Source organism: Muscardinus avellanarius (genome assembly GCF_963383645.1).
Source record: "Muscardinus avellanarius genome assembly, chromosome: 14".
NCBI lineage: Eukaryota > Metazoa > Chordata > Mammalia > Rodentia > Gliridae > Muscardinus > Muscardinus avellanarius.
The window spans coordinates 88417398-88487529 of NC_137800.1; the positions used below are offsets into that span (position 1 = coordinate 88417398).

Below are 70132 nucleotides of genomic sequence, written 5' to 3' on the forward strand. Positions count from 1 at the left end.
TTGGTGAAAGTCACTCTAGTCTTCAATGGAGGACACAGTTGGGGTTCTAATTAGGGTGTCAGCTTTTCTGTTGGCCTCAGGGCAGCAGATTAGTTAGCAATTAAAACACTCCTTCGGAGGCAACGCAGTGGCATCCCTTGAAAGTAAGACACCGAGGTCTCTAAAACACATACAATTTTTTTTTCTTTTTGCGGGTCTGAGAATGGAACCCAGGTTCATTCGACCTCCAAGCTACACCCTCTGCCCTATTTTTTTATTCTTTATTTTGAAACAGGGTATAACCAAGTTGCAGAGGGCCTAAGTAGCTGAGGCTGGGCAGGAACCACTATCCTCCAGTCTCAGCCTCCCAAATGCTGGAATTACAAGTGTGCGCCATCACGCCCGCTTAAACACATACAATTTTTTTTAGAAGAACATATTATCTCCTTTTTCCCATTCTGCTTCGCCAATAGCCTACCCACCAAAAAGCAGGTACTGGCCCGTTAGTTATCTCTGCCCTGTGAGCCTGTTTGTGAGCCTTTGTTCATCCGCACAAGGTCAGAGGGCTCTTCATCATTGACCAAAATGTGTTACTTAGTTGGCAAGGTCCAGGGGCTGTATGGTAGAAACCTGCTTTCTTAAAAAAAAATTTTTTTTTGGTAGTACTGGGGGTGGAACCCAGAGGCTTTCTACCTCCGGGCTATACTCCCAGACCTATTTTACATTATATTTGGAAACAGGGTCTCACTAAGTTGCTGAGAGCCTCACTAAGTAGCTGACGCTGGCTTTAAACCTGTGCGATCCTCCTGTCTCAGCCTCCCAAGCGCGGGGATTACAAGCGTGCGCAACCACGCCCGGCTTTTCTTAAAATTTAATTAATTAATTTATTTATTTATTTATTTTGGGGGGGTCTGGGGATGGAACCCAGGGACATTCGACCTCCGAGCTACACTCCCTGCCCTATTTTTTTTTTTTTTATTCTTTATTTTGAGACAGGGCCTCACTAAGTAGCCGAGGCTGGCCACAAACCACAATCCTCTGGTCTCAGCCTCCTGAATGCTGGGATGACAAGCGTGTGCCACCACACCTGGCTTGTTCTTAAATTTTAAAGTATGTATTGTCTACTTAAGTCCTTGTGAGTTTTCACTTTTCTTTATCTTCTAGAAGTTGCTTGTTATGTTGAAAACTTAAGGCGTGGTGGCACACTGTAATCCCCGCGCTAGGAGGCTGAGACAGGAGGATCGCACAGGTTCGAAGCCAGCCTCAGCTACTTAGTGAGGCTCTCAGCAACTTAGTGAGACCCTGTTTCCAAACAAAGTATAAAATAGGTCTGGGAGTATAGCCCGGAAGTAGAAAAGCCCTTGGGTTCCACCCCCAGTACCACACACACATAAACTTACTTTATAATAAAAGAAACACAGGAATATAGTCTTTCAAAGTATAGCAGACATGGTGGCCCATACTTGTAATCCCAGTATTTGAGAGGCTGAGGCAGAAGGATTGCAGGTTTGAGGCCAGCCTCAACTACTTAGTGAGGCTCTTTGCACACACTTGTAATCCCAGCATTTGGGAGGCTGTGATTATTTTTCTTAGTATCTTTTTGTGGAAGAAGAGGAAGACAGCGTCGTCTGCGGGGGGGGGGGGGGATCAGGTGAGGAGGGCGGCAATGCCTGGAGATGCAGGGCCCCATCTGGGGCTCAGAGAGAGGTGGAGGTGACTGGCCTTCTGGAGCAGGGCGTGGAAGTTGGAGTCTTGTGGGGGGACAGTCGTGTCTCCAGGCGCACCCTTCATCCTGCTCATTGCTCAGCCAGGCGGGATGCTTGACGTCCGGCTGCACTCGGTCCGCACTAGCTTAGAAAGCAGTACATGTGTTTCCGATTTCAGCTGATGATCTAGTTTTGTTTAGTTTTGTTTTGGGTGCTAGGGATTGAACCCAGGGGCATCTACCTCTGAGCTACACCCCAAGCCCTTCCATTTTGATATTTTATTTGAAACAGGGTCTCACTATATTGCTAAGGCTTTGCTTGAACTTGTGATTCCTGTTCCGGCCTCCCAAGTGCTGGGATTACAGGCAGGGCCACCACAGCCCTGGCCTGGTGGGTGATCTGAAGAGCGTTTCCTCCAGGGCCCGTGTCTTAATGCACAGGAAATGAATCAGTCCCTGGGGATCCCCGTCCGGGAGGCTCCCTGTAGGACCCTTGGATGTGGCCACCGAAACGCCAGGGTGCAGAGGGTGGGCAGACGACCTCAGGCTGCAGGGTCTCAGGAAGCCCCCTACCCTGCACTGGGAACGAGACCCCAGCGGGCTGAGGGCTGTGGGCTGGCTGAGCCCCTGTTAGGAATGGGGCAGGAAGGCGGGGCAGCCTCAGGGGAGCTGTAGCCCTCAGGGAGGAGCTGCATTCCCAGGGGCAGGTGGGCCAGGCAGGAGGGAGGCCGGCCAAGTGCAGACTGGGATCCTGGGAGGTGCAGTGGGTCAGGGACTCTGGGCCTCCTGGGCACGGGGTGCTCCCAGCCAGGGGAGCCACACACCACGGGTAGGGACCTCTTTCCCTGCTGAGTCTGCAGGGCCCCCGGGGCTTCCTGGTGGGCTTTCCTGTGAGGAGCTGCTGGCTTTCCTGGGAGGGCTGCTGGGCTGCAGGAGAGAGCCCCGCCTGGCCAGCTCCTGCCTCTGCAGGAGGAGGCTGCAACCAAGGGGAGAGGGGCTTGTGTGGGCCCCAAGCCCAGGCCAGCAGGACCGGGAGGAGGCCCTGAGGCTTCACTCCTGGATCTTGTCTTGAGACCTGTGGCCCTTGTGTGATGGGTGGAGGATGGGGACAGGTGACTCTGGTGTCAGAGAGTAGCCTTGGGTAGGGGCAGTGGGAGAAAAAAGTAGGGGCATTTCTTTCCTCAGAGAAGGGGCAAATCTGGAATTGGGGAGACTGAGAATTCCAGAGGGAACGGAAAGCAATATTCTGCAACCAGTTGACCCCTGGCTGGCTTCTCTTCTTCCCCTTAGACCTCAAGCGCCATCAAGTCCTGGATCAACAGCTCCTGGCACCAAGTGACCCCAAGGGCACCAGGCTGCTAGAGCTGTGTCCTCAGCTCCCTGCCCCAGCACTCCATCTTGGTGCCTCAGTGTCCTTAGAACTATAGTGGGCAAACAATGTTTTTTTTGTGTGTGTGATACTGAGGATTGAACCCAGGGGCATTCTACCTCTGAGAAATATCCCTAGCGCCCTCTCCTCTCCTCTCCTCTCCCTATCTATCTATATATATATTCCCCCCCCCCCAGGCATGGGGATGGAACCCAGGGGCATTCAATCTCTGAGCTACACCCCCTGCCCTGTTTTTTATTTTTTTTTATTTTGAAACCGGGTCTCACTGAGTTGCAGAGGGCCTCACTATTTAGCTGAGGCTGTCTGCGAACCGCGATCCTGGTCTCAGCCTCCTGAATGCTGGGATTACAAGTGTGCGCCACCACGCCCAGCCTTAGCCATATTTTTTATTCTTTATTTTGAAACAAAGTCTTACTAAGCTGCTGAGGCTGGCTACCTTCAATCCTAGCCGGGCGTGGTGGCGCACGCTTGTAATCCCAGCATTCAGGAGGCTGAGACAGGAGGATCACGGTTCATGGACAGCCTCGGCTACTTAGTGAGGCCCTCTGCAACTCAGTGAGACCTGGTTTCAAAATAAATAATAAAAAATAGGGCAGTGGGGGTAGCTCGGAGGTTAAATGCCCCTGGGTTCCATCCCCAGACCCACAAAAAAACAAAACAAAAAAACCTTTAATCCTACTGTCTCAGCCTCCCAAGTACTGGGATTGCAAGCATGCACCACCATGCCTGTCTCAAACAAAGTTTACTAATGTTATCTTAAAGTTAATAGAGTTAACATATGTGAAGCTGGGCATGGTAGCACATGTGTGTAATCCTAATACTTGGGAAATGGAGACAGGAGGACTGCAGGTTCAAGGTCATCCTAGGTAATTTAGAAGATCATATATATATATATATATATATATATATATTTTTTTTTTTTTTTTTTTTTTTTTTTTGCTGGGAGTTGAAACGAGGGGCATTCTACCTTCAAACTACACCCCAGCCTGCTTAATTTTTTTTTCTTTTTTTGCGGGTCTGGGGATGGAACCCAGGTGCATTCGGCCTCCGAGCTACACCCCCTGCCCTATTTTTTATTCCTGCCCTATTTTTTATTCTTTATTTTGAAACTGAGTCTCACTGAGTTGCAGAGGGCCTCACTAAGTAGCTGAGGCTGTCCGCGAACTGTGATCCTCCAATCTCAGCTTCCTGAATGCTGGATGCACCATCAGGCCCAGCTTATTTTTTGAATTTTGATACAAGATCTCACTAAGTAAGGGAGGGCCTTACTTAGTGAGTAAGGTTGGTTGTGGACCTGCAATCCTCCTATCTCTGTCTCCCAAGTAATGGAATTATAGGCATGTGCTATTATGCCTAGCTGAAATTTTTGTTTTTGTTTTTGTGTGTGTGTGTGGTACTGGAGGTGGAACCCAGGGGCTTTTCTACCTCCGGGCTATACTCCCAGATCTATTTTATACTTTATTTGGAAACAGGGTCTAAGTTGCTGAGAGCCTCACTAAGTAGCTGAGGCTGGCTTCGAACCTGTGCGATCCTCCTGTCTCAGCCTCCCAAATGCTGGGATTACGAGCGTGCGCTGCCGCGTCCAGCTCTCTGGCTCTGAGTAGGAACTTCTGTATGTCGGGAAATCAGTGGAATTTTAGCTCAGGTTTCTCTCAGGGTTCTCAACCCATCCTGCAAAGTGCAGGATTGGATTGAGCCATGCCAGCAGCAGGCCTGATCTCCAGGTTGGCCTCTGCTCTGGTCATGGGAGTGGAGCTGTCATGGTGGGAAGGACAGCCGGAAGCCACTAGAACTGCTTCTACCTGGAAAAAGGACACTTGCACTCTGGACAGATTACAGAGAACAGTGCCACCAAGAAGGACTCGGAAGCCGCCGGGCTGGTGGTGGCCAGCAGAGCCCCAGCCCACCCATCTGTCTGGCCTGAGAAGGAGAAAGAGGATCTTGGAGAAGCGTAATGGATTATTAGAAGTTATTGGTTATCACACTGGGGGAGGACTCCTGGGGGAGGACTCCAGTTGCAGTGCTGGATGACATGAGGGTACATGGCTTGATCAAAGCTGCGCACTGCTGGCACCTGAACAACCAGGAAGATGCCTGATGCTCCATTGCTGGGTATCAGGCCACCAGACGTGGCTTGCATTCATTCAGTTTGTAATAACAGAAGTACACATGCACTGTTTTATTTTTTTCTTTTGTGGTACTAGGGATAGAACCCAGAGCATTCGGCTTTAGAGCTACACCGAAGACCTATTTGATTTTTTTTTAAATTTGGAAACAGGGCCTCCTTAGTTTGATGAGAATCACACTTAACTTGCTGAAGCTGTCCTCAAACCTGTGATCCTCCTGTCTCAGTCTCCCACGTACTGGAATTAGAGGCGTGTACCACCAAGCCTGGCTTGCTTTCGTCTTCATATTGTGAAATTCTATACAGCATATACATATGTGTATATTTTCCTATGTATATATTTATAATTAACCATCCAGAAGTTGGGCATGGTGGCGCATGCTTGGAATCCCAGCTTTTGAGAGGCTTGTGGTTTGTGGACACTAAGTTGCCCTCTGCAACTTAGTGAGACCCTGTTTCAAAATAAAGAATAAAAAATTAGGGCAGGGGGTGTAGCTCGAAGGTCGAATGCCCTTGGGTTCCATCCCCAGACCCGTAAAAAAAATAAAAAATAAAACTAACCAGCCAGACTCACTTTCCATGATCTAGACCTGTTGGCTCGGCTTCCTGCATCAAAAGCATAGGATGAGGAGTCACTTGAAAGAATGTCATCATTTTCTTTTTTCACTTTGTGGTACTGGGTTTGGACTCGAGGCCTCATATATGTTAGGCAAGTGTGCTACCACTGAGCTATGTTCCCAGCCTCTTTTAATTTTTATTTATTTATTTATTTATTTATTTATTTATTTATTTATTTTTGGAGGTGAAACCCAGGGGCTTTTCTACCCCCGAGCTATACTCCCAGACCTATTTTTATACTTTTTTTGGAAACAGGGTCTCACTAAGTTGCTGAGAGCCTCACTAAGTAGCTGAGGCTGGCTTCAAACCTGTGTGATCCTCCTGTCTCAGCCTCCCAAGTGCTGGGATTTTAAGCATGCGCCACCACACCCAGCTCTCTTAATTTTTAAATTATTTGTTATTTAAAGTATTTATTTTTTGCCGGGCGTGGTGGTGCACGCTTGTAATCCCCACGCTTGGGAGGCTGAGACAGGAGGATTGCACGGGTTCGAAGACAGCCTCAGCTACTTAGTGAGGCTCTCAGCAACTTAGTGAGACCCTGTTTCCAAATAAAATATTTTAAAAAAAGGTCTGGGAGTATAGCCCGGAGGTAGAAAGCCTCTGGGTTCCACCCCCAGTAACACCAAAACTAACTAAATAAATAAATAAATAAATAAGTAAATAAAGTGTTTATTTTTAAGCCGGGTATGGTGACGCATGCTTGTAATCCCAGCATTTGGGAGGCTGAGACCAGAGGATCACGGTTCATGGACAGCCCAGCTACTTAGTGAGGCCCTCTGCAACTCAGTGAGACCTGGTTTCAAAATAAAAGAATAAAAAATAGGGTGGGGGTGTAGTTCAGAGGTCGAATGCCTCTGGGTTCTATCCCCAGACCTGCAAGAAAAAAAAAGTATTTATTTTTAATTTATTTATATTGGGGGTTGAATCCAGGGGCATTCTACATCTGAGCAACACCCCTAGTCCTATTTATTTATTTATTTATTTATTTATTTATTTATTTAATTTTGTGTGTGTGGTACTGGGGATGAAACCCAGAGGCCTTCTACCTCCAAGCTATACCTCCAGCCTATGTTTGTTTGTTTGTTTTTTTGTTTGTTTGTTTTTGTGGTACTTGGGATAGAACCCAGGGGCATTTTACCTCTGACCTATACCCTAGCCCTATATTTCATTTATTATTTATTTATTTATTTATTTATTTATTTATTTATTTTGCAGTACCAGGGATGGAACTTAGGGGCATTCTACCTCTGAGCAAACCCCCAACCTGATTTTTTATTCTTTATTTTGAAATAGAGTCCTACTGAGTTGCAAAGGTACTCACTGAGTAGCCAAGGCTGGACTTGGACAGCGATCCTCCTGTCTCAGCCTCCCAAGTACTGGGTTTACAAGCATGAGCCACCAAGCCTGGCTTATTCTTTATTTTGAAACAGGGTCTCACTGAGTTGCAAAGGGCCTCACTAAGTAGTTGAGGCTGTCCATGAACCATGATCCTCCTGTCTCCGCCTCCCAAGTACTGGGTTTACAAGTGTGGGCCACCACACTATTTATTTATTTATTTATTTATTTGTTTATTTGTTTATTTGCGGTACTGGGGATGGAACCCAGGAGCATTCTACCTCTGAGCTACACTCCCAGCCCTATTTTTTTATTCTTTATTTTGAAACAGGGGCTCACTGAGTTGCAAAGGGCCTAAGTAGCTGAGGCTGTCTGTGAACCGCGATCCTCCTGTCTCAGCCTCCCAAAAGCTGAAATGATAAGCATGTACTACCACACCCGGCTCTTATTTTTTATTTTGAAATTGGGTCTCACTAAATTGCTGAAGGTCTGATTTCATTGCTGAGTCTGGCCTCCAACCTGTGATCCTCCTGACTCAGCCTCCCACAGAGCTACCATGCCCAGCTTCCCAAGGGTTTTGCTTGCCTTTCCCTTCCACAAGAATCACATTTATCCATCACACTGGTGACTTTACACTTATGGACAGCTCATCTTTTACAGGATATGGAGTCCTCTGAGATTAAGGTCAAAGGAAGGTAGGGTTGGCGGCCCACCTCAGCAACTGAGGCCCTCCGCAACTCAGTGAGCTTCCCAAACACTGGGATTACAGGCCTCCTTCTGATATTATCCAGAAAGTCAATTTGATCCTTCCCAGACAGTTATATGAAGGCATTCATTGTGAATGCACCGAAATCGTCCCTGGACACTAGGCGTCAGCAACCTGCACCGCTCACAGTTGCTAATGAACAACAGGGAGCTGGTCTCTGTAGGACTGTGTGTGGTGCTTGCAGGCAAAATTGTTCGTTTTTATTTTATTTTATTTCACTGTGAATCTGGGGATGGAGCCCAAGGGCATTCTACCCCCAAGCTACATCGCTAGCCCTATATTTTATTTTTATTTTTTGAAACAGGGTGTCTCTAGGTTAATGATTCCCACTATTTGCTGAAAGTGTTCTCGAACCAATACTTCCTGTCTCAGCCTCCTAAATACTAGGATTATAAGAGTGCACCACCATGCCTGGCTCAATTATTTCTAGGTGTGTGTGTGTGTGTGTGTGTGTGTGTGTGTGTGTGTGTGTGTTACTGGGGTTCCTGGAAGCCCTTCTACCTCCTGGGCTACACTACCAGACCTATTTTTTTATTTTTAGAAACAGGGTCTGGCTTCGAACCTGTGCGATTCTCCTGTCTCCGCCTCCCAAGCGGGGATTACAAGCCTGCGCCACCACGCCAGGCAATTATTTCTAGTTTGAAGAGGAATTCCCACTGGGTGTGGTGGCGCTGTGGCAGTACTTGGGAGGCTTGGGTAGGAGGATCACAGGTTCAAGGCCGTCGTCAGCAATTTAGTGAGGCCCTCACAGCTTGGACTATATTTCACAGTAAAAGATTGAGCTGGGCCGGGCGTGGTAGCGCACGCTTGTAATCCCCCGTGCTTGGGAGGCTGAGGCAGGAGGATCGCACAGGTTCAAAGCCAGCCTCAGCTACTTAGTGAGGCTCTCAGCAACTTAGTGAGACCCTGTTTCCAAATAAAGTATAAAATAGGTCTGGGAGTGTAGCCCGGAGGTAGAAAACTCCTGGGTTCCACCCCTAGTACTAACAACAACAACAACAACAACAAAAAATAGGGCTCCAAGGTAAGCCCTCTCTGCCATCATATTCCCTGGGCTGAGGCTTTTGCTAGAAGAATTCAGGGGTGGGAGACAGTTATGGAGTCCTAGCACAGGGAGAGGAAATCCACAAAGTGAAGGAGAGGTGCTGGGCCCAGCCTGGGGTTTTCAGAGGTTTCCTCAGCCTTGGGTCGGGACTCAGAAGTTGTGACAGGAGGGCTCAGCATTTGGGTGAAGAAAACCCCAAGTCCTGTCACAACTCTGTGGCTCTCGGCTCCAGTGGGGTGTGTGGGGCGGGCGCGGGGAGCAAGCGCGGGGACTCCCCATCGTCCTGGAGTTTCACTTCTTCTCCCAACCTGTGTCAGGTCCCTCTGCCTGGACACTAATGACGTAAACTCTATTCCCTCTCCCATTGGTTGTCGGGTTCCGAGACAGCCAATCAGCACCGCAGTGGCTCCCTGTTATAAACTCGGCACAGCCGCCTGGACTCTGCTCAGCCGCCTGGGCTCCTCCATGACGTCGAGGATGGCGGTCTTGGCCCCCCGAACCCTGCTCCTGCTGCTCTCGGGGCTCCTGGTTCTGGCCGAGACCTGGGCGCGTGAGTGCGGGGTCGGGAGGGAACCGGGGTCCGCGGGGAGGAGGAGCCGCCGCCCGTGTGCGCCCCGCGCCCCCTCCTCCCCATCCCCTCTGCGCCGCCCGCCCCGCGCCCCGTCCTCCCGAGTCCCGCGCCCTCCTCCCTCCGCCCACCCCGGGGCCTGCGGGGGAGGTCGCGACTCAGGCGCCCCGTCCCCAGGCTCGCACTCCATGTCGTATTTCACCACCGCCGTGTCCCGGCCCGGCCTCGGGGAGCCCTGGTACATGGAAGTCGGCTACGTGGACGACACGCAGATCGCGCGCTTCGACAGCGACGCCGCGGACCCGAGGGTGGAGCCGCGGGCGCCGTGGATGGCGGGGCTGGGGCCGGAGTATTGGGACAGAAACACGAGGACGGCCAGGGCGAACGCGCAGATTGACCGAGGGAACCTGCGGACCCTGCGCGGACACTACAACCAGAGCGAGCGCGGTGAGTGGCCGGCGGGCGCGGGGACCCGGGGCTGGACCAGGGCGAGGGCGCCCCGAGCAGAGACCCTCGGCCGGACCCGGGGACGGTCAGGGAGGCTTCCCGGCTCATCTTCAGTTTAGGTGGGAATCCCCGGGGCGGGGCGGAGGAGGGGGCGGGGCTTGAGTGGGCGGGGCTAACGTGGGGGCGGGGCCAGGCTCTCACACAGTCCAGTGGATGAAAGGCTGCGACGTGGGGCCCGACGGCCGCTTCCTCCGCGGGTACTATCAGGAGGCCTATGATGGCGCGGACTTCCTCACTCTGAACGAGGACCTGCGCTCCTGGGCCGCGAAGGACGCGGCGGCTCGAATCTCCCAGCGCAAGTGGGACGCGGAGGGTGTGACTGAACAAAACAGAGCCTACCTCGAGGGCACCTGCGTGGAGTGGCTCCGCAGATACCTGGAGAACGGGAAGGAGACGCTGCAGCGCGCAGGTGACAAGCCACAGGGCGCCTCCGCCTGGGCTCGGGAGCAGGGGCCGGGTCTCCAGAACTTTCTAGAGATTATCCTAGGTGCCAGAGAATGCAGGAAAACCTATCCTGACTGTAATACTGCCGCTCCCTCCCCAGCTCACTGGCGCGGGGAGGAAAAGTGGGCTCATATTTCACAGCCTGTACCAGAGAGGGGCCCGCCCCAGCGACCCCCTTTCCCTCAGGGTAGTTAAAAGTCTTTCAGGAGGGAAGGAGGGAAGATCCCTGCAATAAGCCATCAACAGTTCCCTTTGACACTGAGTCAGATCTTTCCCAGCTTCTTTTTTTTTTTTTTTTTTTGGTGGTACTGGGGGTGGAACCCAGAGGCTTTCTACCTCCGGGCTATACTCCCAGACTATCTCTCTCTCTCTCTCTCTCTCTCTCTCTCTATATATATATATATATATATATATATATATATATATATATATAATTTGGAAACAGTGTCTCCCTAAGTTGCTGAGAGCCTCACTAAGTAGCGAGGCTGCGTGATCCTCCTGTCTCAGCCTCCCAAGCGCAGGGATTTCAAGCGTTCTCAAGCGTGCGCCCGGCTCTTTCCAAGCCTCTATCTGGAGCATCCCCGGCACCTGTCTTTGGAGGTCTGACTCTAGTCTTTCTGACCATCCAGATACTCCTACCCTGGGTTGGCTACTCTGACTCTAGGACATTCTAGAGAAGAGATTAACCCAGATGCCAGTGTCCAGGCTGGTATTTGGACTTTGCCTTCACTTAACCCCAATTGTTGTGCCCACTGCTAAGATGGCCACATGAGGGGTGCCAGAAGAATGCAAAGCGTATGAATTTTCTTCTCTGCCTCAGACGCCCCAGAGACACACGTGAGCCGCCACCCCAGACCTGACGGGGCCGTCACCCTGAGGTGCTGGGCCCTGGGCTTCTACCCTGCCGACATCAGCCTCACCTGGCAGCGGGACGGGCAGGACCAGACCCAGGACATGGAGACTGTGGCCACCAGGCCCGCGGGGGATGGAACCTTCCAGAAGTGGGCGGCTGTGCCGGTGCCTTCTGGGGAGGAGCAGAGATACACGTGCCACGTGGATCATGAGGGGCTGCCCGAGCCCCGCACCCTGAGATGGGGTGAGCAGGGCTGTGGGCACAGAGCCTGGTGTCAGGAGAGCGGGAGGCGCCCGGGACCTCGGCAGGGTCAGGGCTGAGAGCTGGGGTCACCCTGCCCTCCCTCTTTCCTTAGAGCCTCCTCAGTCCACCCTGCGCGTCGTGGGCATCGTCGTCGGCCTGCTTGTCCTTGGGGCTGCGGTCACTGGAGCCGCGGTGGCTGCTGTGAGGTGGAGGAGAAGGGATGCAGGTGAGGAGGGCGGGTCTGAGCGTTCTTGCTCAGGCCCCAGGACCAGTGTCCTCTGCCTCCTTAGTGAGGAGCGCCACCCACACACCCTGCCTGCCAGCTGGGGCCCTGTTTTCCGACACTTCTTGTCAGGCAAATGGAGACAAGGTCACATTTATCCCCTGCTGACGTGATGATGGGACCTGATTCCAGCAGGGAGAGAGGTCGGGGACATCCTCGCGGAGGACTGGCTCCAGAAGGGCACCTGGTCCTTCTCCTGCGCGTCTGCCTCCTTCATGCCTCCTGGTCCTTCCCTGGGCCCGCGCCACAGTTCTGGAAACTTCCCTGGGGTCCATTATTAGGGGGTTCCTTTAGACTCTCAGGACCCTGCCTCCTCTCTGGCCTCTCACAGGTTGTTTTCTTTTCACAGACAAAGAAAAAGGGAGATACGCTCAGGCTCCAGGTAGGTATGGGGTGGGGCTGATCCCAGCACCCTTGGGTGCTAATGATGGGAGTCCAGCGGGTCACCCATACTTCCTCTTTTGCCGTGTCTTCTCCGGGCTCTGATGAGATCTTGATGTTTTCTACGTGAGGCAGGGACAGCACCCACGGCTCTCCTGCATCTTTCTTGGCTTGTACAGGCCCTGGAGGGCTGAAAGTGGGAGAGGGGTGCAGACAAAGGGGGCACAACTGGGCTAAGGGACTCTTGGGACCTGGGCCTTTTGATAGAGGATGGGCTGTTGAGGATGTCGCCATAGATGGTGACATCCCTGCATTTGTTCACGATTCTTTTGTTCTGCAGCATGAGACAGCGGCCCCATGTGGCACTGATTGCATTGGACCAAGCCTTCTCTTCATAGAGAAGAACCCCCAGATTCTCAGCAGAGGCGTCTGAATGTGTCTGTGCCCTTTTGCCTACTGGCGGGGAGACCAGCCCACCCCTGCGTCGCAGGACCCTGTCCCCACTCTACCCATGTTCCTTTCCAAAGTCAAGGTTTCTGCTCCCCAAGGGCAGGGCTGGGACAGCTCCATCCCTGTCTGGACACCGCAGTGCACAGAACCGTAAGCTCTTACTAATGTTCTGAAAATAAATTTGTTCTTCCAGTTAGCGTACACGTGTATGTGTGCGTCTGTGGTGCTAATGATTGAAACCAGGGACGTTCTACCTCTGAGCGACTGCATCCTCAGCCCTACTTTTTTTTTTGTGATACTAGAAACTGAACCCAGGGGCATTCTACATCCCCAGCCCTATTAGTTTTTAACTTTTTTTGTGTGGAACTGGGGGTGGAACCCAGGGGCCTTCTACATCTAGGCCATACCCCTATACTTACTTTATATTTTATTTGGAAGCAGGGTCTCACTAAGTTGTCACTAAGCTGCTGAGGCTGGCTTCACACTTGTGCAATCCTCCTGTCTCAGCCTCCCAAGCGCTGGGATTACAAGCGTGCGCCACCATGCCCGGCTTACTTATTTTGTTATTATTTTTTTATTGAGCACTCTTTATAGCAGTGCTTTAAAATCTATGTTAGTCCTCTCCAGGCTGCGTGGAACTTCTTTAATCTTCCAGCTTAAAGATTTATCTCCATCTCTACTTTTGATGACTGCAGATTTTTAAAATTTCTTATTGGTGCATTATAGCCATACATTTTAATAGAGTACCAGATGACAGAGGCATACACGCACACACCACTCCTTTAGCCCTTCCCCAATTCCTACCCCATCCCGTCCCCCTTCCCCCTTCTCATGTTTGGCTTACTGATTGGCTTTATGAACTATATTTGTGAATGTAAGTCATGTACATTAGGAAATTTCCCTCTTCCTCCTTCCCATTCCCCCTCAGTTATGTCGCCTTATTTGCTCATCTATGGTTTCTCCTTCATTTAGATGGCTTATTTATATTTTGAAGCAGAGTCTAAGTTGCTTAGGATCTCAGTAAGTTACTGAGGCTGACCTCAAACCTGTCATCATCCTGTCTCAGCCTCCCAAGTACTGGGATGATAGGCATTTGCCACCAATCCCAGCTGTCTTTTCCAATATCTTTTTTTTTTTCCTGAATTGCATTCCTTGGGATTGAATCCAGGGGCATTCTCTCCCTGAGATGCATCCCTAATCCTTTATTTTTAAATGTTTTTATTTATTTACTTTTTATTTTGAAACAGGGTCTCGCTAAGTTGCTGATGGCCTAAGTGGAGGACCCTTGATCCTCCTGTCTCAGCATCCCAAATCCTGGTATTATCTGTGTGCACCACCACGCCCAGGTGATTTTTCCAATCCTTGTCATGAGGAGTTGACTGGTTAATTCAAGGAGAAGATTCCTAAAGTTTAAGAGCAGAAATAAACGAAAGCTCTGAGAGCCTTCTAGATCTGTTTTCGCTGCGCTGAGTCGTTTGCAGCGGGGACAGGAGAAGGCTGTGCGGAGCCCAGTGTGGACAGGGCTGTAGCCAGTGGGTGCTCGGTCCACCCTGAGCCTCGACATGGCCTCTCCTCAGCTGGGTCTTCCTCCATGTTCCCTGTCCTTGTCCCTTCAGTAGAACCGTGTCCCACCAAGACAGGGATCACCTTGGCCAGGTCCTTGTTCGGGTCTCTGTCCGCGGATTGCGAGGGCGCCCTACAGTCGGGTCGGCCCAGGCTGAGGCTGAGGCCAGGACATGGCCTCAACCCCCATCTCTCAGGTTTACTTTATGACCCTCCGGTGCAGCAGCCTCCTTCCTGCCTGGTGTTTGTGATTCTTTCTTATCCCAGGCTGTGCTTTCTGTGTGTATTTGTTAAATGACTGTCCCCTGTACTGAAAGTATCTCTTCTGGGGGGATGGTTACTCATGGGCACTGAGTTTGCCAGGCAAATCTATGACCCTGGGTTAGATCCCTTGTACCACAGAATTAAATAAACAACAGATGTTTTATTATTGTTATTATTATTATTATTAATTTATTTTGTACTGAGGATTGAACCGAGGGACATTCTACCTCCAAGCTACACCCCCAGCCCAATTTTTCATTCATTCTTTTTTATTTTATTTATTTATGTATTTATTTACTTATTTATTTCTTTTTGTTTGGTACTAGGGATGGAACACAGGGGCTTTCTACCTCCAAGCTACACCCCCAGTCCCATTTTTTTTTTATTCTTTATTTTGAGACAGGGTCTCAGTAAATTGCAGAGGGCTCACTAAGTAGCTGAGGTTGTCAGTGAACCATGATCCTCCTGTGTCAGCCTCCCAAATTTTGGAATTATAAACTGGCACCAGTTTGCCCAGTTCACTCTTTCTTTTTATTATTATTATTATTATTATTATTATTATCATCATCATCATCATCATCATCATCATCATTATTTGTGGTTCTGGGGATGGAACCCAGGGGCATTTTATCTCCAAGATACATCCCAGCCCTATTTCTTATTCTTTATTTTGAAACAGGGGCTCACTGAATTACAAAGGGCCTCACTAAGTAGCTGAGGCTGTCCACTAACCGCAATCCTCTCGTCTCAGCCTCCCGAATGCTGGGATTACAAGCGTGCGCCACCACGTCTGGTTCATTCTTTATTTTGAAACAGGGTCTTGCCAAGTTCTGGAGGGCCTCACTAAGTAGCAGAGTCTGGCCACAAACCTGCCATCCTCCTGCCTCAGCCTCCCAAGTACTAGGATTACAAGCGTGTGCCACCACTCCTAGCTAATAAATATTTGAAAATAACCGGGCATGGTGGCACATACGTGTAATTCCAGTACTTGGGAGGCTGAGACAGGAGGATTGCGGTTCATGGACAGCCTCAGCTACTTAGTGAGGCCCTCTGCAACTTAGTGAGACCCTGTTTCAAAATAAAGAATAAAAAAAATAGGACTGGGGATGTAGCTCAGAGGTAGAATGTCCCTGGGTTCCATCCCAAGTACTACTAAAAAAAAAAAAAAAAAAAATTTGAACACGTTTTTTTCAAAACCAGTAGTGTAACAAGGCTAGACACAAGAATTTTGTGTCTAGCTGGGTTGTAGCTTGGAGGTACAATGCTCCTGGGTTCAATCTCCAGTACTAAAAAAAAAAATTTTTTTTTTTTTTGTTGGACTAGGGATTAAACCCAGAATCATTCTGCCTTTGAGCTATACCCAAAGCCCTATCCCCCCCACAAAAGGATTGAACCCAGGGGCAGTCTACCTCTGAGCTACATCCCCAGACCTATTTTTTATTCTTTATTTTGAAACACTGTCTCACTGGGTTGTAGAGGGCCTCAGTAAGCAGCTGAGTACAAACCTGCAATCCTCCTGTCTCAGCCTCCCCAATCCTGAGATTACAAGTGTGTGCTACCACGCCCAGCCCTATTTTATTTTTTATTTTAAAGTGGTCTCACTAAGTTGAGTAGGGTCTTGTCTCGCTAAGTTTCTGAAACTGGCCAGAAACCTGTGATCCTCCTGTATCAGCCGCCCAAGTACTGGGTTCGCTCTCATGCTCCACCCCGCCTGGCTTAAATATGGTCTTTTCAAAAAGCCTTTAGAATTGTAATTTTAGGAAAAAACCAGAACTTTGTTTCACTTCCTTATATGTGTTTTAGGCTTGATATAGCTTCTGGTTAAAATATAATAAACAGAGGAAGCTGTTTATCATATGCAGTGGGGTGTGGGGTCCCTAAGAGTCTGTACTCTGCTCAGGGGTGCCGAGGGTCGGCTTGGAAGCCCAGTCAGCCATGGGGAAGGCAGGGCAGGCGGGAGCCAGAGCCCAGTCCTGCACCTCTTGTCCTTTCCCCCTCATCCTGGGTTCTGCATCACTTGAGACAGGTCAGGTAAGGGGGTCGAGGCGGCTCCTCCCATTTGGCTCCTAAGCCATCCCCCGAGGTTCCTAAACTCCCGAGTGAAAGTCACTCCAGTCTTAGAGGGACATCACAGTTGGGATCTAATTAGCATCTTGATAAACAGGGCAGATCCCTGGAGCATCAGGTGTGTGTGTGTGTGTGTGTGTGTGTGTGTGTGTGTGTGTGTGTGTGACTAAGGACCCCCAGCCCTATTTTACTTTTATTTGGAAACAGGGTCTCTCAAGGTTGACGAGACTCACTACTTGCTGAGGCTGTCTTCAAACCTGTGATCCTCCCGTCTCAGCCTCCCAAGTACTAGGATGACAAGCGTGACCACCACACCCGCCTGGCTGTAGGGTGTCATCTTGGCTGTTGGTCTCAGCATGATGGCTTTCAATTAGGACCGCCCTGAGGTGGGCTCCTTGCTTCCTGGTTGCACTTCAAGCAGAAGGAAGTGTTTTCTGGTCCTAGAATCTGAGGCCCCACCCGAGGGGATGTGCTGCAGGAAGCATCCCGTACCCTGGCCTCAGAACCCACGTGCATGCTGGGCAAGTGTGTGGGACCCAGCCATGTCCACGACCCACTGTGTCCGCAGGAGTTCTCAGCCCTGCAGCCTGTGGATGGAAAGCAGAAAGCCGCTCCCGGCATCCACAGCTCCCCCAGTCTGCTTTTTTTTTCATTTATTTATTTATTTTCAGTATTGAGAATTGAACCCAGGGGCATTCTACCTCCAAGCTACACACCAGCCCTCTTTTTTAAAATTCTTTAATTCTTTATTTTTTATTTTTTATTTTTTGCGGTACTAGGTATGGAACCCAGGGGCATTCTATCTCCGAGCTACACCCCTAGCCCTATTTTTTATTCTTTATTTTGAAACAGGGTTTCACTGAGTTGCAAAGGGCCTCACTAAGTAGTAGCTGAGGCTGTCTGAGAACCACAATCTTCCTGTTTCAGCCTCCTGAATCCTGGGATTAGAAGCATGCACCACCATGCCCAGCTTATTCTTTATTTTAAAACAGGGTCATGCCAAGTTTTTTTTTTTTTTTTGGTGGTACTGGGGGGTTTTATTCTTTATTTGAAAACAGGGTCATGTCAAGTTTTTTATTTTTATTTTGGTGGTACTGGGGGTGAAACCCAGAGGCTTTCTACCTCCGGGCTATACTCCCAGACCTTTTTGTATATTTTATTTGGAAACAGGGACTCACTAAGTTGCTGAGAGCCTCACTAAGTAGCTGAGGCTGGCTTCGAACCTGTGCGATCCTCCTGTCTCAGCCTCCCAAGCGCGGGGATTACAAGCGTGTGCCACCACGCCCGGCTCCTGTCAAGTTTTGAAGGGCCTTACTAAGTAGCTGAAGCTGGCCACAAACCTGCCATCCTCTGTCTCAGCCTCCCAAGGACTAGGATTACAAGCATGCACTACCAAGCCCAGCTGAAAAAAATCTATTAATAATTTTTAATGACATCTTTTTAGTTTATAAAAATTAAATATATTCATTTGTTAAAGATTTAAGTCACATGAACTAAAAGGTATTGGATCAATTTTGTCTTTGCTGTTATTGCTTAACTTATGAGCATTCATTTACCTATGAGCCAGTTTTTTGGTACCATGGAGACAACGGACAGACAAAAATCATACTGACATGTACAAATAAGCATAAAAATAGACAACAAGCTGGGCGTTTTGGCGCAGGCTTGTAATCCCAGCATTTGGGAGGCTGAGACCTGGAGGATCGCGGTTCGCGGACAGCCTCAGCTACTTAGTGAGGCCCTCTGCAACTCAGTGAGACCCGGTTTCAAAATAAAGAATAAAAAATAGGGCAGGGGGTGTAGCTCAGAGGTAGAATGCCCCTGGGTTCCATCCCCAGACCCGCCCCCCCCCAAAAAAAAAAGACAACAAATATGTTACCACTTTCTTTTGCCATGGGTTGGATCCATAGATAGGGGACAAGAGAGTTACAGATACAAAACACAGTGTCAGGTTTAAAGTTCCTGAAATTAGAGCCAGGCGTGGTGGTGCACGCTTGTAATCCCAGCATTTGGGAGGCTGAGACCGGGGGATTGCGGTTCGTGGACAGCCTCAGCTACTTAGTGAGGCCCTCTGCAACTCAGTGAGACCCGGTTTCAAAATAAAGAATAAAAAATTGGGCAGGGGGTATAGCTCGGAGGTCAAATGCCTCTGGGTTCCATCCCCAGACCCGCAAAAAAATAAAAATAAAAATAAAGTTCCTGAAATCAAAACACAACCTATCACAGAGGCCTGTCATGTGGCCGTGAAGACAGATGACAGCCCAGGGCACAAACACGGAGCTTCTGTAGCAGAGGATGGCGGCGTCCACAGTCTCAGCTGCCACGGAGTCGATGGATTCCAGCGGCCTCTTGTCGATGAGGCAGGCGCCCCATCAGACAGACCTCAGCCCTGTGGATGTCTCAGGGCAGAGGGACCCCAAGTGCTCAGCTTCTGCTCATTAGTGCTAACACTTTGCTTCTTATGAGGATTAAACACCACTGCTCTCTTTTTCTTGTTTCAATAGTACAGTGGCTTGGATTTTGAACGGTTACAACTTTCCCTTTGGTTTTCATCTCAAATGAGCCTAAGGGGTAATTTACAGAGGTTCATTTAAAGGGTTCATTAACAGGGAACAGAAAAAGTGCAGCCATCTCTCAGCAGCCTGCAAAGGAAACTCGGCACTGTGAAGCTGCAGTAACTGGGCAGAGAAGGGAGGATGGGGCAGCAGGAACGGAAGGAGATTCAGAGGGCAGTGCAGCCAGCCGCTCACAAAGGTCACGTGTACATACGTGGTGCTTTTCTTCCTAGACAGGATATCGCTATTTTGTTGACCAAATAAAGTGTCTCACTCATGTGCTGGGATCACTGTGTCGCTGAAGTCCAGAATGAGATCACAGACAGCAGCTGCGGCACCCAGGGAAAGAGTTTCATTGGCCAGATATAATATTTCAAACATTTAAAGTTGAAGCTAGTAAAAGCACAAGGTTTGTTTATTTATTTATTTTTGCGGTCCTGGAGATGGAACCCAGGGACATTCTACCTCTGAGTGACACCCCAGCCCTATTTTTTTTAAATTTTTATTGCAGAGGGCTTTACTAGGTAGTAGCTGAGGCTGTCACAAACTGCGGGATTCCTGTCTCAGCTTCCCAAATCCAGGGATTACATGTGTAAGCGTGCAACATCACCGGCTCCAGGGTTCTTTATTTTTTTTTTTTTTCCTTCGGTCCTGGGGATGGAACCCAGGGGCATTCTACCTCCAAGCAACACCCCTAGCTCTAGTTTTTATTCTTTATTTTTATTTTATTTATTTATTTTTTTTGAAACAGGGTCTCACTGAGTTGCAGAGGTCTTCACTAAGTAGCTGGGGCTGGCTGCTAACACGGATCCTCCTGTCTCAGCCTCCTAAATGCTGGAACTATAAGCAAGCGTGCGCCACCGTGCCGGCTCCAGGGTTCTTAATAAACAGAGGGGCACTTCGATTGAGAGCTGCCGCCTCTCTAGTGTGGGTCCTCGCCTAGCTGCAAATCTTCTTTATGAACTTAAAAAAAAAATCTCTGAATATCAACGTGGATGCCTCCTGCACTGTTATCTCCCCCCTCGCCATTTAATTAACGCTGATGTACGTTTGACCTCAGAATGTACTTTCCCCACCAATCTTTACTAACCCTCACTCTCGGAGGATAATGCTTGTCCCCGCGGGAGGGTCTGGAGCCGCCCGGCCTAGACGTCCCCTCTGACGTCCCGGGCTCCGCAGTTTTCATTGGTGAGCGGCGCCCGGAGCACCGGAGCGGGATTTCTGAGAGCTTTGCCCTAGGGCCTTCAGAAGGTGCAGGTGGCGGGCGCGATCGCCATGGGGGGCTGTCGGGTCTTGCTGCTCCTGGCCTGCGAAGCCCTTTGCCCACCCCTGGGGGCCGCAGCCGGTGAGTGGGCTACTTGGGGATCTGTGTGTGTGCCTGTGTGTGAACTGTGGATTTATCTCAGGACATCCTGCCTCCGAGCTACACGCTCCCAGGTTTGTTTGTTTGTTTGTTTAGTTTGAAACAGGGTCTTAGTAAATTGCCGAGACTGGCCGTGAACCTGCAATTTTCCTGTCTCAACTTCCCAAGTATTGGGCTTTTTTTTTTTTTTTTTTTTTTTTTTTTTTTTGGTGGTGGTCCTGGGGATTGAGCCCAGGGGCGTTCGGCTACATCCCCATCCCTGCTTTATTTTGAATCAGGACCTCGCTAGGTTGCTGAGAGCCTCACTATTTGCTGAGGCTGTCCTCGAATCTGGGATCCTTCTGTCTCAACCTCCCAAGCACTGGGATTGCGGATGGCAAATTTTCGTGCCACCTACTTGCTCCAGGATCTTAAAAACCACCCGGGGCGCGTGACTGTAATCGGGAGGCGGAGACAGCCTCAGCTTCTTAGCGAGACCTTTCGCAACTCAGTGAGACCCTGTTTTAAAATAAAGAATAAAAAATAGGGTTGAGCCGGGCGTGGTGGCGCACGCTCGTGATCCCCGCGCTTGGGAGGCGGAGGACAGGAGAATCGCGCTGGTTGGAAGCCAGACTCGCTGGCTTAAGAGACCCTGTTTCCGAATTTAAAAAAATATTTAAAAAGGTCTGGGAGTGTAAACCGGAGGTAGAAGGGTTTCCAGGAACCCCAGTACCCCCCCACACACACACACACACGGCTGAAAGTGTAGCTTGAAGATAGAATGTCCCTGGGTTCCATCCCCAGTACCGCAAAAAATAATAATAATAAAAATAAAAGCTGGATCTTTGCAGGGCGGCGGGTGTGTCTCAGTGTGTGTGGGCCGGGGGCTCCGGAGCGACCTCTGCAGGGGTGGGGCCCGTGGACTCACTTTAGTGTGTGTGTGTGTGTGTGTGTGTGTGTGTGTGTGTGTCCTGCTGCCTCTGGCTTCCTCTCCTCCCAGTTTGCTCCCTTAGTAAGGGTGTGTGTGGTGTGTATGGTGTGTGTGTGTGTGTGTGTGGTGTGTATGGTGTGTGTGTGTGTGTGTGTGTGTGTGTGTGTGTGTGTGTGTCTTGCTATCTCTGGCTTCCTCTCTTCACATATTTTTTTTTTTATGTTGAAACTGGAGGCATTCTCAGCTTCCCAGGTTACAGCTGGGTGTGCCTAGTTATTTTTTATGTTTTGACAATAACCAGCCTAATATGTGTCTCGTGATATATCTTTGATTTGATTTTAATTTTCAATCACATTTATTCATGTCTTGTTGGTATTTGTATTTTCTTTTTTTTCTTTTTCTTTCTTTTTTTTTGAGAAATGTCTGTTTGATTCCCTTGCCTTTTTTTTCCCCCCTCCCAGTACTGGGGATGGAACCCAAGAGCATTCTATCTCTGAGCTACACCCTCAGCCTATTTTTTATTCTTTATTTTGAAACAGGGTCTCAGTGAGTTGCAGAGGGCCCCCCTAAGTAGCTGAGGCTGGCAGAGAACCTGGATCCTCCTGTCTCAGCCTCCCAAATGCTGGGATTACAAGCCTGTGCCACCACGCCTGGCTGCCTATGTTCAAATAAGGTTCTTTGAGCCGGGTGTGGTGGCACACGCTGATAATCCCCAGTGCCTGGGAGGATGAGACAGGAGGAACAAAAAACCAGCCTCAGCTACTGAGTGAGGCTCTCAGCAACTTAGTGAGACCCTGCTTCCAAATAAAGTTTAAGAAATTAGTTCTGGAAGTATAGCCCGGAGGTAGAAAAGCACCTGGTTCCACCCCCAGTACCACAATAAGTAAATAAATTTCTTTGTTATTTTTTGTTTTGGGGTAGTTTGAGGTTCCTTGTGTATTTTGGACAGTAACCCTTTGGCTGACGAATGGTGTACAATATTTTCTCCAGTCCTCAGGGCTTGTTCACTCTATTTCTTGTTCCTTTAGCTGGGCGGAAGCTCTTCAGTTTGCGATAGTGGTGGGTCTAGTTCTGCTCTCATGGCCTTTGCTTTGGGATCGTATTCAAGAGAGCTCTGCTAAGCTGGGCATGGTGGCTAACGGTTGTAATCCCAGCATTCCGGAGGCTGAGACCTGGAGGACCGCGGTTCGCAGACAGCCTCAGCTACAGCCTCAGCTACTTAGTGAGGCCCTCTGCAACTCAGTGAGACCTGGTTTCAAAATAAAGAATAAAAAATAGGGCCGGAGGTGTGGAGGTCGAATGCCCCTGGGTTCCATTCCCAGACCCACAAAAAAAAAAAAAAAAAAAAAAAAAAAGAAAGAAAGAAAGAAAAAGAAAGGAAGCTCTGCTGAGACCAGTGTCTGGGAGCATTTTCCTTGTGTTTTCTTCTAGTAGTTTCAGGTCTTACATTTTTTTTTAAGTGGTCTCGCTGTGTTGCCCAGGCTAGTTTTAAGCTCGTGAGTGCAAGTGACTCCCAAGGAGGGGGACTGCAGATCAGCTCCCGCACACCTGGCTGCAGGGCGTCCATTGAAGTCTTGACTCTGTTTTGAGTTGATTCTTGTAGAAGGGGTGAGAAAAAGGTCCATTTTTCTTCTTCTGTCTGTGGCTTTCCAGGTTTCCCAACAGCATTTATTGAATCCATATCCTTTCCCCATTGTGTGTTTTTGACATCTCTGTTGAAAGTCCATGGACCAGAAGGCACATTTGGTGACACAGGCCTGTAATGCTAGTGAGTATTTGGGAGCACCAGACAGGAGGTTCACAGGTGTGAGGTCAAGGTGTGGCAACTTGGGAAGATGCTGTTTCAAAATAAAAAATAAAAACGGGCTAGTAGTATAGCTCAGAGATAGAATGAACCTGGGTTCAAACTTAAGTACCACACACACATACACACAAATATATATATATATATATGAAATATATGAAAAAATATACATATACAAAAATATGTATGTATATATATGGATAGCATAGACCATCGATCTGTGGGGTCATTTCTGAGTTCTGTATCTCAGTCCTTTGATCAATATGTGTATTTATGCTATTAGAGCATCTTTTTGATTACTATAGCTTTGTAATATGTTTTGAATTCCAATACTGTGTCACTCTAGCTGGATCCTTGCCGGTCAAGATCGCTTTGGCTCTTTGGGATCTTTTTAGGATCCCTCCCCTATTTTTTTTAAATTTTATTTTGGGGGGCAGTACTGGGGATGGAACCTAGGGGCATTGTACCTCTGCGTGACATCCCCAGTCCTATTTTTTTATTCTTTATTTTTAAACAGGTTCTTCCTGAGTTGCAAAGGGCCTCGCTAAGTAGCTGAGGCTGGCTTCACACCTGTGTGATTCTCCTGTCTCAGCCTCCTAAGCCCTGGGATTACAAGTGTGCGCCACCAAGCCCGGCCTTCCCCCTCCCCATTTCTATGGAGAGCAATGCAATATTTTTTTAACTATACTAGTGATGGAACCCAGGGCCATTCTACCTCCAAGCAACACTCTCTTTTTTTTTTTAAATTAATTAATTTTTTTGTGTGTGTGGTACTGGGGATGGAACCCACGGGCATTCTACCTCCAAGCTACACCCCCAGCCCTAACTTTTTGTTCTTTATTTTAAAACAGGGTCTCATTAAGTCGCGGAGAGCCTCACTAAGTAGCTGAGGCTGTCCGCGAACCGCAATCCTCCGGTCTCAGCCTCCCAAATGCTGGGATTACAAGCGTGCGCCACCATGCCCGGCAACGACACTCTCAACTCTATTTTGTATTCTTTGTTTTGAAAGAGGGTCTCACTGTGTCTGTTACACAGTGAGTGTCCATTCCTCCCTACCCTTCCCTGGCTAACCCTCATTCTACTTCCTCTCTATGAATTTGACTACCCGGGGTACCTCGTACATGGGCAAAGTATTTGTCCTTTTTCATTTATCATAACGTCCTCGAGATTCATCCATGGCAGAGGGGCTGTGAGAATTTCCTTTTTTAATGCTGAGTAACATTGGTCATCTGTCTGTATCGTATTTTGATTCTCTCTCCATCAATTAATGGCTACTTGGAGCCAGGCATGGTGGGGCACGCTTATAATCCCAGCATTTGGGAGGCTGAGAGTGGAGGATCTTGGTTCATACACAGCTGCAGCTACTTAGTGAGGCCCTTGCAACTCAGTGAGACCCTGTTTCAAAAATAAAGAATAAAAGTAGGGCTGGGGGTGTAGCTCAGAGGTGAATGCCCCTGGGTTCCATCCCCAGTACCACACACACACACGGGGACACACACACACACACACACACACACATACACACACACACAATGAGCGGCTACGTGGATTGCTTAGATAACTTCTGCCCTTTGGCTGTTGGGAATAATGCTATTCTGAGCATGGGACTCTAAGTATGTCTGTACGTCAGTACATCTGTCAGCACGGCAGTTCTTGGGGTTCATGTTTAGAAGCAGAATCACTGGGTCACGTGACAACTCTATTTCGGATGTTTGGAGGAGCCACCCTAGTGTAATGACTGCATCTCTGTATCTCCAGAAGCAGTGCACAGAGGTTTCAGGTTCTCTATGCCGGTGCCAAGCCTATTTCTTTGCCCTGTTTCCTTAGAGTCACCATTGCTGTGGGGTCAGGCATTTCCCTTACGCTACTAGCATGACGCATTCCTGTGCTCCTGGCCATTCCTCGGGGAACTGAGAGCAGATTGGTCCCCCAGTTTGAATGGGTTGAGTGTCCCTTTGCTTTTGTGCTTCAGGGTCCATCAGACTCCTGGCCTGCAGCATGCTAGTCTCTGCTCTACCCCCGAGTTACCCCGCAGCCCGGACATGTGTTATATACGCCAAATGCTAATCCCATGTTAGCTACGTGACTCACAGATGTGTTCTCTATTTTGGGGTTGGTGTTTCCTGGTGTTCTTTGCTGAGCAGATTTTTTTTTTTTTTTTTTTTTTGCAGGTCTGGGGGTGGAACCCAGGGGCATTCGACCTCCGAGCTATACCTCCTGCCCTGTTTTTTATTCTTTATTTTGAACCAGGGTCTCACTAAGTTACGGAGTATCTCACTAAATAGCTGAGGCGGTCTGTGAACCGCAGTCCTCTAGTCTCAGCCTCCCAAATGCTGGGATTACAAGAGTGCGCCACGACGCCCGGCTCTTGTTTTTAATTTTTATGAGTCCAATTTTGTCAAGACTTTTCCTCTGTCTTCTATGATTTGGGTGCCATATCCATGAAAGCATGACTACATCGTAAGTCCTGAAAATAAATTATCCCCCAAGTTTTCTCCAGAGAATCTTAGTTTGCTTTTTTGTTTTTTGTTTGTTGTTTTGTGGTACTGGGGGTGGAACCCAGGGGTTTTCTACCACTGAGCTACACTCTCAGACCTCTTTTATATTTTATTTGGAAACAGGGTCTCACTAAGTTGCTGGGAGCCTCACTCAGTAGCTGAGGTTGGCTTCGAACCTGTGCGATCCTCCTGTCTCAGCCTCCCAAGCACTGGGATAACAGGCCTGCACCACCACGCCCGGCTGAATCTTAGTTTTTTTAAGTTTCTGTTTGTAATTCATATTGAGTTAATTCTTTCTTTCTTTCTTTCTTTCTTTCTTTCTTTCTTTCTTTCTTTCTTTCTTTCTTTCTGCTGTGCTGAGAATAGAACCCAAGGTCTTCCTCTCCCCAGGCCGATGTTCTATCACTCAGTGACATCTTCTCCCTGAGCTGATGATTTTTCCTGTGGTGTAGGTAAAGGGTCCAGCTTCATTTGTTCCCATGTGACCAGCTTCCCCTGCACATGAGATGAAAGGATGCCTGGGCTCCTTGAGAACATGGCCACCTGCTTGTCTGCAGGGCACCAGGGGACCCCTCACCTCCCCCGGGGCCTCCCTCGCCACCCTTGCACCTTGAAGCAGCCCACACCTTGGCTCCCCTCTGGGGTGCCAACCCCACTCTAAACGCCTCTGGGGCCTGGGGCCTGGCCTCCATGTCTGCAGTCTCCAAGCCCCTCCCCATGCCTCAGTTTCCCTCTCTGTCCTCCCTTTGTTCGTTCTTGTCTCTCCTTCCTCCTCCCTTGTTCTTGTCTCTTTGTCCTTGTGTTTTCTTCCCCATCTTCAGGGGGTTCTGAATGGCAGAACCTTTGTGGTCCGCGTACATGGGCAGTAATTCCAAGGAGACGGGCCACCTGTCCATTTCTCTTCCTAGGGGTCCACAGTCTCCGTTATGACCTCACAGTGAAGTTCCAAAGAGGATTCCTGCACCCGCGCTTCCTCGCGGAGGGTCATTTGGACCATGAGCCCTTCCTGCACTATGACAGCGAGAAGGGCAGGGCAGAGCCCCGTGGGCTGTGGGCACACATGGCCCTGGGAAGTGACACCTGGGACGCAGAGACCAAGGACTTGGCAGAGAGGGGCAAGAAGCTCAGTGCAGACCTGTCAGAATTCAATGACAAGCAGAGGAGGGAAGGAGGTGCGTGTGGTCGGGGCAGAGTGATGTGAGCACTCTTCGGAGACCTGGGGCAGAGGGGCCCTGACTTCCTCGCTGCATCGGGTTGGGGAGGGCCGGGGCTGGGTCCACGGAGCAGCACAAGGTGAGTGGCTGCTCCCCAGCAGCAGGGACGGAGGAGAACCAGGGGGGTCCCCTTTGGGCTGGAGTGTCTCACTTGGGCAGGGAAGACGGAGGGAACCAGGGTACTGAGGAGTCCCTGCCCATAGGGGCAGGCTTGCATTCCCTCCAGGAGACGTGGGGCTGTGAGACCCGAGAGGAAAACCCCCCCAGAGGCTTCTGGGATTTTTACTATAAGGGGGAGCTCTTCCTGTCCTATCACCCGGAGAAGCGCAGCTGGAAGGTGCCGCCATCCTCGGCTCAGACCTTGGCGGAGAAAGTCAAGGAACAATGGGAGGAAGACCACACTCAGAGCAGGGCTACCTGGGCCCAGGTGCGGGGAGAGCTCTGTAAAACACTCCAGAGACATCTGCATTCCTGGATGGACTTCGTGAATAGAACAGGTACCCCCACTCCCGTAGCCTTTCCCCGGGGCTCCCCTCTGTGCTTTGGGACATGGGAATGTTGGGTGAATGAACTATGTTCTGATTTGCCTGACCTGTTGAGCCACTTCACACGCATGAAGGTCTGTCAGGAAATCAATGGTCCAGGTCCTCACCAGGAAGCACCCTGAACCTAGGTGGGATTAGGCAGGAGGGGACCCCTGGGAGTCTGGGTGAAGCCTACCTGCCTGCCGGCTGGCCCATCACAAAGATCTTTTACAAGGTCCCCGAATGCTGTACCCCCTCACCTCCAGTCCAACACCTCTCTTCTCAGCCTCAACATGTGGAAGGGAGAATTTGGGGCCACCAGGCCCAGGCCCATCATCTGCCAGTGTTAGGGTGCAAGTCCCAGGCTGAGGACAGACATGCAGATGACTTGGGAGATATGAGGGGGCTCTGGCCGGGAAAAGTGGAGAGGACCAGGCCGTCCCTCTGCCCCTCTTGGAGGGGAGCGACACTGGGCCATGGCCTCACTGGCTCTGCCCTTTCTCCTCCAGTGTCCCCAGCCGTGAATGTCACCTGCAGCGAGGCCTTGAATGGCACTGTCACCCTGACCTGTGCAGCTTCTGGCTTCTATCCTGGGAATATCTCCCTGGCCTGGCAAGAGGATGGGGAGCACGTGAGCCCGGATGCCCCGCTGTCTGGGGATGTCCTTCCCTACAGGAATGGGACCTACCAGACCCGGGTGACCACCAGCATTCCCCAAGGAGAGGAAGGGAAGTTCAGCTGCCACGTGGGACACGGCGGGAGCCACCGCACTCACCCTGCGCCCTGTGGTGAGCTGGGCAGCCCTGCAAGGCTCCCACTCATGTCGGGTTGGGGTGGAGAGGGGGGAAGGCTTGGGGTGTGGGCTGTGTATAACAAGCCTCCTTTCAGGGAGGGGCCTAGTGTCCTGGAGCCGGTGGTCTGTCGTTGCTGCTGTTGCTGCTGCTGTTGCTGCTGCTGTTGCTGCTGCTGCGATAATTTTTTAGTGTCTTTTTTTGGAAGAAGAGGAAGACAGCGTCTTCCATGGGATGTCTAGGGGGAAGATCAGGTGAGGAGGGCAGGCAATGCCTGGAGATGCAGGGCCCCATCGGGGGCACAGGGTCCCCTCATGCCTCCCACCATACAGAGAGAGGTGGGAGGTGACTGGCCTTCTGGAACAGGGCATGGAAGTTGGAGTGTTTGTGGGGAGATGACAGTCATGTCTCCAGACGCAGCCCTTAGTCCTGCTCATTGCTCAGCCAGGTGGGATCCTTGACGTCCAGTTGCACTAGACCTCACTAACTTAGTAGCAATAATAAAAATATATATACATATCTTGTTTTAGTCTTTTTTTTCTTCTTCTTTTTTCCAGTACTGGGAATTAAACCCAGAGGCATTCTACCTCTGAGCTACACCTCCAGTCCCTGGATCTTTGACTCCGTGTGTGTGTGTGTGTGTGTGTGTGTGTGTGTGTGTGTGTGTGTATGGGTGTGTGGGTGTGTGGGTGTGTGTTACTAGGGATTGAACCCAGAAGCATTCTACCTTTGAGTTATACCCCAGCCCGATTTTATTACTTATTTGGAAATAGCATCTGGCTAGGTTGATGAGAGTCTCATTACTTGCTGAAGCTGTTCTCAAATCTGTAACCCTCCTATCTCAGTCTCCCAAGTATTTGCTTTTATAGCATGAGACAAAAGAACTTTCTGTAATAGTATTTAAGTGCTGTTAATTTTATATGATAGCATTTACAGATGTAAGCATCTCTCATGGCCTTTCCCTCTTCTCCTGGGTGGGGATTTGGTGCATTTTTGGTTATGGGCAGGATAGTTGTGTGGAATTATGATCTTGTGATTGTCTTACTTGGGTATTAGATGTAGGTTATAGAGGTTCCTATGAATGCTAAGTTGACAAGGGCTGAGCTTGTGCTGCTTAACCTCATGTGCCATCCTGCCTGCCTCCTAGGATGCCCAGACTTGAGCTAAACATTACTTCTGAGTTTACCTAAAAAGGAGTCTCTGGATTACATTAACAGTTAGATCAGCCAACTTAGCAAAGCCGACTTACCTGCACATGTGGTCGGCATCTCCCCAACGCAAGGGCCTGAAAGGAGCCCAAAGTGGAAGAAAGAAGAAGCCCCTCCTCCTTTTGTCTGACTCACGGACTGGAACATCAGTCCGCCCAGGCCTCGGTGTGTGTAGGTCTTCACACTCAGGGTGACTGATGCCACAGCTCACCTGGCTGTCCAGCTTGCAGAGTTCATGGGACTGCTCGGTCTCCATAGCATCATAGCATGAGAGCTAATTCATATCTACATCCCTGTTCTCTCTCTCTCTCTCTCTCTCTCTCTCTCTCTCTCTCTCTCTCTCTCTCTCCTCTCTCTCTCTCTCTCTCTCACACACACACACACACACACACACACACACACACACACACACACCCTATTATTCTTTCTGTCTCTCTGTCTCTATCTCTGTCTGTCTGTCTTTCTCTTTCTCTCTCTTGCTTGCTCTTTCTCTCTTTCCATGCTGTGGACAGAACCCAGGGCCATGTGCATACTAGACAAGTTCCAGAGAGCGGCTGCAGAGAGGTTCTCCACGCCGAGCTGCGATCCACCCCGAGCCACGAGGGAGAGGGCCATGGGCTTCTCCAACACCACATCTCACAATTGCCAATGGAGGTCATTGTCATTTTTCTCTCCAAGGGGGGAAAACAAAAACATTTACATGTGAATTTCAGACCCCTCCCCACTCTGGCCCTCTGATCCTGGCCTCAGTGGTCCCCAGTTGGCTGAGTACCAGGAAGGCTGGTAGTTTGGAACAGAATACTCAGGCCTCGGCACAGACCAAGTGTCTCAGAGAAGGTGGCCTGAGAACAAGGAATCTCTCACTGAAAGAGTCACAAAAGAGCCTCTGACGCACAGCCTGGGAATCCTGGTTGTTTCTGCTCCTGCGAGAGAGATTTCCAGAGACCAGTGCCCAGTCACCCGGCCATTTCCACTGTCCCAGCCAGGTGGCGGGGTGGCTTACCCAGCTGGGAACCAAGCCCCAGCTCCCCGCAGCTCTCCATGCCTGGCGGGCTCCTCACCTCGACATCTCTCAGCACAGTGCCAGATCGACACACAGCACCTGATCCTGTACAAGGTCTACCATGATTTTTTTTTTTTTTTTTTTTTGTACTGGAGATTACAAGCATGGGCCATCACACCCAGCTTTTCCTTTTTTTCTTTTTCTTTTTTTTTTTTTTTTTGTGGTACTGGGGGTGGAACCAGAGGCGTTCTACCTCTGAGCAACACCCCCAGCCCTATTTTTTATTCTTTTTTTGCAAGTATGGAGTGGAACCCAGGGGCATTCTACCTCCAATCTACACCCCTGCCCTCTGGTCTCAGCCTCCCAAATGCTGGGATTACAAGCGTGCGCCACCACATCCCACAACCCACTTCTTTAAAAGGGAAAAATTGACCTGGGTGTAGCGCAAGGTAGAATGCCCCTGGGTTCAATTCCCAGTACTGCAATAAAATAAAATAAAATAAAATAAATATGAGATGCATAACCTTCCTTTAATCTGTTTCTCTGTTTTCCTTTACTTTGTGTATAAAATAGGATCTTCTATGCCTGAAATTTCAGGACGAATTACCTAGACTGCCCTGGGTTCAATTCCCAGATCTTCCCCCCAAATAAATAGACCAAAAAGAAAAAGAAAATAGAGTAAAAGTTGGGTAAAATGCATGAAAATTTCCCCAAGGTCATCTATAAAAAGAAAGAAAGCACAAATTAACACTATGAGAAGAAACAACACTGTAAAGCCATTAAGTTTTATTAAAATGAAAGTAAAAGACTTCTAAAAACATCTTCATGTCAAAGCCATTTATAATTTATATGCAGAAAGTTGAGAAAGTTTTTCAAAATACAATTGAACAAAACTGATAAATAAATAGAAAGTATAAGCAGCCTTATATCTATTAAGAAATGGAATTCAAGCCGGGCGTGGTGGCGCACGCTTGTAATCCCCGCGCTTGGGAGGCAGAGACAGGAGGATCACGCAGGTTCGAAGCCAGCCGCGCGCGCTGGCTTAGGAGACCCTGTTTCCAAATAAAAATGTAAAAATAGGTCTGGGAGTGTAGCCCGGAGGTAGAAGGGCTTCCAGGAACCCCAGTACCACCAAAAAAAAAAAAAAAAAGAAAAAGAAAAAGAAAAAAAAGAAATGGAATTCATAGTTAAATTATTTCCCTTCATAAAAACTCCTTTCCCATTGCAGTCCACTGTCAATTCTTTCAAAAACATAAATGTTTGGTAAACTTAACAAGAGGATTGAAGGTTCGAGGACAGTCTCAACAATGTAGTAAGATTCTCAGTAACCTAGCAAGAGCCTATTTCAAAACAAAAATAAGTCGGGTATGGTGGCACACGCTTGTAATCCCAGCATTCGGGAGGCTGACACAGGATGATCACAGTTTGCAGACAGCCTCAGCTACTTAGTGAGGCCCTTTGCCACTCAGTAAGATCCTGTTTCAAAATAAATAATAAAAATTAGGCTGGGGGTGTAGCCTGGAGGTAGAATGCCCCTGGGCTCTATCCCCAGTACTGTAAAATAAATAAATAAATATAAAAAATAAAAATAAAATAGGGCTGGGGATGTAACTTGAAGGAAGAATGGTCCTGGGTTCAATCCCAAGAACCACACACACACACACACACACAAAGAAAGCCATAAAAAAGGAATATCAATTGTGAGAGTACTGAGACGCAGGCTCCTGCTTGAAGGGTTAAGGAAGCAACTCTGGCTCCTGAGAAGCAGCGTGGAATGCCAGGCTGGGAGGCGAGCCGACTTCCCTCTAATCAGTGAGCTGCGGGTTTGGCCAAGTTCCCTTGAAGGTCAGGAAGCGGCTCCAGGATTATTTGCATGTCCTTCCCAGCACAGGCATCTCTCAGAAAACTTATTGTATGATAAACAGCTTGAGATGTTATGAGCGGTCACAGGTGTTCTTTGCTTCTATTTGTAAAATAGTTGCTTTAAAGCAACAACATCCATTGTTGCTTTAAGATAACCTTGTAATGTCTGAAATAGCTAATTGTCTATGAAACACATCGAAGCTTTCTCTATAAAAGTCTTTCTCAATAAAACATGCAGTTAAGCATAAAATTCTACATCCCCTGTGTCCTGATTAAGAAGCTTTACCTTAGGTCTCCAGTGCACTAGACAATGACAATCAATATCATATACACATATATTTTCAGATAATAAAGAAATTATAGAAACTTCCCACTAATTTTTGAAGCAATACAACCTAATCAAGGACCTAAAACTGACAAAGCCATTATAAGAAAAAATCCACCATCACCACAACACAGAGACATACAGAGAGACTAAGTGCTCTCATGAACATAGCTGCAAAAATCCCAATATAACAGTAAATAAATTAGTAACATATGGAAAGGAGCCACCTGTTCTCGGAGTCACAAAGGAGAGGCTTGATTTCATGTCACGAAGTCCCACACCAGGCTGCTGTCTCATACTATGGTACAAAAGAATCATAGACAAAATCACCATACATGACATCATTCTGAATAGCCCAGGTCCCAAGAGTCCCTGTAACCCAACCCAGTGTGTCCCCTTTGTCCACGCCCCTCTCCCACTTCAGGCCCTCCAGGCCTCAAGATGCAGGAAAGCCGTGGGCACTGTCCCTGCCTCGCGTAGAAAAGACTAAGACTAAGATAGGCGGGCATGGTGGCACATGCCTGGAATCTCAGTACTTGGGAGGCTGAGACAGGAAGACTGCAGGGTGAAGGTTAGCCTCAGCAATTCAGTGAGACACCGTTTCTAAATTCAAAAGTATAAAGGGATAGGGTGTAGCTCAGAGGTAGAATGCTCCTGGGTTCAATCTCTACACTACACATAAAAAAAGGAGGAGAAGGAGGAGGAGGAGGAGGAGGAGGAGGAGGAGGAGGAGGAGGAGGAGGAGCAGGAGGAGGAGGAACGAAGCCAGGCCTGGCAGCACATGATTATCATTCCAGTACTTGAGAGGCTGAGACAGGAAGATTGCAGGTTCGAGGACAACCTCAGCAAGTAATGAGACTCTTATAAGCCTAACAAGACCCTGTTTCAAAATAAAAATAAAATAGGGCTGGGGGTTAAGCTCAGATGTAGAATGCCTCAGGGCTCAATCCCTACTCACACACACACACACACACACACACACACACACACATACACACATACACACACAGAGAGAGAAAAGACCAGATCTAGTCAGAGGTCAGAGCCCAGAGAAGACATGGCGAAGAAGGAAGTATGGGTGACCCGCTGGACTCCCATCATTAGCACCCAAGGGTGCTGGGATCAGCCCCACCCCATACCTACCTGGAGCCTGAGTGTATCTCCCTTTTTCTTTGTCTGTGAAAAGAAAACAACCTGTGAGAGGCCAGAGAGGAGGCAGGGCCCTGAGAGTCTAAAGGAACCCCCTAATAATGGACCCCAGGGAAGTTTCCAGAACTGTGGCGCGGGCCCAGGGAAGGACCAGGAGGCATGAAGGAGGCAGACACGCAGCAGGAGGACCAGGTGCCCTTCTGGAGCCAGTCCTCCGCGAGGATGTCCCCGACCTCTCTCCCTGCTGGAATCAGGTCCCATCATCACGTCAGCAGGGGATAAATGTGACCTTGTCTCCATTTGCCTGACAAGAAGTGTCGGAAAACAGGGCCCCAGCTGGCAGGCAGGGTGTGTGGGTGGCGCTCCTCACTAAGGAGGCAGAGGACACTGGTCCTGGGGCCTGAGCAAGAACGCTCAGACCCGCCCTCCTCACCTGCATCCCTTCTCCTCCACCTCACAGCAGCCACCGCGGCTCCAGTGACCGCAGCCCCAAGGACAAGCAGGCCGACGACGATGCCCACGACGCGCAGGGTAGACTGAGGAGGCTCTAAAGAAAGAGGGAGGGCAGGGTGACCCCAGCTCTCAGCCCTGACCCTGCCGAGGTCCCGGGCGCCTCCCGCTCTCCTGACACCAGGCTCTGTGCCCACAGCCCTGCTCACCCCATCTCAGGGTGCGGGGCTCGGGCAGCCCCTCATGATCCACGTGGCACGTGTATCTCTGCTCCTCCCCAGAAGGCACCGGCACAGCCGCCCACTTCTGGAAGGTTCCATCCCCCGCGGGCCTGGTGGCCACAGTCTCCATGTCCTGGGTCTGGTCCTCCCCGTCCCGCTGCCAGGTGAGGCTGATGTCGGCAGGGTAGAAGCCCAGGGCCCAGCACCTCAGGGTGACTTCATGATCAGAGGTGCGGTGATGGGTAATGTGTGTCCTTGGGGGGTCTGGGGAGAAGATTAAGGAAACTCAGACATTTTGCAGTACCTCCCATGGGCTACTGAGGCAGTACACATGTGACCATCTTGAGAATAGAAAGGGTAATAATGAAGGTACAGTGGGATAGTGAAATGCACACACCAGCCTGGACTCGGGCTTCTGGGATATTCTGCTATTCCTTGGAAAGGTCTAGAATCAGACTGAGACCAACCAAGGTGAGAGGCTCCAGGTGTCTGAGAGAAGCTCAGGGCTCTGATCTGAGTGAAGGCCAAGAAACTCACAAAAGCTGGATTTAGACCTCAAAGAAGCCAAGAACAAGGTCTGAGAGAGAAGGTCATCCAGTGGTACCCAAGGCTGCTGCTAGGGTCAAAGTAACGTGCTGATAAGTTATTTCCCCCCAAGACCCACACAGGGAGAATTTTACTTTTTGTAAAAAGGGATCCTGCCGCCAGGGAGTCAGTGTGTGGGAACAGCATGGCGGAAAACTGCTGGGCATTTCATTTTTTTTTGGGGGGGGGGGCTTTGGCAGTGTGCTCCTATTGGTGGGAACAGAGCCTCCCAATCTTTACCTCAATGGCTGAAGGGGATGCTGGGGGAGGGTTTGGCATTCACAACTTCCAGGAAATACTACCTTTACCAAAATGTAAGCACACCCAATGTTATACAATGGCAGTTTTACAAAATGGAGTCCAAGTCAAACTATTTTTTATAGATCTAGTTATATTCTCACACACACCCCTTTTTGTGGTACTGGGTATCATAGAATACAGGGGCATTCTCCCTCCCAGCCCTATTTTTTATTCTTTTTTTTTTTTTTTTTTCCTGTACTGGGGATGGAACCCAGGGCATTGTACCTCCAAGCTACACCCTCCAGCCCTATTTCTTTAAATATATATGTTTTTTGCCGTATTAGGGATGGAACCCAGGGTCATGCTACCTCCGAACTACACACCCAGCCCTATTTTTTATTCATTATTTTGAAACAGGGTCTCACTGAGTTGCTGAGAACCTCACTAAGTAGCTGAGGCTGGCTTTGAACCTGTGCAATCCTTCTGTTTCAGCCTTCTAAGAGCTGGGATTACAAGCATGTGCCACCACGACCGGTTTTGTGTGTGTGTGTGTGTGTGTGTGTGTGTGTGTGTGTGTGTGTTTGTTGTGTGTGTGTGTGTTTGTGTGTGTTTGTGTGTGTGTGTGGTACCGGGAATGGAACCCATGGGCATTCTACCCCCGAGCTACACCTCCAGCCCTATTTTATTTTAGTCTATTTATTTTTTGAAACACGGTCTCACTGAGTCGGGAAGGGCCTAAGTAGCTGAGGCTGTCCCCCGAACTGCACGGTCTCCGCTTCCGGAATGCCAAGATTACAAGCGTGTGCTACCACGCCCGGCCTTTATTCTTTATTTTGAAACAAGGTCTCACTGAGTTGTAAAGGGCCTAAGTAACTGAGGCTGTCTGTGAACCTGGATCTTTCTGTCTCAGCCTCCCAAATGCTCCTCCCTCTTTTTAAAAATACATTACTACTCTTTTCTTCAAATTCTGTTAGCATAGGATAACTTTTGCTCTCACAGATGTCATCAACTTGGGCATCCTCAGCTAATTTATATCCAGAGCTCAATGATTTTCCTTGAGGATCTTACTGGCGGCATCTAGTTTGTTCCCTTGGTGGCATTTTTGGTATAGTTGAAAAATCTCTATTGATCTGATAAATTATTTGAGGCACTCTCTCTTTCCATCCCAAGAAGACTGGATCCCTGAGAGAAGGGTGAGTCTTAGAGTCACTGTTTGCAATAGGATCTGGAAACCCTTGGAGGATTCCGTGCCCTCGGGACTCAGGGGAGGGGAAGAAGAGGCAAGCATCTATCTGGTGACAATCTCATTTTCCCCCTAAACTCTGGCGGGCTACCGGCACACCTTGGTACCTACCTGGCTGCAGTGCATCCTTCCCCTTCTCCAGGTACTTGTGGAGCCACTCCGGACACTCCTCCTGCAGGTAGGCCCTGTAGTGCTCAGCATCGCCAGAGTCCTCCCACCTGCGCCTGGTGATCTGAGCCGCCTGGTCCACCGCGGTCCAGGAGCGCAAGTCCTCGTTCAGGGAAATGTAATCCCGGCCATCATAGGCGAACTGCTCATACCCGCGGAGGAAGCCTCCGTCTGGCCCAAGATCACACCCAGACAGCCACTGAAAAGAGTGAGACCCTGCCCCCGACCCCTAGGTTAGGTAGGTCCCTCGGCCCCGCCCCGCCCTTATACTCCTTTTAGCCCCGAGGTTTGTGAACGGTGATTGGTCAGAGCCCAAGACCGGAGGGCAGTGATTGGTCGGGGCCGAGACCCCTAAACTGAAACCGAAATCTGAGCCAACATCCCGGGGTTTTAACTAGGTCCAGGGACCGGAAGGGTGTTGGGGCTTGGAAGTGAAGCTCTGCCCCGGACCGGTCGACCCCGCCATCCCGAGGGCTGGGCGCTCACCGTCCAGGCTGCGGTTGTAGTAGCTGAGCGTGGAGCGCAGGCTGGAGCGCAGTTTCTGCGCGTGCGCCTGGGCGATCTTGGTCTGCGCCTCCCAGTACCCGGGGCCCTCGGGCTCCATCCAGGGCGCCCGGGGCTCCACCTGCAGGCTCGGCGCGTCGCTGTCGAAGCGCACGAACTGCTTGTCGTCCACGTAGCCCACCGAGGCGTAGAAAATCTCCCCGCCGCCGCCGGGCCGGGAGACCGCCATGTGGAGGAAGCGCAGGGAGTGGGAGCCTGCGGGCGGGAGCGCGGGAAACTCGACCTGGACCCCGGCTGATGGGGGCCCGGGGGGCAGGGCGCGGGGACCTGGGAGGCAGAAGAGGAGCGGTGGGCTGCGACGGGACGGGATGGGGTTTAGAGGAGGAGTGGAAGGCGGAGGTCGGGCCGCGGAAGGGGTCAGGGCTGGGCAGTCCTAGAGGGAGCCAGGAGCGTCCAGACCTGGCTTCCCGGGCGGTGTCCTCGCCCCTCCCCGCAGAGCCCGTTTCCCTCGCGACCCCGCACTCACCCGCCCAGATCTCGGCCAGGACCTGGATCCCCGAGAGCAGCAGGAGCAGGGGTCGGGGGGCCATGGCCCGCACGATCACGACCCAGCCGATTTGGAGAGTCTGGGTTCCTGCAGGTGCTTCAGTACTTTATCTTCGGCGACGTTCACTGGCTTCTCTAGAAACCAGTAGAGTGAGGAGAACTGGGGCTGCGTCTGAAAACCCGAGTCCGGCCTGCAGAGGAAGAAAAGTAACTCCGGGGAGGTGGGGAGTTTCCCAGGGCGTGGCTTCTCCTCCCAGGCGCTGCCCTCGGTCCGCTGCTGAGAGCCCGTGCCAGGCCCGGGGCCTTGCCCGGACCCCTCTCCTCCAGCGCCAGCGGTGGGACAGGATGCGGAAGCCAGATGTGGGGGGAGGGCGGACTCCAGATGGGGGGGGCAGACTCATCGCTAGCCCCTACCCCTAAGGCCGCGGCTATATAAATACCCTCACTTCCCCTCTGCAGCGGACTCTGCTGACTGATAACCCCCCTTCTCCAATATCCTCCGCAGAGACTTTAATAAAAGGGGCCTAATATCACACTCCTTTGCTGGATTTTGCCTCCTTTGCGACCCTCGACTCAATTTCAACGTTACAACCAGCAGGCTGGATTTTCCGTAGCCCCAGCAAGTAGTAAATACCGGATGCGAAGAATATCCACTTTTCTGCCTGGATTCCCTCTCACTAAACTATACATCTGCTCTCAACTGTACCCCTGGACGCTTCTAGAAGAACGCACACCCTCAGGGAGTGGACGGCAGAGAGAAAGAGCTAGGTGGGGAAAGGAGGTGGGGAAAGTATGGTTTCCCCTTCAATCTTGGACAAGTGCCCGGGACACCACACGGAGATTCCCACAGAGATCGTTTCCCTTTAATTTTCTCATACTGGCAGCACAGTTTTGATATTCTGTACTGATCTGTAATCCTACCTGCTGAAGCAGTGATGTTTACCCTTTATACAGAGGCGTGTCTAAAAGTCCCTAAGATGTAGCCGGGCCTAGTGGCGCAGGCTTGTAATTCCAGCATTCCGGAGGCTGAGACCGGAGGATCGAGGTTAGCTGACAGCCTCAGCTAATTAGTGAGGCCCTCTGCAACTCAGTGAGACCCTGTTTAAAAAAAAAAAATAGGGCAGGGGGTGTAGCCCGGAGGTAGAATGCTCCTTGGTTCCAGACCCACAAAAAAAAAAAAAAAACAGCTAAGGGATATACATGCATATTATCCAGGAACATTTGTTAGTATTTTCTTGAACCTGATTAATAGAAATTATGAAAAGCAACTACAGGAGGCTACGTCTGGCTCCTGCTCTCACAGCCTTGCAGTACATCAAGATTTGGAGGGACAAAGCCTGGGTGAGAGCCAGATGGGACAGACAAGTCGGCCTCGCTGGGGAAATACAACTAAACACAGGCAAAGGAGATGCTAAGAAGCAAAATGTCTGGCCAGGCACCGTGGTGCATGCTTCTAATCCCAGTACTTGGGAGGCTGAGACAGGAGGATGGAAGGTTTTAGGACAGCATCAAAAAGTAGTGAGATTCTCAGCAAGCTAGTGAGATGCTGTTTTAAAATAAAATTAAAATAGGGCTGGGGATGTAGCTCGGAGGTAGAACACCCCCAGGTTCAAGCTCCAGTACGATGACAATAGCAAACAAAAAGTGAAAAATAGCCAGGTGTGGTGGCTCATACTTGTAATCCCAGCATTTGAGAGGCTGACTGGAGGATCGTAGTTTAAGGACAGCCTCAGCTACTTAGTGAGGTCCTCTGCAACTCAGTGAGACTCTGTTTCAAAATAAAGAATCAAAAATTGGGCTGGGGGGTGTAGCTCAAAGGTAGAATGCCCCTGAGTTCCATCCCCAGTACTGCAAAAAAAAAAAAAAAAGTGAAAAATGTACAACCAGACATTAGGAAAGATATTATTTCATCCAAGTAGTGTATTTGATAGTTCATAAACGGGTACAGGAAGTGTATGTGCTAAGAAGGTAAACAGCTGAGCCGGGGTATTGGTTTCCTGTTTCTGCCTAAAGAACTACCACATCGGAGCTTCAGACAACGCCCATTTATTTGTTCATTGTTCTGGAAGGCCCAGGGCCATGTTTCATCAGGTTGTGTTTGATTTTTTTTTTTTTTTTTTTTTTTGCGGGTCTGGGGATGGAACCCAGAGGCATTTGACCTCCGAGCTACACCCGCTCCCCTATTTTTTATTCTTTATTTTGAAACTGGGTCTCACTGAGTTGCAGAGGACCTCACTAAGTAGCTGAGGCTATCCGCACCGTGATCCTCCAGGTCTCAGCCTCCCGAATGCTGGGATTACAAGCTTGCGCCACCACGCCCGGCCATCAGGTTGTGTTTGAAAGTGGAAGTCTGTCACAGAAAAAACCCAAGGCCAGCTGTCGGAGATAAGCAAGCAAGCAAGCAAGCAAGCAAGCAAAAGCTTTATTAAGACAGCCCAGCTCCCTTTTATATCAGGCAGCTGAGGATTTTCTTAAAAGGAGGGGGCTTCCGCTCACAGCGGAAGATTGCACGAAGTACGGGGCATTTACTGATTGAGTGGTTCATACCCCAGTGAGTGTGTTATCAGGGGACTGGTTGTTGGGCATCCCGTGCCCCCTTTGGCTGGCTATGAGGTAGCCAGCACAATCCGGAAGAGAAGCCAGAGAGGCGCCATCTTTGGCACGATTGGGCTGCTTATCCTAACAGTGTTGCTAATTGGAGCCAGTCCATCTGGGAGAAGCTAACAGCTGTTAGCAAAAGTCAATGTGCCCCAAACTTCCCTGAAGGGGCCAGATTTCTCCGTCCCCCAGCACATACTGTGGCCATACTTGGGTGCAGAGAAATATGAGATCTTTCTTCCTTAGCATTTTGGGATCAGACTTTTCCTACTGGACAAAAAGTCCCATGAAAATTACAGAGCCACGTGCCCCACCATTGGGCGCCACTAATGTTACAGTTTGAAATGGTGGGGGGGGGGCTCTTTTTCTTATTCAACTAAGGTTGGTTGAATAGAAAAATTAAAACTAACAGGTAGCTCAGTGCAGCTTGAATAAATCTTTATTACAAAATTAGGAAATAGAGCAGTAAGAAATAGAGAAGAGAAAGAAAAAGCAGCGTGCTGACCCGCATGCTGGAGAGCCCAAAAATGGAACTCCAGCCCCTTTTGGGGACCCCAACCCTTAAATAGATTTTGTATTGGTATCTTTCTCATCAGTGTTACCAAGGCAATGGGCTAGTTACTTATCCCTTAGCCAGGTGGTGCCTCTTTGTCTCCGGACAGTGCACGTACTAAGTGCAAGGGTCAAGAATCTACCTGTGCCGCCTCTACTTCCTTTTCCTTGGCATTTGCAGGTGATATTCCCACGCAAAAATTGGCTAAGCTTAAAGGAAGCAGTGCCCCGAGGGGAAGTGTTGTCTCTGGCCAAAGTACTCCCCCACTCTTAGATATTCTTTCATAACTACTATTCTTTTGGTAATGATTCTTTTAATTTTCCACACGAATTGCTCCAGTGATGTAAGATCAGGACTGTGGGAGAAACTGAGTCCGTGGAAAATAAATTTTCTAGTAATTTGTCTAAGCCTCTAAACGCCCTTGGCTCTGCTCAAAGATATAAATCTAGTAAGAATTCAGATACTGTGGAAGCATTCCAGCTACAGCAATTACAAACACAGAATTCCTCTCTATCTCTGACCTTCATTCTAATCATTAACCTATAGTAAAAGCCTTAAGAGTCAGCTGAAGACATTAGCCCTAAAAACTTGCAAGGGAGGCAACTGGTGCCTCTGTTTACCCCTTCTCCTTGTGATCCGACCTAGATACAGAGAAGATAAACTTTGTGTGTGACTTCAAAGCAGCCTAGTTGATGAGCAGCCAATACTGCCCAATACAATAGAGCCGAAGGCCAGGAAGATTCTTGACCTTTACACCCAGTATGTGCGCTGCCCAAGACAGGGAGGCAGGTGCCACGTGGTTAAGAAATGAATATGTCAGAACAAAGGACAGATATAATAAATGTGTAAGTGTGAAAGAAAGGAAATATGGTGAGAATAAGAAAGCATTTTTGTATGAAGAAGAGCTTATCCTAAGATTGTCCCAAATGGGAAAGAGAGAATCAGGGTAATCAGAAAAGAAAAGGAAGTTGCAGAGGGTTTGTGATAGGAATATGGATTATTAAAAGAGAAATAGGCTTCTAATAAGCCTGTCATTTGAGGAAAAGTGCTCAGCAGCTAGAGAAATACATCTGACAACTAAATCTAAAAACTTCATGTTACTTTTTGGTGTTTATCTGCTAAACTGTGTTGTGAGCTTGTTTAAGCTTTCAGACTTTGGATGGCAATATGGACGAAACCTGGGAGACCTCCATCGCATCCCCTTGGATCGCCATATCTCCCCATGCCAGCCATATGGACTAAGCCCTAGGAATGGAAAGTTCCGAAAAGAGTTAAAGGAGATTCCATGGGAGGCCGTCTTCTCCAAGCCCTGGGCGTGCCTGTGCCTTCTAAAATTTGCCCTTTGGAGCCGCCTGTCTGCAAGGGCAGGGGGCTCAAGGACAGGGGGCTGGATTTGGTCACAGGATCCGAAGCTAATCTTGAATGCTGGACTAGTGTCTTTTTACTTTGTTTACATGTCCTTCACTATTGTTTTGTGGTGATTACACTTCTTCTTTTTTTTTTTTTTTACTATTAATCTCACTGGTGAAGGATATAAATTTTCTGGGTTCTTGTAATAAAGTGTCAATTGCACAAGAGGCATTTGTCCATGTCAGATTTTTTTCCTGGAGAGGAATCTCCACTTTTAGCGCTGTGAACAGGAACTTAAAGCAGTTAATTTCATAAAAAGGGAAAAAAATCGCTGCAGATAAGTGGCTGCAGAACTGCAACCGAAACCTTTGTCTACCTTTCTGAGAAGCTCAGTCCCGAACGGACTCAGTGCTCATATTTAGTGCCCGATTGAGCCAGTCTGCCGCATACCTGGCCCTCGGCTCTATTGTATTGAGCAGTATTAGTTGCTCATCAGCTAGGGTGCTTTGAAGCAGCACACAAAGTTTACCTTTCCTATTCCCAGGCCGGACCCCAGAGGGGAGGAGGTAAACAGAGGCACCAGTTGCCTCTATTGTAGTTTTAGAGCTAAAGGCTTCAGTTGACTCCACAGGCAAAGACAATGTATTAAGTAAGAAATGAAAACAACACTCTATGAGGCACCAAAGATATATCTATTAAAAATCTGTAATGCTGGGTGTGGTGGCACAGGCTTGTAATCCCCGCGCTTGGGAGACTGAGACAGGAGGATCATGCAGGTTCGAAGCCAGCCTCAGCTGGCTTAAGAGACCCTGTTTCCACATAAAAATATAGGTCTGGGAGTGTAGCCCGGAGGTAGAAGGGTTCCATCCCCAGTACCACCTAAAAAAATATAAATAAATAAAAATCTGTAAAATAGTGCCAGTTGTGGTGGCACACTTATAATCCTAGTACTTGGGAAGCTGAGACAGGAGGATGAAAGGTTTGAGGACAGCCTAAAAAAGTAGTGAGATTCTCAGCAAGCTAGTGAGATATTGTTTCAAAATAAAATTAAAATAGGGCTGAGGATGTAGAACACCCCCAGGTTCAAGCCCCAGTATGATGACAACAGCAAACAAAAGTGAAAAATAGCCAGGTGTGGTGGCACACACTTGTGATCCCAGCATTTGAGAGGCTGAGACTGGAGAATCGTGGTTCAAGGACAGCCTCAACTTCTTAGTGAGGACCTCTGCAACTCACTCTGTTTTAAAATAAAGAATAAAAAATTGGGCTGGGTGTGTAGCTCAAAGGTAGAATGCCCCTGAGTTCCATCCCCAGTACTGCAAAAAAAAAAAAAAAAGTGAAAAATATACAACCAGACATTAGGAAAGATATTATTTCATGCCAGCAGTTTATGTGATAGTTCATAAATGTAAGATAAAGCGCAGGTTCGGCGGGCATAAAAGCACGGTGGGGGGGGCAATATGAAAGCCATTAACCTTTCTTAATGCGGCCTCCATCCCTGGGGATGGAGCAGAACAGGTCCAGGAGCTCCGCCCATCCCAGAGGCCCATTCCGCGCCCATCCCAGAGCGGAAGAGGCGGGCTCTTCCTCTTTAAGGTATGCATTTCCGGGGGAGGAGTTTTCACGTGCACTATTCTTGGGGGGGGGGTTTCCGGGCCCCCCCTGCCCGCGCAGAGGTCACATGAGTGCAGGACCAGACTTATTACTGAAGGTTTAACCCAAAGGCATGAGTTACATCCCCCCAGCCCTTTTTATTTATTATTATTTTATTATTATTATTATTATTATTATTATTGTTATTTTTGTGTGTGTGGTACTGGGGAATTGAAGCCAAGGGCATTCTGTCTCTGAACTACACACCCCAGGCCTATTTTCTCTTTCTTTTCTTTTTTTTTTGCATATCTGGGGATGGAACCCAGGGACATTAGACCTCCTCCAAGCTATACCCCCTGCCTTACTTTTTATTCTTTATTTTGAAACAGGGTCTCATTAAGTTGTGGAGGGCAAACTAAGTAGCTGAGGCTGTCCACGAACCGCGATCCTCCAGTTTCAGCCTCCCGATTTTTTCATTTGTGCGTGTGTGTGTGTGTGTGTGACTGAGAATTGAACCCACAGGCATTGTACCTTGGAGCTATAACCCCAGCCCTATTTTTATTTGGAAACAGGGTCTCGCTAGGTCGATGAGAGTCTTACTACTGGCTGAGACTGTCCTTGACAGGAAGATTGAACCTACAATCTTCCTCCTCTCTCAGCCTCCCCAGTACTGGGATTATAGGCATGTGCCTCGGCGCCCGGCTTTATTCTTTCTTTGAAACAGGGTCTCACCAAGTTGCAGAGGGCCTCACTAAGCAGCTGAAATGGCTGGCTGCAAACCTACCATCCTGTCTCCAGGTGACATATCTTAGGGGATAAGAGGGAGGATAAGGGAAACTCTTTAAAGCACATGATGTACTTAAACATATCAGGAAGCCAAGCATGGGTAGGAGGGAGGGGGAGGGAAGGGGTTAGAGATTGGGTAAGGGCTGATTGGGTGATGTGTGCATGTATATCTCCACAAGTTGTTTTTTGTTTTGGTTTGGTTTGGTTTGGTTTTGGTTTTGGTGGTACTGGGGTTCCTGGAAGCCCTTCTACCTCCGGGCTACACTCCCAGATCTATTTTATACTTTATTTGGAAACAGGGTCTCTTAAGCCCTAGCGGCTGGCTTCGAACCAGCGCGATCCTCCTGTCCCCGCCTCCCAAGCGCCACCACGCCCGGATCTCCACAAGTTTGTTTTTTTTTTATGCCAATGACGTGTATGACTACAATGCACCAATAAAAAATTATTTTAAAAAAAGAATTAAAAGGGGGCGGGTCTATGGGCGGGGCCGAGCCGTCCCAGGTGGGCGGGCCTCTGGGGCGGGTGGGCGGGGCGGGTCCGGTGGGCTGGCCTGACTGCTGGGCCGTCCAGAAGGTGGAGCGGATGGCGGGGTGGAGTTTGGGGGCGGGGTAAGTGCCTTATTGGTTAGCTCAGGAAGGAGGGGCTGATGCTGGGGGCGGGACCAGACTCGCACGTCATCCAGGTGGTATATTGCTGTGACGTGGGCCCAGACAGACGCCTCCTCCGCGAGTACCTTCAGGACACCTAGACTGCGCGATTTGCATCGCCAGAAAGAGGAGCTGAGCTCCCGACCGCTAAGGAAACCGCGGCTCAGATCATCCAGCGCTAGTGGGAGGCGATGGATGTGGCAAAGCTTATGTGAAGTTGCTCCTTAGATAGCGGGAGGGCGGGAAGGAGACGCAGCAACGCGTAGACAAGCGCAACAGGGAAAATTTCTCCTTTCGCTGGTGGGGCTGACCTCCAAATGGAGAGGAAGATGGGATTCTTGGGATAGAGTGCTCCTGGGCTCTCAGATCCAAGCGTGGCAGATTCAAACGTGGGGAGTGAAGCACCCCAGGGCTCACCTTTCTTTCAGAACCGTCAAGCAGGGTGTGTGGCTGTGGGTGCACACCACCCTGTAATCCAGTACTTGAGAGGCCGAGACGGGATGATCACAAGTCCGAGGTCAGCCTCAGCAACGCGGGGAGACTCAGCAATCTAGTGAGACCCTGTGTCAAAACAAAACAAAAAAGACTAGGGGTGTAGCTCTGAGGTAGAATGTCCCTCCCTGGTTTCAATCCCCATAACCCCACCACACACACACTAACACAGGACCCTTGTTCTGGAAGCTGATTGAGAGCCATGGATGACTCTCTGCCCCATATCCAATCCCAATGTCTCCTCCTTCTCCTTGGTCTTCTTCTTCTTCTTCTTCTTCTTCTTCTTCTTCTTCTTCTTCTTCTTCTTCTTCTTCTTCTTCTTCTTCTTCTTCTTCTTCTTCTTCTCCTCCTCCTCCTCCTCCTCCTCCTCCTCCTCCTCCTCCTCCTCCTCCTCCTCCTTCTTCTTCTTCTTCTTCTTCTTCTTCTTCTTCTTCTTCCAGAGTGAACCTTCTCTGTAAATTCCTGCGACATCCTTGATGATCTGCGTCTCCCGGTCCCAAAACTCCCGCCCCACCTGCTCCATCCTCCGGGCCTGCGGCTCCATCCCCGGGTCGGTGGTCACTGCGCTGCGCCGGTTCCTCCGCGCGGGCCCTGCAGGGGGAGCTGCCGCCCCAGCAGCGGCGCCTTCGAACTTTGCTGCCCACAACATTGTTAACAGAAATGGCCTTCAGCTGCTGGCTGTGGTGGCGCACACTTTAATTCCAGCGCTTGGGAGGCTGAGACAGGGGGATCGCACAGGTTCGAAGCCAGCCTCAGCTACTTAGTGAGGCTCTCAGCCCAGAGATAGAAAACCTCTGGGTTCTACCACAAAAAAATAAAATGGCCATCAGATGATCTTTGATATCTTCTTCACACTTCACTTATGTAATACTGAAAAGATATAGAAGGAATTTTATAGAAGTGAAGCCAGATGTGGTGGTGCACGCTTAAAATCCCAGTACTTGGGAGGCTGAGCCAGGAGGATCCGGATGCTGGGGTGCTCTATGGTAGATTGCCCCTGGGCTCAATCCCCAGCACCACACACACACACACACACACACACACACACACACATTCTATGGTAAATTTGCTTTTTGACAGGTACATATGACTGAGTCTATAACTCCTATTTCAGAAAATGCAGAGATGCAAAAAAAAAGTTGAAGTTCAGTTCTTATGATATATTGGAAAATATTTATTTATTTATTGTGGTAGTTTGGTTTCCATTCTTTTGGGTAGATATGCAGAAGTGGTATTGCTGGGTAGTAGGTTCCTCCTCCTCCTCCTCCTCCTCCTCCTCCTCCTCCTCCTCCTCCTCCTCCTCCTCCTCTTCCCCTCTTATTGTGGTGCTGAGGATGGAACCCAGGGGAATTCTTTTTTTTTTTTTTGGTGGTACTGGGGTTCCTGGAAGCCCTTCTACCTCCGGTATACACTCCCACGGGCTACACTCCCAGACCTATTTTTTAACATTTTTATGTGGAAACAGAGTCTCTTAAACCAGCGAGGCTGGCTCCGAACCACCGCGATCCTCCTGTCTCCGCCTCCCAAGCGCGGGGATTACAAGCGTGCGCCACCGCCCGGCAACCCAGGGGAATTCTATCTCCAAGCAATATCCACAGCCCTATTTTTTTATACTTTTGAAACAGGGTCTCACTGAGTTGCAAAGAGCCTCACTAAGTAGCTGAGGCTGTCCGCAAACCGCGATCCTCCGGTCTCAGTCTCCCAAATGCTGGGATTACAAGCGTGCACCACCACGCCCGGTAGTGGTGGCTCCGGGCTACACTCCCAGACCTATTTTATACTTTAAAAAAAAAAAAAAATTTGGAAACAGGGTCTCTTAAACCAGCACGGCTGGCTTCGAACCTGAGCCATCCTCCTGTCTCCGCCTCCCAAGCGCGGGGTACATGCGTGCGCCACCACGCCCGGCTTTATTCTTTATTTTGAAATAGGGTCTCACTAAGTTGTGGAGGGCCTCACAAGTTGCTTAGGCTGGCCGTGAAACTTGAATCCTCCTGTCTCAGCCTCCCAAGTACTAGGATTACAAGCGTGCGCTGCCTCACCCAGCTAGTCCAACTTTATTTTTTATTTTGAAACAGGGTCTCATTAAGGCTGAGGCTGGTGTCAGACCTGCAACCCTTCAGTCTCAGCCTCTGAGGTACTGGGAGTACAGGTGTGTGCCACCATTTCTGGCTAAATTGTTTGTTTCTGGAATCACTGACAATATTATTAGACCTTGGTTAACCTCAGTTAATTGCAAATGTGGAGAACAAACCCTAGATAAGGGAAGACTAAGCTGGGAGAAGCTGATGAAAGCATGTGTTACAGTCTACAGACTCCAACCAGGTCTGTAAAAACGCTGATCACCTCAAATAGCAAGTGTTTAACACAGCCAAAGTGCCCTTCACCCGTGCTCACGCAGTCCCCGATTGTATGAATTATTCACATTAAGTGACGTGCCCAGCTATTGGAAAACTCGGTAGTGCTGTTTTTAACCCGATTAACATAAGGAAGCTGTTCATTTTAGGCAACCCCCCTGAATGTATTAAGAAATAAAATAACACTCTATGAGGCACCAAAGATACATCTATTAAAAATCTGTAACGCCCGGCTTGGTGGCGCAGGCTTGCAATCCCCTCCCGCTTGGGAGGCAGAGACAGGAGGATCGTGCATGTTCGAAGCCAGCCTCAGCTGGCTTAAGAGACTCTGTTTCCAAATAAAAATATAAAATAGGTCTGGGAGTGTAGCCCGGAGGTAGAAGGGTTTCATCCCCAGTACCACCTAAAAAATAAAAAAATAAAAATCTGTAAAATAGTGCCGGTTGTGGTGGCACACTTATAATCCCAGTACTTGGGAAGCTGAGACAGGAGGATTGTGGTTTGCAGACAGCCTCAGCTACTCAGTGAGGCCCTCTGCACCTAAGACCCTGTTTTAAAATAAAGAATATAAAATAGGGCTGGGGTTGTGGCTCAGAGGTAAAAGGCCCCAGGGTTTCATCCCCAGTAACACACACACACACACACACACACACACACACACACATCTGTAAAAAAGGCCAGGTGTGGTTGTGCATGCCTGCATCGAGTATTTGGGAAGCTGAGACAGAGGATCGCAAGTTCAAGTCCAGTAGTGCTCAGTAGCTTAGCAAGACCTTTTTGCAAAATAAAAAGGGCCGGGGCAAGAAGCAGAAGTGGTAATCTGATATTTGGGAGGCTGAGAAAGGAGGATCACAGGTTCAAGACCAACCTCAGAGGTCAGGCGTGGTAGCCACGCTTGTAATTCCAGAAATATCACACCGGCTCGAAGCCAGCCTCAGCTACTTAGTGAGGCTCTCAGCAACTTAGTGAGACCCTGTTTCCAAATAAAGTATAAAATAGGTCTGGGAGTATAGCCTGGAGGTAGAAAGCCCCTGGTTTCCACCCCCAGTACCACAAAAAAAAAAAAAAAAGGAGAAGAAATAGAATGTTCCTGAGTTTAACCTGCAGTACAAAAAAAAAAAAAAAAAAAAAAAAAAAAAAAAGGTCTTGCATGGGGGATTGAACCCAGAACCTTGCACTTTGCTCTAACACTTAATTACATCCCAGCTCTTTTAATGTTGAGTCAGGTTCTTGCTAAGCTACTCAAGCTGGCCTCAAATTTTCCATCCTCCTGCTCCTGCTTCCCAAGTAGACGGGGTCACAGGCAAGCTAGTTGAGAAGTGTGTGTGTGTGTGTGTGTGTGTGTGTGTGTATTACTAGAGATGAAACCCAGGGACATTCTACCTCCTTGCTACACCCCAGCCCTATTTTGAAACAAGGTCTCACTAAGTTATGGTCCTCACTAAGTAGCTGAGGCTGGCCGCGAACCTGCGATCCTCCTGTTTCAGCCTCCCAAGTTGCATCAGTTTTCTCTCCTTCCCTCCTGCCTCACCAGCCCTTCGCTCTGCCTCTCTCATCCCTCAGGCCCTCCCCCTTAGCCCTCCACCCCCTCAGTCCTGAAGTGTGGCTTTAGTACTGCCCCTTTGTCTGTCTGTCCTCGCTGTGGTCAGCTGTCCTGATCATGGGGTCCAGTTTGCCATTTCTTCAATTAAAATGCTCCAATGCTAGGCACAATGGTGGTGCCAGTACTTCCAGAACCTGGGCGGCTGAGACAGAGGATCGCAGGTTCAAAGCCAGCCTTGGCAACTTAGCAAGGCTCTGAGCAACTTAGTGAGACCCTGTTTCCAAATAACATATAAAATCAGGCTGGGGCCGGGCGTGGTGGGCACGCTTGTAATCCCCGGACTTGGGAGGCAGAGACAGGAGGATCACGCAGGTTTGAAGCCAGCTGTGCTGGCTTAAGAGACACTGTTTCCAAATAAAATATAAAATAGGTCTGAGAGTATAGTCCTGAGGTAGAAGGGTTCCATCCCCAGTACCACCAAAAAAAAAAAAAAAAAAAAAAAAAATCAGGCTGGGAATGTAGCTTGGTGGTAGAAGGCCTCTGGGCTCAATCCCCACTACCAAAAAAAAAAAAAAAAAAAAAAAATTAGAAGAAGAGGTCCACACGTGTAAAGAGATTAGGGCAGGTTGCGGTATATCTGGTAAAGAGGAGAGGTGGGCAGAGTCATTCTACTTCTGAATATACCCCCCAGCTCTATTTTATCTTTATTTTGAAACAGGGAGAGTCTTACTTCTTGCTGAAGTTGTCTTCGAACCTGTGATCCTCCTGGCTCAGTCTCCCAAATCCTGGGATTACAGGTGTGCACCACCATGCCCAGCTTATTTTATTTTTATTTTTTGGTACTGGAGATGGAACCCTCAGGCCTTCTACCTCTGAGTTACACTCCCAGACCTATTTTTTTTTTTTTTTTTTTTTTTTTTTTTTTTTGGTGGTACTGGGGTTCCTGGAAGCCCTTCTACCTCTGGGCTACACTCCCAGACCTATTTTATATTTTTGAAACAGGGTCTCTTACACCAGCGCGGCTGGCTTCGAACTTGCGCGATCCTCCTGCCAGACCTATTTTGTATTTGATTTGGAAACAGGGTCTCACTAAGTTGCTGTGGCCCTCACCTAGTAGCTAAGGCTGGCTTCAAACCTGCAATCCCTGCCACAGCCTCCCAAGTACTGGGATTACAAGAGTGCACCACCGTGCCTGGCTTATTTTTTATTTTTGAAACAGGGCTCACTGTGTTGCTATGGGTCTCACTAAGTTGCTATGTCCCTTGAACCCTCAATCCTCCTGTCTCGGCCTCAGAACTACTGAGGTTACAGGCACGTGCCACCATTCCTGGCCCTAGTTTCTGAAAATGAATGAATAAAATGACTATATTAATGTGAGATTGCATCACACAGAAATCATAAAATTAAAAATATGAAAGCAGGGCGTGATGGCGCACGCTTGTAATCTCAGAATTTGGAGGCTGAGCCTGGAGGATCGCGGTTCGCAGACAGCCTCAGCTACTTAGTGAGACCTCCACAACTTAGTGAGACCCTGTTTCAAAATAAAGAATAAAAAATAGGGTAGGGGCTGTAGTTCAGAGGTAGAATGCCCCTGGATTCCATCCCTAGACCCGCAAAATAAAAATAAAAATAAAATAAAAATATGAGCTGGGTGTGGTGGTACACACTTGTAATCTCTGTGTTTGGGAGGCTGAAACAGGAGGAACGCTGCAATTCAGTAAGGCTCACATCAACTTAATGAGTTCCTGTTTTCAAATAAAAAATAAATTACAGCTGGGTTAATAGCCTGAAGGTAGAAGGCCCCTGGGTTCAACCCCTAGTGCTACAAAAATTATATATAATTATAATTATTATATAATTGTATAATATATAGAAATTATTATTATATAATTATGTAATATATTAGAGACCTAGAAAAGATTTTATCTTATGCACTTAGTGTGCACACAGTGACAGATTCATTCTAGGAGGGAAAACCTTTATCTGTGCTTATCTGCGGCATAAACTTATGAATTCTTTTTTTTTTTTTTTTTTTTGTAGTACTGAAGATGGAACCCAGGAGCATTCGACCTCTGAGCTATACCACCAGCCGTATTTTTTATTCCTTATTTTGAAACAGGGCCTTACTAAGTTGCTGAGAGCCTCACTAAATAGCTGAGACTGGGCCACAAACCTGCGATCCTCCTGTCTCAGCCTCGCAAGTACTGGGATTACAAGCATGTGCCACCATGCCTGGCTTATGAATTTATTTTTGATTAACACACAATAAATCACCACAAGCTTAGAACAACACTTTTTTGTGTGCATGTGGTGCTGTGGATTGAACCCAGAGCACTCTATCTCCAAGCTACACCCCCAGCCCTGTTTTATCTATTTGAAAACAGGGTCTCATCAAGTTGATGTGAGCCTCACCGAATTGCTGAGGCTGCCCTCAAACCTGCGATCCTCTTGTCTCAACCTCCCAAGTACTGAGATTACAGGTGTCGGCCCCCAGGCCCAGCAGAACAACCCTTCTTTATTGTTTATTGTTCCTTAGTCAGAAATCCAGGCACGGTGTGCACAGAGAGTCTGTCCAGGGTCTCACCGAGCCGTGCTCCCAGCTCCAGCCCAGGGTCTCCCTCCAAGCCCACGGAGCTGGTGGGCACAATGCCATTTCCGGTACTTGTGGCACTGAGGTCCCTTACTCCTGTGGGCCTTCAGGTTTGGGAGGGGAGGTGTCCCCAACTCCCAGCACCCCCTGCCACAGGCCCCTCCATTTTCAAAGCCCGCAGTGGAGGAAACCTCTCACATCTGCTCTTTTAGGGGCTCCCTGGATAATTGTCATCGGAGGGGGCCCTGATTATATCTGCAAAATCCCTTCACAGCAGCACCTGCTGTATCGTTTGCTTGAATAAATGGGGGATGGTAGATAATCAGGGACGGTACTGGGGCCATCAGAGAATCAGCCTAGCACAGCTGCTAAGTTTTATGTAGATAGGAAGGAGAAGGTGACTGATACTGCCTCCAAAGAAAATTCGAATTATTATGCTTTTTTGTTTTTTATATTCATGTCTTTGATTGAATTTTTATAATCATGACTTTCATTATATTCATGACTTTTTGATTTTGCTTTCTGGTAATGGAGATGGAAGCAGGGACATTTTACCTCTGAACTACACCCCAGTACTTACTATATTTATTTATTTATTTATTTATTTATTTATTTATTTATTTATTATTTTGTGGTACTGAGGATGGAACCCACGGACATTCTACCTCTGAGCGACACCCTCAGCCCTATATTTTATTCTTTTATTTGTGTAGGTCTGGGGATTTATTTTATTTTTGTGGGTACAGGGGCATTCAACCTTCAAACTACACCTCCTGCCCTATATTTTATTTATTTTGAAACAGGGTCTCACTAAGTTGCAAATGGCCTCACTAAGTAGGTGAGGCTGTCCATGAACCTGCGAACTGCAATCCTCCAGTCTCAGCTTCCCAAATGCTAGGATTACAAGTATGCCCCCCCACACCCGGCTCTCTATTTCCCTATTTTTTATTCTTTATTTTTTCTTCAGTACTGGGGATGTAACCCAGGGACATTCTAACTCCGAGCTATACCCCCAGCCCTATATTTTATTCTTTACTTTGAAACAGGGTGTCACTGAGTTGCAAAGGGCTTCACTAAGTAGCTGATCCTCCTGTCTCAGCCTCCCAAATGCTGGGATTACAAGCGTGAGCCACCATGTCCGGCCCTATTTTTAAATTTTTTTATTGTGAAACAAGGTCTCACTAAATTGCAGAGGACTGCCCCTAAGTAGCTGAGGCTGACCTAGAACCTGTGATCCTCCGGTGTCAGCCTCCCAAGTACTGAGAACCACACCTGGCTCTTACAAAGAATTTGATGTGTTGCCTACATTTTACCACACGAACACTAATTGAAACTATGAAATTGGACAGGCAGACATGGTGGCGCACGCTTGTAATCCCAGCACTTCGGAGGCTGAGACAGGAAGATCGCAGGTTCACAGCCAGCCTCAGCTACTTGGTGAGGCTCTTCGCAACTCAGTGAGACCCTGTTTCAAAATAAAGAATACAAAATAGGGCTGGAGGTTTAGCTGGAGGTAGAATGCCCCTGGGTTCCATTCCAAGTACCACACACACACAAACAAAAAAAAAAAAAATAGGACTGGGGTTATAGTTCGGAGGTAGAATGCCCCTGGGTTCAATCTCCAGTTCTGAAAATAAAAAAATTTTTGCAAGATTGAGCTGGCCTGCACAGCAGATCGCCTCTGTGTGCCAGCACATCTGTGGAGATGCCATGGGCAGCGGCCAGGTCCCGTGCTGGAGCTGTGTTCCCGGCCTCCCAGCCTCCCTCTGACAACTCATAACTCACAAGCCTTTGAGGGCTGCCTGGCTCCAGGGTGAGAGCTTCTTGCTAAGGATCCTTGTGATGAACTTTGGTATTTTCTGTCTCTTATTTGTAAAAAATTAATCGAGAATGCCTCACATTGCAGCTTTGAGAATGCCAGTTTAAGTTTTATTTTGTGTGTGTGGCACTAGGGGCTGAACCCAGGTGCATTCTACCCCTAAACTACACCCCTAGCCCTACCTTTTTTTTTTTTTTTTTTTTTTTGGTGGTACTGGGGCTGAAACCCAGGGGCGTTCTACCTCTGAGCTACACTCCCAGCCCTATTATTTTTTACTCTTTATTCTGAAATAGGGTCTCACTAAGTTGCAGAGGTTCTCACTAAATAGCTGAGGCTGGCTTTGAACCTGCAATCCTCCTGTCTCAGTCTCCCGAGTACTCAAATTATAAGCATGTGCCACTACGCCTGGTTTATTTTTATTTTGAAAAAGAGTCTCACTAGATTCATGAAAGTCTCACAAGTTTCTGAGGCTGGCCACAAACATGCGATCCTTCTGTCTCAGCCTCCCAAGTACTGGGATTACAAGCACACACCACCATGCCCAGCTTGAAGTTTTACATTTTATGATTATACATAACTTACTACTTTCCTGTTGGTATGTATGTGGTTGTTTTTACTCTTTGCCTTAAACATTGGTGCATATGTCTCCTGGACACACAATCCAAAAAGTCCTCAAACCTATAATCAAGAGTAAGTCTGTTAGCCAGGCATGGCAGCACACGCTTGGAATCCCAGCATTTGGGAGGCTGAGACAGGAGGACTGCGGTTCCCAGACAACCTCAGCTCCTTAGTGAGGCCCTCTGCAACTTAGTGAAACCCTGTTTCAAAATAAAAAATAGGGCTAGGGGTGTAGCTCAGAGGTAAAATGTCCCTGGGTTCCATTCCTAGTACTGCAAAAAATTTTAAAAAAAGAAGCGCTTGGGAGGCCGAGACAGGAGGATTGCAGGTTCAAAGCCAGCCTCAGCTACTTAGTGAGGCTCTCAGCAACTTAGTGAGACCCTGTTTCCAAATAAAATAGAAAATAGGTCTGGAAGTATAGTCCGGAAGTTGGAAGCCTCTGGGTTCCACCCCAGTACCACACACACACACACACACACACACACACACACACACAGAAGTGTAAGACTATAGTTGGGCATGGTGGCACATACCTGTGATCCCAGTACTTGGGAAGCTGAGACCAGAGGTTCAGAGGTTCCCAGTCAGATTTAGCAATTTAGCAAGGCTCTCAGCAACTTAACAAGACTTTCTTTCAAAATTAAAAAAATAGCCGGGCGTGGTGGCGCACGCTTGTAATCCCCGCACTTGGGAGGCTTAGACAGGAGGATCGCATGGGTTCAAAGCCAGCCTCAGCTACTTAGTGAGGCTCTCAGCAACTTAGTGAGACTCTGTTTCCAAATAAAGTATAAAAAAGGTCTGGGAGTATAGCCTAGAGGTAGAAGGCCTCTGGGTTCCACCCCCATTACCACAAAAATAAATAAAATAAATAAATAAATAAATAAATAAATAAATAATATAAAATAGGGCTGGGGGTGTAGCTCAGAGGTAGAATGGCCCTGGGTTCCATCCCTAATACCACCAAAAAAAATAAAAAATAAAAAAAAATAAAGCTGATCCTGGTGGCACATGCTTATAATCTCAGTACTTGGGAGGCTGAGATGGGAAGAATGCAGGTTTGCAGTCAACCTCAACAATTTAGTGGGTCCCTCTGCAATTCAGCAAGACATTGTTTCCAAATAAAAGAATAAAACTGGGCTGGGGTGAAGCTCAGAGATAGAATGCCCCTGGGTTCCAGCCCACACACACACACACACACACACACACACACACACACACACACACAATTGTAAGCAAGCCAGGTGGGTAGCACAGGAGTCTGAGAGAACCAAGTAATGAGATTCTTAGCAACTTAGCAAAACTCTATTTCCAAATTAAAAATAAAAAGGATTGGGGGAAGCTGGGCGTGGTGATGCACACTTTAAATTCCAGTACTTGGGAAGCTAAGACAGAAGGATCACAGGTTCAAAGCCATCCTCAGCTACTTAGTGAGGAGGACCTCTGCAATTTAGTGTGATCCTGTTTCAAAATAAAAAATAAGACTTCCGGGAAGATGGTGATCGAGAAAAGTGGGGCTTAAGAGCCCCGCTAACAACCAATCTCCATTACCACAAAATCAGCGCCTTTCATAGCCAGAAAACACCATCACCAGAGAAACAAAAAAATCACCAGGCTCCAGAGAGAAGGGGGACTCAGAACGGAGCTCAGAGCCACAGAGGAGATATGCCGGCCTCACGCCTGAGGATGCAGCAGCAGCGCCTTACTGCCGGTGGCAGCGGCGAGTTCACCGGATGGCTATGGCTACAGACCAATGCACTCAACAGCCCACCAGGCTCCAGAGAGAAGCGGCGGACAGCGAGCCGAGGGACTCAGAGCGGAGCTCAAAACCAGAGAAGAAATACACCAGCCTCACGGCCGAGGGCGTAACAGCGGTGCCATATTGCCACCGGCGGCGGCAACAGCGAAATCACCGAGTCCACGACAGCTCCATCTGCGTACTCAACAGCAGTGAGTCAAATTGCGGGCCCCAGAGGAGAAATCCTAGTACTGACTCCCAGGGACTTGACCCAGTGGGGGAGTGGCGGTGGCAGAGAGATCACACCATAGGAGAACGTGCAACCTGGCACCCCCCATGGTCTAAAGCAGCCTCGATTGACTCCCTGGGTCTGAGACTCTGCGATACAACCCAGTAAAGGAGTAGTGGGGTCTGAGATACCATAGACTCGAAATCCAGAGCACCTTAAGTGAACTCATAGTGACCCAAGGGAAGAACCCAGAGAAGGCACAAACTTCCAAAATCATGGGAAAGAGGAATAACAATGGAGCAGTAAATGCCCACAACCCCACAACATCAGAACCCGATAAAACAGAAATTCAGAGATTTCTAGAAGATCAAATCAGGAAAATAACTGTAGAAATAATAGAAGTGTTTCGAAAAGAATTCAGAGAGAGCCAAAAAGAGATAAAGGATGCAATTAATGAAGTAAAGGCCTCAATTCACAGTACAAACAACCGATTAGACTACATGGAGAATAGAATCTCGCTCTTAGAAGATGATCAATCCAAAAATGAACGCATAGTTTCTAATCTAGAAAAAAAAAATCCGACAGCAGGAATCTGACATTAAAGAAATATGGGCCCATTTTAAGAGAGCTAACCTAAGAATAATTGGAATAGAGGAGGGAAAAGAAGGTGAAACCAAAGGGATCAACAATCTCTTCAAGGAAGTAATAGCAGAAAATTTCCAAACATAGAGCAAGAGGTCGATAAACAGGTCCAGGAAACTTATAGAACTCCCTTTAGACAGGATCAGAGAAGAGGATCCCCACGCCACATAATTGTCAAAATGACCAATGTGGAAGCCAAGCAGAGAATCTTAAAGGCAACAAAAACAAAGGGCCAAGTGACATTCAGAGGCAAACCAATTAGAATCACTCCAGACTTCCCAAACCAAGTTATGAGAGCCAGAAGGGCTTGGAGTAACATATTCCAAACTCTGAAAGAAAACAACTTCCAGCCAAAAATTTCCTACCCAGCAAAACTTTCTATCAAATTAGATGGAGAAATAAGAAGCTTCCATGACAAACAGAAACTGAAGGAATTTATGTCTTCAAAACCAGCGCTAGAGAAAATACTCAAAGAGATTAACTACAAAGAAGAAATAGGTAACACACACCAGAACCAGAGAAACAAGATTTTCTATCCAACAGACAACTAAGATTGGTTATCTGTGGAGATTCATTATTTATGTTAGTCTTTTACCTATCTCTAAATTGTATTGTTTGCTTTGATTGTTGTTAATTTTTAGGATTTCTAGTTGGAATATTAATATACCTTCAGATATAGCATTTGGAAATATTTTATCCCATTCTATCAGTAACTTTTAACTCTGTTTACATTGTCTTTGGATATACAATTTTTTTTTTTTAGGGAGTTTGTATACTCTTCTGTTGCCTGTGCCATTGAAATCATATCCAAGAAATCACTGCCAATTTCAATGTTGTGAGGTTTTATGACCCAGATTTTCTTCTAAAAGTTTATAGTCTTAAGATTTATATTTAGGTCTTTTTATCTATTTTGAGTTAATATTTGTATATGGGATTAGGTAAGGGTCCAATTTTATTCTTTTTCATGTAATTATTATTTTTCAACAATATTTAGTTAAAAGATTATTATTTCCTCCACCAAATGTTCGTGGAAACCTTGTCAAAAATAACTTGACGCCGGGCGTGGTGTCACACGCTTGTAATCCCCGCGCTTGGGAGGCAGAGACAGGAGGATCGCGCAGGTTCGAAGCTAGCCGCGCGCGCTGGCTTAGGAGACCCTGTTTCCAAATAAAAATGTAAAAATAGGTCTGGGAGTGTAGCCCAGAGATAGAAGGGCTTCCAGGAACCCCAGTACCACCAAAAAAAAATAATAATAACTTGACAATATATGGAAGAATTTAGCTCTAAGCTTTTATTTAACTCCAATGGTTTATATATCTGCCTTTAGAACAGTACTACACTGTTCCAATTATTGTAGCTTTATATGGTTTGAAATCAGAAAATATATATCTTCTAGCTTTGTTCTTTTTTGAGATCGTTTGGGTATCTAGAGTTCATATTCCATATTAGGATAGATTTTTTTTCTGAAAAATAAATAAATAAATGTATGATAGTTTCACCTAAAAAAAATATTCTCTGGTAAGAAAGAAAGCAAAAAGAAATATTGAAATGTTATCTTTAAGTTATCAAAAGCTTGGTATCAGACAAATGAAACTGTTATGTGAGATTATCATTTTTAATTTTGGATAAATTGCTATAATACTAGATGTCAACCACTAAGCCAAGCATGGGAAGGAGGGATGGGGAGGGAATGGGGTGGGGATCGGGTGGGGGCTGACTGGGCAATGTGTGCATGTATGTCTACAAAAGTTTGTACCCACTATGATGTATGAATACAGTGCACCAATAAAAAATTTAAAAAAATTAAAAAATAAAAAATAATAAAAAATAAGCCGAGTGTGGTGGTGCACACTTATAATGCCAGCATTCAGGAGGCGGAGACCGGAGGATCGCAGTTCGATGGCCTCAGCTCCTTAGTAAGGCCCTTCACAACTTAGTGAGACTCTGTTTCAAAAATAAAAAGACCAGCTGGGTGTGGTGGTGCACACTTGTAATCCCAATACTTGGGAGGCTGAGACAAGAGAATTGCACAGGTTCAAAGCCAGCCTCAGTTACTTAGTGAGGCTCTCAGCAACTTAGACCCTGTCTTAGACCCTGGAGTGTAGCCTGGAGGTAGAAGAGCCCTGGATTTCATTCCCAGCACCACAATATAAATAAATAAATAAATAAATAAATAAATAAATAAATAAATAAACAAACAAACAAACCAAAAAGTAGGGGTGGGGTGTAGCTTGGCGGTACTGGGGCCTCAACCCCAGTACCTCAAATAATAAATACATAAATAAATAAATAAATAAATAGTTATAAGAAATTAAGAAGCCGGGTGTGGTGGAACACCCTTGTAATCCCAGCATTCAGGAGGCTGAGACAGGAGGACCACAGTTTGCAGACAGCCTCAGCTACTTAGTGAGGCTCTTTGCAACTCAGTGAGACACTGTTTCAAAATAAAGAATAAAAAATAGGGCAGGGGGGTGTAGCTCGGAGGTCAAATGCCCCTGGGTTCCATCCCCAGACCCGCAAAAAAAAGTGAAAAAAAGAAATTAAGAGCCGGGCATGAGCCAGGCGTGGTGGCACACACTTGTAATCCCTGAGCTTGGGAGCTGGAGACAGGAGGATCGTGCAGGTTCGAAGCCAGCTGGCTTATGAGACCCTGTTTCCAAATAAAAATATAAAATAGGCCTGGGAGTGTAGCCCAGAAGTATAAGGGTTTCCAGGAATCCCAGTACCAAAAAAAAAAAAGAGTCGGGCATGAGGTTCAGCTTGTAATTCCAGTATTTGGGAGGCTGAGATAGGAGAATCACATACAGCCTCAGCTACTTAGTGAGGCCCTCAGCAACTTAGGGAGACCCTGTTTTAAAATAAAGACTAAAAAACAGGGTTGGGTGTACTCAGGTAGATCCCCAGTACCACAGAAATGGAAAAAGGAAAAAAAAATAAAGATTGATTTGCACACATGCAATGAGGAGTGGCAGCAGGAAGACAGAAACTTCAGGGAGGGCCCAGGGCTCCTGAGAGCCCCTCTCCTTGTCTCCTCCAGGCTCTGGAACTGGACCCTCCGCAGATGCTCAGACAGCTCAGTACCCTCCAAGGACTTCCAGCCCCAAGGTGCGGATGCTGCTCAGGCAGGGTCTGGGGGGCACAGCGCCCCCGTGTGGCCGCAGCGCCAAGTACAGGAGAAGCCCGCTCTGGCCTCTGCCAGGACCTGGACCTGCCGAAGACTCCCTGGGTTCCCGCACCAGCTGGGGCTCTGCACACAAGGGGCTCCCCCGTCCTATGTCAGGTTCAAGGTGCAATCTGTTTCCCAAAACCACAGTGATATTCATCTTTTCTGTCCACTGAGTCTGCACAGGGAAGGAGAGGCCTCCAGCCCCTAGCAGCTGGAGTCACAAGTAGACTGATGTGCTCAGTTGCCTGATGGGATCTTGGACGCCAAGTCCCTGTGGTCTGTCCTGGCTGCACCCTCTGAGACATGGGCTCTGTCTGGGATCAGACCCGTGAGTCTCCCACCCTGGAGCCTATGGAGAAGCCTCGGGGGGCAGGAGGTGAGGAAGGAGGGAGGATCCTGTGAAGACAGGCCCGGCGCAGGGCGTGGCACATGTCCGTAATCCCAGTACGTGGGCTCTCAGCAATTTAGCGAGATCCTGTTTCCAAGTAAGAAATAAAACTGCCAAACTATGGAACCAGCCAAGATGTTCATCAACAGATGAATGGATTACAAAACTATGGGATATGTACACAATGGATTTGTGTGTGTGTGTGTGTGTGTGTGTGTGTGTGTGGTACTGGGGTGGAAGCCAGGGGCTTTTCTACCTCGGGGATATACTCCCAGACCTATGTATGATGTACATTAGGGAATTTCCCTCTGCCCCCTCCCATCCCTGCAGTTAGGTCACCTCTTTCCTCCATCTGCCTCTAGAGTTCCTCCCATGACCCATTTTCTTCCTAGCTTCCACATATTAGAGAGAGCATCTGATTTCTTATTCTTTGTGACTGACTAATCACTTAGCATAATGTTCTCCAGTTCCATTAATTTCCCTGTAAATGATGTAGTTGTGTTTTTCTTAATGGCTGAGTAAAATTCCATTGTGTGCCGGGCGTGGTGGCACGCCCTGAGAAAGGGAAAGAGGGAAATTCCCTAATGTACATGATGTACCTTCACAGACATATCAAAGCCGATCACTAAGCCAAACATGAGAAGCAGGAAGGGGGAGGGAATGGGGTGGGAATTGGTCATGTGTGCATGTGTGCCTCCACCATAATGTACACCATTAAGATGACTTCAATGCGCCAATTTAAAAAAAAAAAAACAACTTTTTTTTGGGGGGTTGTGGAACCCAGGGGCTTTCTACCTCCGGGCTATACTCCCAGACCTTTTTTTTGGGGGAGTAGGGTCTGAAAATGGAACCCAGGGGCATTTGACCTCTGAGCTACACTCCCTGCCCTATTTTTTATTCTTTATTTTGAAACAGGGTTTCACTAAGTTGCAGAGGGTCGCAATAAGTAAACTTTGATCCTTCAGTCTCAGCCTCTCAAATGCTGGGATTACAAGCATGTGCCACCACACCCAGCTCCTATTTTTTATATTTTATTTGGAAACAGGGTCCCACTAAGTTGCTGAGAGCCTCACTAAGTAGCTGAGGCTGGCTTCGAACCTGTGTGATCGTCCTGTCTAAGCCTCTCAAGCGTGGGGATTACAAGCGTGCGCCACCACGCCCTGCCACCAATTAAAAAATTTAAAAAAAGAAATAAAACTTCCTTGGTCTGGGTATAGATTGGAGGTGGAAGGCCTCTGGGTTCAATCCCTAGTACCATACACGAGGAAGAGGAGGAGGAGGAGGAAGAGGAGGAGGGGAAGAAGAGGAGGAGGGGAGGGGAGGGAGAGGAGACGGTGACATGGAGGAAATAGGGATCTGGGGGCGGCAAGAACAGGAAGAAAAGAGCCAAGGAGGAGTGTGGTCTGGGACAGCTGGCCCAGGAGACTTCCGTCGGATGTGTTAGGGGAAGGTTGTCCGGGTCCTGGGCCGTAGAGAGCAGAGGGCAGGCATCTGTGCTGCCTCTGAAGGGACCAGCCCTGGTACCAAATTCCAGAGTTTTCAGGGTCCCGCTTCCTAGGATGCAATCTCACAGCCAGGTAGGAGCCAACTCTGGGTAGTTCCTGGCACAGTCTTCTCCTGTTTCTTTCTCTCCTTGGCCACCGGAGCCTCCCCTCCAGGCCAAGGGGCCCCAGATCTAGCGCACTGCACATGTCCTGGGGGCTGGCCACCATCCTGGGCGAGGGGACCCAAGGGAAGGAGCCAGGTAACCAACTCCCCACTTCCTAGGTTCCTGGGAGCTGCCCCTGCCCCTCCTCAGCGCGCAGCCTGTAACGGTGAGATTCTATTCTCTCCTTCAGGGGATCCAGGCTCCTGCATCCTCAAACCGGAGCCCCAGGCAGGCCAGGTACAGTGGATGGCCTCTACATCAGATCTATACTCCCAGCTATTTTTTATTTTTTGTTTTGAAATGGGGTCTTGCAGCCAGGCATGGTGTCACACACTTATAATCTCAGTATGAGTATCTTTGTTCAAGAAGAACCCAGAAGCTGGGCATGGTGGTGCACGCTTGTAATCCCAGCATTCAGAAGGCTGAGACAGGAGGATCTCAATTCGTGGACAGCCTCAGCTACTGAGGTCTTTGCAACCCTGTTTCAAAATAAAGAATAAAAAATAGAGCTGGGGGTGTAGCTCAGAGGTAGAATGCCCCTGGGTTCCATTCCCAGTATTGCAAAAAAAAAAAAAAAAAAAAAAAGATCCTGATTGTATGGTTGTATGGTGGTGGCGCACGCTTGTAATCCCCACGCTTGGAAGGTGGAGACAGGAGGATCGTGCAGGTTCGAAGCCAGCCTCGCTGGCTTAAGAGACCCTGTTTCCAAATTAAAATATAAAATAGGTCTGGGAGTATAGCCCTGAGGTAGAAGGGTTCCACCCCCAGTATCACCAAAACAAAACAAAAACAAAAAACCAAAAAAAATCCTATTTAGGCATGAAAATCCTAAGTCAACTGGCATGCTCTTTCCCTTATAATGAATTCAGAGCAAATCCTCAGCAATTTAGCGAGACCCTGTTTCCGCATAAAAAATAAAATAGGGCTGGCGTGTAGCCTGGAGGTAGAACGCCCCTGGGCTCGATTTCTAGAACCAAAACCCCAAACCAGAATACCGCATTCATCCTCTCCCACAGCTTGTGATGGTCAGGAGTCAGGAAACTTCCAAGTGCTTCTGGCTCTGGGCCTCCCAAGGTCACAGTCCATTTGTGAGCGGGCTGCACCCCGAGAACTGCACTGCAGCTGTAGATTCCCGTGGAAGATGGCTCCCCTTAAGGCTGCTGGACAGAGCTCAGTTCCCGGCTAGCTGGTTCCAACAGGTGTCCATCCCAGTTACCTGGACCTTTCCAGAGTGCTCGTGCACAGCGGCTTCCCCAGCAATCCAAAAGACAAAAAGACCCAAAAAGCAAGCTGCGGTGTTCCTCAGCCCCTCTCCGGTCTCAGCCCAGCTCCGCGGGGCAGAGGTGAGTCAGCTGACCCGGGTCACACTCTAGAGGAACTTAGGCTGCGCCTCTGCGAGGAAGGCACGCCAGGGGACCTGCCATGTTAACACCAAGGTCCCAGCTGTAACCCCAGCTACCGGGGAGGATGAGGCAGAAGGATCCCAGGTTGGAGTCCAGCCTGGGCAACTTTAACAAGACCTTGTCTCAACATAAAACATTATGTTTTTGTGGGGAGGGGGGTCTGGGGCTGGAACCCAGAGGCATTTGACTTCCGAGCTACAACCCCTGCCCTATGTTTTATTCTTAATTTTGAAACAGGGTCTCACTGAGTTGCAAAGGGCCTCACTAAGTAGCTGAGGCTGTCCGCGAACCATGATCCTCCAGTCTCAGCCTCCCGGATGCTGGGATTACAAGCATGCGCCACCATGCCTGGCTATAAAACTTATTTTTGCTTTTATTATTTATTACTATTGGGGATTGAATCCAGGGGCATTCCGCCTTCAAGCTACATCCCCAGCCCAATTTTTTATTTCTTTAAATTTTGAAACAGGATCGTGCTAGGTTGACGAGTCCCACTACTTGCTGAGGCTGTCCTCAAACCTGCGATCCTCCTATCTCCGTCTCTCAAGGACTGGGACTACAGGTGTGAGCCACCACACTCAGCTCACCCCTGGGGGCCGGACGTGGTGGCACAAGCTCGTAATCCCAGCATTCGGGAGGCTGAGACACAGTTCACAGACAGCCTCAGCTACTTAGCAAGGCCCTTCGCAACTCAGTGAGACCCAGTTTCAAAATATAAAAAAGACTAAAAAATAGGACCAGGGGTGTAGCTCAAAGGTAGAATGCCCCAGAGTTCCATCCCCAGTACAGAAAAAAAAAAGGCTGGGGATGTAGGTGAGTAGTAGAGTGGTTGCTTCTCATGTACAAGGTCCTAGATTCAATCCTCAGTAACACGCACAATTAAAATAAGGCTTCAAAGCCGGGCGTGGTGGCGCACGCTTGTAATCCCCGCGCTTGGGAGGCAGAGACAGGAGGATCGCGCAGGTTCGAAGCCAGCCGCTCGCGCTGGCTTAGGAGACCCTGTTTCCAAAATAAAAATGTAAAAATAGGTCTGGGAGTGTAGCCCGGAGGTAGAAGGGCTTCCAGGAACCCCAGTACCACCAAAAAAATAAAAATAAAATAAAATAAGGCTTCAGAATTACATAAATGCTTTTATCTGACAAGTCGGGCGTGGTGGTGCACATTTATAATCCTAGCGTTTGGGAGGCTGAGACAGGAGGGTCAGTTTGCGATGAGCCCCAGCTATTTAGTGAGGCCCTTTGCAACTCAGTGAGACCCTGTTTCAAAATAAAGAATAAAAAATAGGACTGAGGGTGTACCTTAGAGGTAGAATGCCCCTGGATTCCGCCTCCAGTACCACACACACACAAAAAAAAGTTATGATCAAAAGTTTGAGATGGCCGGGCGTGGTGGCGCATGCTTATAATCCCCGCGCTTGGGAGGCGGAGACAGGAGGATCGCGCAGGTTCGAAACCAGCCGCGCTGGCGTAAGAGACCCTGTTTCAAAAATATAAAATAGGTCTGGGAGTGTAGCCCGGAGGTAGAAGGGCTTCCAGGAACCCCAATACCACCAAAAAAAAAAAAAAAAAAGTTTGAGATGGCCGGGCGTGGTGGCGCATGCTTGTAATGCCGGCGCTTGGGAGACTGAGACAGGAAGATGGCGCAGGTTCGAAGCCAACCTCTCTGGCTTAAGAGACCCTGTTTCCAAATAAAATATAAAATAGGTCTGGAAGTGTAGCCCAGAGGTAGAAGGGTTCCATCCCCAGTACCACCAAAAAAGAAAAAAAAAGTTTGAGATGAGCCAGGCATTTTGGTATGTAAATAAAGCCAAAAAATTATTTAATCTATAGCTAGTTTATTGAGGGTTAGCCCACCTGAAAGCTCATAACCTAAAGCAGAAATTTATTTATTTATTTAATTTGAGGTACCAGGGATTGAACTCAGGGGCATTCTACCCCCCAACTATATCCTCAGCCCTATTTTTTTATTCTTTATTTGAAACAAAGTCTCCATAAATTGCGGAAGACCTAAGTAGCTGAAGGTGGCTGCAAACCTGCAATCCTCCTGTCTCCAAGTACTGTGATTACAAGTGTGCACTACCATGCCCAGCTCTAAAGCAGAAGTTTAGATAGTTGAAAGGTCAACTTTTCAAGGATTGTTAGTGTTTCAGACTGTAACAGATTTACAAAAATCTCATTTTTTCCCCTTATGAATAGCTGCTATTTTTTTTTTTCTTGGCACTGGGGATGGAACCCAGGGACATTCTACCTCTGAGCTACACCCCCATCCCTATTTTTATTATTTATTTTGAAACAGGGTCTCGCTAAATTGGAGAGGGCCTAAGTAGCGGAGGGTGGCAGCAAACCTGCGATCTTCCCGTCTCAGCCTCCCAAGTACTGGGATTCTGGGATTACGAGCGTGCCACCTCGCCCGGCTCACTGGCTCCTTCTAAAGGTAAAGACCTCCAGCAAGGTCTTCCTGCTGGGCTCCTAGGCCCCTCTGCCATACCAGAGACCAGCTTCTCTGCCAACCCAGAGTGGAGGTCCAAAGATAGCGAGTTGCTCAGTAGCTCCCTCTCCAGCAACCCTGCCTCTCAGAACCTTCCTTTCATGTACAAGGAAATCAAAACAAACCAGATGATCAAAGCAAATCGCCATCCCAGAGCCACCTCTGCCCACGGGCCTCGGGCTGACACCACTTTGTCTTGTACTGACTCACACGCACAGCATGTAAACGGGGCTGTGGTACAGGTGTGTAGGCATGCAAGGGCTCAGCAGAGCCAACACCCGTGCTGCAGCACACGTCAAAAACCACAGTGCAAGTCACACACAGGTGCCCCACAGCCCTGCGAAGGCAGCGACCCTACCCCGGGCAACACAAAGCCGGGAAGATAAAAAGCCTGGGCCAGCCAGAGGAGGAAGAGGGCCTACACATGAACCTCCAGGCTCTCCCACAAACAGCTGTGGCTCCTTGAGCACATTTGGCCCCACGGAGGCCCCACCAACACTGCCTGAGGGCTGAGGGGAGCCACCTGCCGCCTGGCCTCAGCTGAGAAGTTGGGAACAGCGCTTGGGTTTCTGACTTGGTAGCCGGGGGCACCGGGTTCTAAAGCCGGTTCTGTCTAAACTGGCAGGAACATGTTCACACTAGAAACTCAAGTTCCTGGACTCTGGCTGGTCAGGCTGGCAGAAGGTGGGGACACATGGGAGGGGGCGGCGCCTGGGCAGGGCCAGGCACTGCCCTGAGGCCCAGCGGGAGCCAGTTCCTGGTGGCCGACAGCCGCGTAACGGCCTGCTCCATCACCATGGTCCTGCCTCTGCCCAGGCTCACTCGGTGCGGCTGCCTCCGCCGCCTGCTGCCCTCCTGGCCCCCAGCCCCTCAAGGATCCCGGGGCTCCTGCTCCCAGAACCCCAAGGCAAGCCTGGAAGAGAGCAGCCCCACAGGGAGCAGGAAGACCAAGCCGCCTTCCAGGGTAAGTGGCACTGGGTAGGAGGGGCATGAAGATGCACACTGGAGGGGCCGAAGTCCTCTCAACCCCCTTCCAGCAGAGCCCTGCAGCCCGACTCCCCAGCTCCTTCCGCCCCAGCCCAGCCAGGCCCTCAGGGCTCCCTCTCCTCCCTCCTCCCTCTTCAGCTGCACGGTCCACCAAGTCCTTGAACAGGAATTTTCCCCTCATCTGTTAATTATTTCTTAAGGGGGGAGGGACAGCCAGCCTGCCTGTCCCCATAAACTTACAGACGAGGTATGGCCCTGGGTCAGTGATGGTGGTGCCCACCCCCACCTAGCCTAGGAAACCTTAGCTTCAGATAGCCTTGAACTAATGGGGTCAAAAAGGGGGGAAAAGCCGGGTGATACACGCTTGTAACCCCAGCATTTGGGAGGCTGAGACCTGAGGATTGCGGTTTGTGGACAGCCTCAGGTATTTAGTGAGGCCCTTTGCAACTCAATGAGACCCTGTCTCAAAATAAAGAATAAAAAAAAAAAAAATGGGCTGGGGTGTAGCTCGGAGGTAAATGTCCCTGGAACCCAGTACCCACCCCACCCCCAAAAAAGGGGAAAGGCAGGCAGAGCTGCCTTCTACTCAGGCCTGACGAGGTCGTCTCCTCCACACAGGGGGTGCGGCCCCAGCGCTCAGCTGAGCTGGCCCAGGCCGAGGAGATGCTGGAGCAGCAGCTGGAGCTGTACCAGGCGCTGCTGGAGGGGCAGGAGGGCGCCTGGGAGGCCCAGGCCCTCGTGCTCAAGATCCAGAAGCTGAAGGAGCAGATGAGGAGGCACCAGGAGAGCCTGCGCGGAGGCGCCTGAGCGGCCCAGGCCCACCACAAGCCTCCAGGACGCTGCAGCCCCTGCCAGGCCACCCGGAAGATGGAAGACCCCAAGGGCCAGCCACCATACTGCAGTCTTACTCCCTCTCTGGCGCGGCCCAAGCAGGGCACGGAGCCCTCAGAAACTTGCCCCTGATCAGGCCGTAAATACCCGCATCGTAAACACAATAAAGACAGCACCATCAGACACTACAGACATCTGTGTTTCATTTTTAGTTTTGTTAAAAAAATTCTGATAAATCAGGAATGGGGCTTAGGAGTGGTGACGATGCAAAAGGGCGCCTGGGGTCGGGGGGTGGGGGGGCTACAGGCGGCGGCAGGAGTGTCTCGTCCACCAACGCCTGCTGTCTTCTCCTGAAGAGGTAAGACGCCGCATTCCGGATGGGCGAGTCCTCTACCGTGTCTGTTCAACTGGAGAGAGAACATGGTAGTCAGTCTGCGGTAAGCAGCTGGGCGTGGTGGTGCACGCCTGTGATCCCAGGACTTGCGAGGCTGAGACAGGAGGATCGCACAGGTTCAAAGCCAGCCTTGGCTACTTAGTGAGGCTCTCAGCAACTTAGTGAGATCCTGTTTCCAAATAAAGTATAAAACAGGTCTGGACGTATAGCCGGGAGGTAGAAAAGCCCTTGGATTCCACCCCCAGCACCACAAAAAAAAAAAAAAAAAAAGGCTGGAGGTGTACCTCGGAGATAGACCGTCCCAGAGTTCAATCCCCAGCACCCCCCGCCACACACAGATGTTTGTGTACTGTGGGGGTTCAGAGGACAGACCAGGGACCAAAGAAATTCTTTGATGAGAAAGCAGACAGAGACTAGGGGCAGGAAGGAAGGAGTCAAGCGCCGAACTACGCGCTGCGTGGCCGCTCTGCACAGGGGATTCAGGGGCCGGAGGACTCACTGTAGGAGGAGATGTCGATCTCATCGGGCAACTCGCTGATGTTAACCTCAAAGCGGTCCTGCACGTCATTCAGGATCTTGGCGTCGTTCTCATCGGACACGAACGTGATGGCCAAGCCCTTGGTGCCAAACCGGCCTGCTCTGGCCACCTGCAAGGAGACCAAGCGCTGTAAGCCCAGGAGCCCGAGAGCGCCGCCTGGAGAGGGAAGAGGAAGGCAGGCGCGAGGAGGGCTCACCCGGTGCAGGTAGGTGTCAGAGTCCTCGGGCATGTCATAGTTAAAGGCTATGTTCACCCGCTCGATGTCCATGCCTCGGCCAAACAGGTTGGTGGCCACGAGAATTCGTCGTTGAAAATCTTTAAACTGCTGATACCGAGAAAGCCTTCATGAAAGAGGAAATCAGAAAAATGTTGAGGTTCCCTTGTCTCCACGGCCCTTTCCCTAGGGACCCCGCCCTCCCCGCTGGCAGCTCACCTCTCCTCCTGGGGCATCCCGCGGTGGATGGCGATGGCTGGGAAGTTCTGCTCCACCAGCAGCTGGGCCAGGGCGATGCACCGCTGCACGGACTTCACAAAGATCACCACCTGCGTGTGCCCAGGGGTGGCGTGTGCAGGGCGTGTCATTGTGTGAGAGAGGTTACATGGAGAAGAGCTTTCGGGGACTTCACTCTTCTAAAGGAACTCCTCTTGGTCCCTGCTGCTCCCCCCACCACATACTTCCTCTTCTGCCCTGAACAGAACTTAATCTTTCCCAGCTGATTTTCCCTGAGCAGGCACAGGCAGGCCTCCGAGGCGGCGTGGAGAATGGTAACCCAACGGGTGGACACGTGAGGAGAAAAGGCTGAGGCTACCTCACGGGAACATTCTAAAGCTGAGAACCAAAACCTAGAAAGACTGATATTCCCGACACCAAAACACTAGAGCTAGCTAAGCGCAGCACACTCGGAATCCCAGTACTTGGGAGACTGCGCTCACAGGTCCGTGGCCGTACCAAATAAAAAAACAAAACAGGGCTGGGCGTGGTGCACGCTTG

The 70132-nt window shown here is 48.9% G+C and overlaps 5 protein-coding genes across 5 annotated transcripts in view; 3 read left to right on the forward strand and 2 right to left on the reverse strand.

The window, feature by feature from the left end:
* Positions 1–9440: 9440 nt before the first annotated feature.
* LOC308273285 (HLA class I histocompatibility antigen, alpha chain G-like) lies at positions 9441–12142 on the forward strand (the record flags this gene model as incomplete). The annotated part of the gene is made up of 6 exons (XM_080710366.1): positions 9441–9513; positions 9709–9978; positions 10172–10447; positions 11303–11578; positions 11691–11813; positions 11997–12142. The coding sequence occupies 6 exons, from the start codon at positions 9441–9443 to the stop codon at positions 12140–12142; spliced, it is 1164 nt and encodes a 387-aa protein (XP_080566492.1).
* An 8274-nt stretch (positions 12143–20416) lies between these two features.
* LOC308273286 (MHC class I polypeptide-related sequence B-like) lies at positions 20417–33124 on the forward strand (the record flags this gene model as incomplete). Its single annotated transcript, XM_080710367.1, has 5 exons — positions 20417–20486; positions 26625–26888; positions 27134–27427; positions 27964–28242; positions 33069–33124. The coding sequence occupies 5 exons, from the start codon at positions 20417–20419 to the stop codon at positions 33122–33124; spliced, it is 963 nt and encodes a 320-aa protein (XP_080566493.1).
* Positions 33125–33888: 764 nt separating this feature from the next.
* On the reverse strand, positions 33889–37794 carry LOC308273287 (HLA class I histocompatibility antigen, alpha chain G-like; the record flags this gene model as incomplete). The annotated part of the gene is made up of 6 exons (XM_080710368.1): positions 33889–34034; positions 34227–34340; positions 34453–34728; positions 36644–36916; positions 37187–37531; positions 37731–37794. 6 exons carry the CDS (start codon positions 37792–37794, stop codon positions 33889–33891), a joined length of 1218 nt encoding a protein of 405 aa, XP_080566494.1.
* A 29393-nt stretch (positions 37795–67187) lies between these two features.
* On the forward strand, positions 67188–68185 carry MCCD1 (mitochondrial coiled-coil domain 1; the record flags this gene model as incomplete). Its single annotated transcript, XM_080710151.1, has 2 exons — positions 67188–67355; positions 67997–68185. The coding sequence occupies 2 exons, from the start codon at positions 67188–67190 to the stop codon at positions 68183–68185; spliced, it is 357 nt and encodes a 118-aa protein (XP_080566277.1).
* An 897-nt stretch (positions 68186–69082) lies between these two features.
* DDX39B (DExD-box helicase 39B) overlaps positions 69083–70132 on the reverse strand; it is a gene marked incomplete at its 3' end in the record, with an annotated part of 13868 nt that continues 12818 nt past the window's right edge. Inside the window, exons 7-9 of the mRNA XM_080710370.1 lie at positions 69575–69684; positions 69338–69482; positions 69083–69250 (exon numbers count right to left, since the gene is read on the reverse strand). Coding sequence (XP_080566496.1) covers positions 69083–69250; positions 69338–69482; positions 69575–69684 — 423 coding nt within the window. The remainder of the gene's footprint in view (positions 69251–69337; positions 69483–69574; positions 69685–70132) is intronic.